Source organism: Lepisosteus platostomus, chromosome 5 (assembly GCF_059453375.1).
Source record: "Lepisosteus platostomus isolate fLepPlt1 chromosome 5, fLepPlt1.hap1, whole genome shotgun sequence".
NCBI lineage: Eukaryota > Metazoa > Chordata > Actinopteri > Semionotiformes > Lepisosteidae > Lepisosteus > Lepisosteus platostomus.
Genome location: NC_142615.1, coordinates 39,063,672 through 39,135,424, shown reverse-complemented (window position 1 = coordinate 39,135,424; position 71,753 = coordinate 39,063,672). Strand labels below are relative to the sequence as shown.

At 44.3% G+C, this 71,753-nt stretch overlaps 1 protein-coding gene, 1 long non-coding RNA gene, 3 other non-coding genes and 2 pseudogenes across 5 annotated transcripts; 2 read left to right on the top strand and 5 right to left on the bottom strand.

Annotated features, from left to right (window-relative positions):
* Nucleotides 1-2,907: 2,907 nt before the first annotated feature.
* Nucleotides 2,908-5,273, bottom strand: LOC148666336 (zona pellucida sperm-binding protein 3-like). The gene is made up of 8 exons (XM_088631734.1): nt 4,666-5,273; nt 4,458-4,573; nt 4,276-4,382; nt 4,030-4,196; nt 3,835-3,952; nt 3,538-3,636; nt 3,387-3,460; nt 2,908-3,219 (listed from the first exon to the last, which is right to left on the bottom strand). The coding sequence occupies exons 1-4, from the start codon at nt 5,221-5,223 to the stop codon at nt 4,039-4,041; spliced, it is 939 nt and encodes a 312-aa protein (XP_088487860.1). The 5' UTR covers nt 5,224-5,273; the 3' UTR covers nt 2,908-3,219; nt 3,387-3,460; nt 3,538-3,636; nt 3,835-3,952; nt 4,030-4,038.
* Nucleotides 5,274-12,095: 6,822 nt separating this feature from the next.
* trnar-ucu (transfer RNA arginine (anticodon UCU)) lies at nt 12,096-12,188 on the bottom strand. The gene is made up of 2 exons: nt 12,152-12,188; nt 12,096-12,131 (listed from the first exon to the last, which is right to left on the bottom strand). It is a non-coding gene; the product is annotated as a tRNA-Arg (tRNA).
* A 19,084-nt stretch (nt 12,189-31,272) lies between these two features.
* On the bottom strand, nt 31,273-37,062 carry LOC148666334 (uncharacterized). Its single transcript, XR_015936634.1, has 4 exons — nt 36,695-37,062; nt 32,356-32,438; nt 32,012-32,050; nt 31,273-31,868 (listed from the first exon to the last, which is right to left on the bottom strand). It is a non-coding gene; the product is annotated as an uncharacterized LOC148666334 (long non-coding RNA).
* Nucleotides 37,063-41,798: 4,736 nt separating this feature from the next.
* LOC148666333 (5S ribosomal RNA) lies at nt 41,799-41,917 on the top strand (annotated as a pseudogene).
* A 7,916-nt stretch (nt 41,918-49,833) lies between these two features.
* On the bottom strand, nt 49,834-49,905 carry trnap-agg (transfer RNA proline (anticodon AGG)). The gene has a single exon. It is a non-coding gene; the product is annotated as a tRNA-Pro (tRNA).
* A 6,286-nt stretch (nt 49,906-56,191) lies between these two features.
* Nucleotides 56,192-56,329, bottom strand: LOC148666331 (U1 spliceosomal RNA; annotated as a pseudogene).
* Nucleotides 56,330-68,667: 12,338 nt separating this feature from the next.
* On the top strand, nt 68,668-68,740 carry trnav-cac (transfer RNA valine (anticodon CAC)). Its single transcript has one exon. It is a non-coding gene; the product is annotated as a tRNA-Val (tRNA).
* The last annotated feature ends 3,013 nt before the right edge of the window (nt 68,741-71,753 follow it).

The window sequence follows — 71,753 nt, the reverse complement described above, 5'->3', positions numbered from 1 at the left end:
ACATTTACCTTAATTTTAAACATAAATACTGTACAATCTATTGTAATTTTGTTGTACTATTAAAATATGTTAGCTGAGGATGCAAAGGGGTGAAAGGGGAAGGTCAGAGGTGTAGTAACACCAAGGTTAGGATTGGTGGAGGTGATAAGGATGTTGATGGTTTTTCTCTGTAGAGAATTTTGAGTTTTTTATCCTTCTCTGAAGTGAGAAACTGGAAGAGTTGGGAGTTGAGGGATCTGATGAGGTTAGTTATGAAAGGAAGTTGATGTGGAGCTGTTAGCCATAAAAACTCCTTAATGTCTTTGATGTTGTCATCAGCGATAAACTGCATTCAGCAAAGATAAAAAGAAAATTATCTCTGCTTACTGCCCTGTCTTTCTCACACCTGAAGAAGGCTCCACAGCCGAAACATTGTGATTCTTTTCTTCTCTTTTCAGCAGGAATAGTCCTTTACTTGTTCCTTTGCAGCCTACGCATGCTGACGCAGCTACCCACCCGATAGCTAACATTCCTATAATCACAACTATGAATGTCCACTTTGGGTATTTTTTCGATGATTATTTATTATTATTATTTATTCTGTCATTGAAGCATATTTTATGTCATACTGAAGTGTCCTAATCACTGAAAAAATATTTTTTTAATTTAGAAAGTAAGAAAATGATAAATCACTAGGAATTGCATTTAGCCTGTTCTGATCTAGATTTTCTATATACTTTAACATGCCATGTTCACAATGTCACAACTCATAAATGAAACAGTGAAGTGTTGTAATTACAAATGTACATAGTGTCGGGACATTGAGATGTTTTGGTAATGAGGAAGGAGGGACATGCAATGTTCACAGGGTCAAATTTATAAAATGCTACAGTAAAATTTCTTGTATTTCGGGATTATGAGAGCCTGTTACATTGTGTCTCACACCTCAGTGTCAGAATTTTGAGACATTTTTATAACCAGAGGTAGGTTCATAGCAATAAGCAGAAAGTGCGATCATCCTTTGCTCATCCTCGGTTAACCATATATTCTCATATGCCATGTTCTGAATGTCCCATTTAAAACTGCTATATTAAAATTAAGACTTTTTTATGATCAGAAGGCAAGGTTGTGGTAAATATGCATAAAGTGCAAGTGAACTTATGTTTTGCCTTTGTCTTGTTATTGTGAGTTTTGAAAATTGGTTTTCGATTTTCTGAAATGCGTTTCACACAAAAATGCAATTTGGATAGTCACTACTTATATATTCCCCTTAACTGAGGATATGTACAGTAATCCATCCCGATTAGTACTTTTAAAAATTACTGTAGAGAGAGCCATCAGAAAGGGAATGAAAACTTGCATTAAACAAAATCAAGCTGCATGTAATCATCCATAGTACCTATATAGGCATCAACAAACTGACAAATACAATATTAAATGTTTAACTGATAAAGCCCAAATGAACCAAACCTGTATAAATAAGTGGTGGAAAGGAGTCTTTATATATAGCAAAAGGTCTCTGATCCTTTGGTAAGAACGATGGGTATATAACCCATTGTCCTCAATATTAGAAATGAATCCTTGAGCATTGCCGTTGTACCAAGGATCCTCAAAAGTGCTGCCATTACCACTGTTCCATAAAATCCTAACATTACCTGTCTTGCATAAATTGTAGAACATGCCGTCACATTTCAGTTGCACCTCAGTAGCAGTTTGATCTATTATCACCCTGCTCCCCACCTCATAACCTTCGCTCTTCTTATTCTGGTCTCCTAACTGTCCCCCAAGCCCGTCTACACTGTATGAGTGACAAGGCCTTCTCCTGTTATGCCCCCAAGCTCTGGAACTCTCTCCCCAAGGATACCAGAGTCACCTTCCCTAAACTCCTTCAAATTCAGACTCGGCACCTTCTTCTGTAGAAGAGCCTTTACTGAACTGGTTCTATTCTTTACCCCTCTGCTTCTACTTTTCTCCTCAATCTATTGGAATTGTTTTATCCTGTGTATTCTAATTGTAATTTTGTCAAGTGCTTTGAGAAGCCACCTTCGGAACCATTATATAAAATAGTTTATTCTAAATCCTTGAAACTTTAAGGATTTAGAATAAACTTTAAGTAGGGCTAAAAATTGACAGCCTTAGTGGGCCATCATGATTTGTGCAAATTATAGGTAGTCACAAAGGAAGACTAGGATTCACTTGAAATCCATGACACGGGACACTGAAACAGTGGAGAGGCTTTGTGTAGTAAGCGTTCAGTCTCAATCTACACCATCTGTGCTGCTGGTAGAGGTAGTTGTGAACACCTGTCTTCCGGATCAAGTACTGGGATCTCCAGTCTCAATCCTAATACTTATGACTGTCCACTACCACTGCTGTGAAACCAACACCCATAACATAAGACCTCCGAGATTCTAACTGTACCATTATTCACACACCAGTATTGTTCCTCTGCTAAGGAAGGAAGGCCTACTTTACACCAAGCCCCTGTTGACAATTCCTTCCTTGTGTTTATTTTAGTCAGTTTGTGCAGCCCAGAATAGGACATCAGATCTCACTCTTACTGGGCACTACAGTAGCAACTCACTCCATAACCACTACCCCTCTCGGAAACAGGAGGATTTCCAGTATATTGAACACCTCTGTCTCTCCCACAGTAAAAAAAAGTCACAAAGACCTGCCCAAGGAATAGTGCGGCCATCTTCCCCCAGTACAATGCTTTATAACTCCAGCCATTTTCAGTCCTCATTGGCAGCAATACAGGAAGCATTCTTGAATGGGGAACCCCCACAAATACAGTACTTTAATTTATTAATGGGTCTCACTTCCCTTGAATTCCTCCACCCCATTCAAACCTGTAAACCATAAAGAAACAAGGGCAGGCAGAAGGGTCTTTCACAGCTTTATTGAAATGTTGCCATGACAAGGCGACTGGAGGCAGGAGAGTCACAAGGGCCAGGCTGGAGCCTTCATTCAGGCACCTGGGGAGGAAGAAGGAGAACAATCCAGCTGAACTGCAGGACACCCACCCCTACAGGAGCTCCTCCTGCCAGACCCTACCTGTCCACTGGCCAACATCTCCAAAGTCCTCCGCTCCCTCCACATCCTCACTGGTGCTCTCAGCATCTTCACTGGAGATCTGAGGGTCTCCCTCCTCATCCTCAGTTCAGTCAGCTCCCACATCCAGAGGAGCTTCTACTGGTGCCACAGCCACCCGACTGCTGGTAACCAGGCTCCTGGTACCTGTGGACAAGTAACACCCAGGAGTGAGGGATCTGCTATACCCAGAGACCCACAGTCTACTCATCTACACAGTCCCTTTGTCCAGCACGGGATCATTCCTCAGTTGTCCAAGCATGGTTGTCTCCTGGGCAGAGATGCATCCACAAGGGATAGAGAACCAGACCCACCTTCATTCTGACTGCCAGCACACCTGGACTCACAGCAGGCACAGACCTCATGGTCACCATACAGCTCCTCCCACCTGGAGGAGAGGAGGACAGGTGAGGCCTCCACCTGGCATGTCCCAGAGCACCCTCAGCAGGCTCCTTGCAGAAGTACCTCTTAGCCTCCCTGTTGTAGGTGCAGGACTTGGTCCCTGGTGTTGCTTTAGCAGGAGCCACAGCCATGACAGTGCATGTACAGCTCAGTCACTTCATGCTGCAAGAGGGAAGGTCACAGCATTAAGGGATCAAGGCCAATAGAGGGACAGAGAAGGACCTTCTGCCATCAGTGAAGGCAAGCTGGCAGCTCTAGGCACTACAGCTGCCACAGTCTGGTTCACATCTAGATCATGGATGGAAAAGCAGACAATGGATCAGTAGAGCAAGAAGGCTGAGCAGCCTTTGAGAGCAGTACCTTCCTGGACAGCTTCTTCTGGAAGAGGAAGGCATCAATTGTGAAGCGGAGCACATCCTTCTGCTTGGAGGGGACAAACCTGGACAGGCAGCCATCTGCCTTGCTGTCCACCATGCACCTGGGGACAAGGACAAGGATGAACCCCTGTAGGCTCTCGGGGCTCCTGCCCACCTCTCCTCCCAGAAGGGGCCGTACCCCAAGTTATCAATCACAGGGAAACGGGGCTGCGAGTGCTGGTCCGGTTTCGTAACACGAGTGGATGTACAGCCTCTGCTCCGCTGTGGCAAAGTAGGCAGTGGCCTGGAAGTACATGGGCTGACCCAGGAAGAACTCATCCTTAGGAGAGAGCCGGACCCAGTGGGCTGGAGAGAGAGAGGCAGCATTACAACTGCACACAGCACCCCCTGCTGGCAAGAGGAGCTACTCGCTCAAGGAGCTTACAGTTGGTGGTGAGCAGGACAAAGCTGTGCTTGTTTTTCAGGTCCTTGAAGAAGGTCCTTCTCCTGGCCCACGTGGGGACATAGCCAACCTTGTAGGAGTAGTGGAACCTGCAGGACAGAGGAGATGAGGGGCTTCTGGACACTTTCCCAGCAGCTTCTCAGCAGCAGCAGAGCCCTGCCTACCTGTTGTAGGAGCACTTGACCGGCACAGAGAAGGGAATGAAGTGATGCACAGGCGCACTGGAGGAGGGCGGGGCATAGTGGAGAGTGTTGGAGTACACCAGGCGGCCCTGGACAACCTGCAAGGTCACAGAGGAAGGGGTATTCCCAGGAAAGGCACTAGCCCTACAGTTCACATCGATACATTGCCTGTAGATGAAGACCCGCTTACCGATCGCTCGGTACCGCACTCGTGAAGCCCGTAGATGAAGTAGAAGTAACTGCGTGTGGTTCGGCTGATGCTGCAGTTGCCCAAGGTCACCTCCGATGGCCGACAGCTGAAGCCGAACAGGAGCCGACTGACCCTCACGTACATCCTGCTGGAGTCGCACCACACAGCCACTCCTCGGGTGCCCCCGATGGCCGGGCGAGCCGGCTGCCGCCCTCGCTGGGAAGGAAACAGGACGCTCTTGATGTACGCGGGTAAGGGGCGGCTGCCGGCTTCGGGCTTCATCTTCTCCTTGTCGAAGTAGGGCGAGTACGCGTCTCTGGACACGGGAAGGCGGCGAAAGTCGGGAGCCAAGGACTGCGAGTCGTTCTCGCTTGCAGACAGGTCTTCGGAGGGAGCATCTGCCAGGCTCAAGTCCTCCAACTGGGCTGCGTCTTCAGGAGCCGGGAGGTCGGCTTGGAGCGCTAATTCCCGAGAGTTCCAGCCAGCAGGCCCGGCGGAGATCAGTGCAGGGAGCCCGGCCCCTGCGCACAGGCACAGCACAAAGAGAAACAAGCGCATTGCCAAATTGACGTCCCGCTAAACTGCTACAGAAGTAAGACAAATAAACCACCAAACTATGTTGAAGCAAGGGAGCATAAAGTGTGAACGCGGTGACTAGGTTTTTATACTAGCAGGACTATGCTACCACACACATGGTCACACTACCGCTCAATCAACACAATCAATTACACACAGAGACCCGGATTGTTCTCAGCGTCTAATTAGAACCTGCGTCCAGTCTGAGGCGGGACTCCGTGAAGCCGCCTGAACACTTTCCCGTGTGTATCTGAGCTCAACGGAGGAGTTCCACGCAATTTCGACAGAATTAAATCACCCACACGTGTAAAATTTGCTCAGATTAATTTATTGTTCAATAAGTTTCTAAATTCCGAGGAAAGTGTGTTAAACTCGCTGTCAGACAGAGTACGGAACATGCGACACGTCCGTCCACACTTTCTTTTATCGAGGGGGCTGTTCTATCAACATGTACCGCAATGAAAATAATTTTACTATTTTTCATGTGTAATTGCATGTCATATTAAAATGTGTAATACAAGCATTTCTTTGCTTCCCAGTAAAGAAATACTGATCAGCTTTTGACATGATCTGATAATTTGATTTTCCAGAGATTGCTTTTGCTTCGCAGCACTGAGAACCTATGGAAGCCCGTTTCCGCCAGGGAGTAAAAAAAAAACGCACTATGGTATCTCTGAATTGTGACTTAGAATCATAGAATTGCGACCTAAAAACTCAGAATTTTGACTTTATCTCTCACATTTGCGACTTCGAAATAGCCCATATTTCATTGTCTGTCCTTTTGTTATTGTAACGGATTCGGGTTCTAGGGCTTGTGCCCTTGCCGCTCCCATCCTACTTCGTGCCTCACTGTATTGGCTCGAACCCAGGTCTTGCTAGCTAGAACCCGAATCCGTTACAATAACAAAAGGACAGACAATGAAATATGGGCTATTTCGACGTTGCAAATGTGAGAGATAAAGTCAAAATTCTGAGTTTTTAGGTCGCAATTCTGAGTTACTTAGTCGGAATTCTGCGATACATTACTATGTAGGACACGTTAATGTAGAATCATTACTATGTCTGTCTTTTGTTTGTATGTAAATGAATGTATTTGACAACTTAATGTTAGTTTTTAATTTAGTTTTACGATGTAGGTCATGCGTTAACATATGCACGAGCATACGAAATGTTTCACTCCTGATTCAGCTCATGCTCCATAGGAGAGAAGAGATTCCTCCTGCTTCTCGTACAATCATATCAGAACAGAAGCCCGTGTCGCGCAGCTCTGATTCAAGAGCGACTCGCATCTTCAGCCCATTTTTATTCGTGATCCTAATTTTCTTTAGTTATGATCAATATTGAACTTTTTCTAAATAAAACGACAATAATCAAACATGCAGGCAGACTTTTAAAAAGTATTAGGAGCTGACAGGGTGCCTCTTTGGAATAGTTGTTAGAAAATGTGAGAAAAGGAAAGGTACGTAAGCTCTCACACACAGCATTGGAGATTGGCATCTGATTGAAAAAACAACTACCTGTCTCCCCAGCATTTAACGGTGCTGTTGTTTTGATTTTACATATTGTTAGCATTTTAATGAATTGTTAAAAGATTGATACACAAATCGCTAAATAAGAATTTTCTTTTCGCTTGCTCGATTTATAGTACGTTCCTAAATCCTTATAACCGATAAACTAAACGGCTTCATGTGCCACAGCATTCTGCTGCAGGTACGGTTTGCACCGTGTATTGGGCGAACCCGAATGAAATATTTAAAATATGTGAAGAATTTCATGAAACCTGAAAAAAGAAGATCACAGCCAATGTCAACAATTCGGAGCCTGTAGGCAACTTCAACAGAACAAAACGATCTGAAGCCGCAATTCTTTCACAGAGTGTATTATGACACTCTACGCTGCTGCTTTTACTGCTACTTCGGCTGCCGTTGCTTTAAACTCTACTCAGCGGGCAAGTAAAGTTGTACAAGGAATAGACTACTTTGAGCCGTCCAAATTCCATTATGTGAATTTAAGCTTTTTTTTATTAATAACAGCATTAGTAATACAATGCGTGCTCAGAAACCTTACTTATTAGCTTATGAAGCAACAGTGTTTCGACAATTTGCGGTCTTCAAAAAGTAAACGCTGAAGTTTTTATACTTCCTTGTGAGCAGATCACCTTTGATTTAGAAAAGGAAAACTTACTCCCCTGTTGCTTTCATCTGAATCGAGACCCAAGCGCTAAGAAAGCTGAAAAATGCAGAAGTCATAAACCCGATTTTAATTTAGATACACATTTTCTAATGCAGCCTTCATTACAAGACAGTCTATTTCTCGAAAGCGTGTTATGTAAAAAAGAGAAAAACGAAAATATGTGGATGACAATATTTAAAAGCTGAAGATTTTACTTTTGAGAAATTGTCATTTTATGTATCTAGACGCTTTTCAACCACTGCTTTTAGAACTTTGCTGTGCTTCCTGAATCATTTTCAGTGTTATAAACTGGGTGTGGAAGTAGCGATCACTTTGTAGAGCAGTTGATAGACTGGAGCTGTTCAGACTACTCTTCTTATTTCTCAAATGCTTCCATCATTTTTCTTTCACGCTAGGACGCGAGTGTGCACGTGTTTGGTTTTCGTTTCACTGATTCTCATTGAAGATTCGTGAATTAACGTCGAAAGAATCAGTTGCCTCGGAAAGCAGAAGGTTTGGTTCTCAACGATCTTGAAGACACGCCCATGTAGTGCAGCGTGTGATATTTGTACTATAAAAGACCAAGTGCTCAAAGTGACGTCTGCGTTTACCGTTTAGACTTTTCATCTCGGGCGCACTTTTAGAAAGCAAAGATAGAGCAGTTGTGTTAAATCACGCTGCGACAGCTGTCAGCAGAGTGGCGCACCGGAAGCGTGCTGGGCCCATAACCCCGAGGTCGATGGATCGAAACCATTCTCTGCTATACACACCGTCAGTCTAATGAAGTGAGTTTAAACTTTTTTTTCTCTCGTGTGTGTGGAAGCTTCACACTTACTGTATTCGTTAATCTTTACCAATAGCAGATGCCCAAATGTATCTTTGGTTGTTCTGTGATCCTTCATAGTTTCCTCAATTCCTTCAAATGAACATCCATATCAAAGCAATTATATATATATATTACAATTAAGGTACATATTAAAAATATCAACGCACATTTGTATAATGCTCATTTAATAATGATTGTCAAGGATTGTCAAGTTCTCCAACAAATCTGTGTTCTAATTTTAAAATATTTTTGCTAAGGATACAACGGGTGTATAAATGAATTCTCCCAACAGTCAGTTAAAGAAAAATTCCACACATGAGGATGGTTTTCTTGGACATTGACTTAGGTACTGAATTGTTTACTTGTTTTAGTTGCACACGAGTAAAACACGAAGATTTCCTGCAACATTCAAGAGGGTTTGCGAAGAAATCACTTCAATTATTAGCGCAGATTATGTTTACATCATCACAATCTGAAGCACGTCCCTAAGTGCGTTTGACCCACCAGCCCTTTGTTTAACAGCTGCACAGGGACACATTCCCGTTGCTTTTCACAAATCACTGGCATTTTTTGCAGCATTTCTTCTGTCCTGAGAAGCAAGTTTTTGTATTTTATCTTTCAGAAGTTGTATGAATTTCTTGAAGTTCAGAAAAAACTTGTTCCAGAAAAGAAATGAACACTTGCTTCAAAGTAAATCAAGACATATGTATCTCTTGCTGTGTGTGCTCTTATCTGTCCATCTCTCTCTCCTCTACTCTTACTCTGGCAGTCTGTGCAGAGTTTCTGAAGGAGATGTAACACCACTTGGAAAAGAAGAAAAATTCTCAGGAAAATTCTCAGGCAGAATAAAAAATCATTATTCTCTTCTCAGTCAGATTCATAGCTCAGACTCACACTCAGACAGGATCTCAACTCCGTACTGCTCTCTATCCTCACAATTCAGAACCAGAAGATATTCAGACAATCAGTGCTGCTACATGAACAATATCAGACAGAACAGCCTGGACTCATGTCACATTTCCCCCTTTTATCCTTCCTCCCAGCCCTCTTAGAGACATAAAAGAGCTCCTGGTTCTCCTCTCTGCGAGAGGGCTCAGGGGTCACTGATCTGGCAGCTGTGGGCTCTGTTCCAGGTCGATAGCAAGAAGGTTCTATTAACGCTTTCCAGGACTTCCAGCCCTTCAGTATTACTTTCTTTACTGTATGTCAGCCTCCCAAAATGTTTATAAATGTTTTATAACACATATGAGTGTGAAATTATCTTATTATTTATATATAGTATTTATGTAATAAACACCAGTAGTGACACTATGATCAGTATATTGATTATTTGTAGCCGATGGTCCGATGGTCATGTCTACAATAGTGACCATTTGACCAGTCTGTAGCTCTGAGCAGTGGGACTCAGATCACACAGAAGACCCGCCTGTGTGTGATTCCATACCAGCCCTGGGATTCAGCTACTCTCACAAATGTCTCACAGACCGTCTTATAAATTTACAATTAGATGAAGTCATGTAACAGTTTTACAGATAATTTAAATAATCAGACAGCAGTTTTGGCAGTGGATACATCTCCACATGGGGGAAAGAAACTGAAATATATGTGCTCACTGTAAAGTAGGAAGAGGTGGTCAGACAAGCAAAACAACTTTGCAGATAATGTGAAGTGACATTGTTTTGTGTCAATCAGCTCACAGATTTCGCTTCATGTGCCTTAAGCTGTGCAATTTGTATGGTTGTTGAATGAGATTGATTTCTTCACAAGCCCAGTCAATTGCCAGTGGAGAGCTTGCCAGCGCACACCTTCATGAAGACTCTCTTTAAGATTTCATTGTCAAGTCGCCTCCTTTGCATACAATAGTAGCACCGACACTAAGAGAAAGGATGAGAAATGGCGTTTATCAAGCGATTGCAGTGTTTGTTTGACTGAGGATCCTTGTGTGCTGAACTGGCCTCTGGAGAAGTGTAGTGCAGTAAAACAGAAGGTTTGTGTCACTCAAGATTGTTACAGAACAGAACAATACAATTACAATAATTTTATGAGAGTAAATATTACTGGTGCATCACAGTTCTTATAATGGTGAAAACAGGAGCACCTTCTCTACATTTTTGACTGAAGTATTTAAATGGAAAGAAATACTATCACTATGCAATGTTCTAGTCTGATGAAACAATGTATAGAATTAGGTGACAATATCGGAATTCATTCAAATGCACAAGATTAATTTTCAGCAACAAAAAAAGTGCTTGGAAATATTTTACAAGAATGAAACCTTACATTCACCTAAATAAACATTCACCCTCTACATTAGCAGAGAACAGTAGGACAGAAGGTTAGTGTCACTGGACACTGCGTCAGAGAGGCCGATGTCTTCTCCCTCATTATGCACGCTTACCCACTCATAATGAACTGTCCTCCAGCGATACTCAGCTGCCATCATCGACTCAGAGACGACGTTCATGTACATATTATACCTTAATATGGCACTGCGTTACAATAATTTGATCAAAACAACTGGTGAAAAAATAATAATCAAATATTTCTTTCCTTCTTTTAGTAGATAAAGACTTTATCCAAAAAAGAAGCATTTATTCCTTTCCTCTCCTACCAGCCCTTACAAGTCACCCTATTTTTAATTTAGAGCTGGATTAAAGCTCTAGTCTCTTTGGGGGTGTGAGTTGGAACCCCACTGCTGCCAAATATCTCCAACTATCTCAGTGTTAAGAAGCAAAAAACACACATTTGCTGCAGAAGTAACAGGAGAATCGTGCAATTCAGCCTTATAGCATGATGTCATTTTCTCATTCTCGTTTTTAGATGCTTGTGATCGAATCTATGATCCTTATGAGTGTGGTCACCCTCCATAAAGGTAGCACAGATACAACGTGCCACGTTTTCAGAGAATCACATTAATTACAGGTCAGAAGAAGGCGACAAAGTGTCCGCTAGGCAGTTCAGCGATTTCAATGGTGTTCTCTGTTGTTTAGGTCCAGAATGACACCCGTTACAACCAGGTAACACACAGTGTCAGGCATCAAAAAGACTTCCCAAAACCCTGATCCTCTCCTTGATCCGGTGATGGCATCCAGACATTTCCTGCAACACAGCCAGGATACGGTCTTCAACAACACGAGTGAAAAGCTAATTCCCAACCTTTGCAATCCTTTGCAAAGAAGGACCGCATGTGCTCAGTGTTAAATGCACTGTTCATTATTAATAATAATAATAATCTTTACATTATATAGCGCTTTTAAAGGTGGCTTTTCAAAGCACTTTACAGAATGACAACAATAAAGTTAAAAAAATACACAAGATAAGCAGGATGAGAATACACAGTTAGAGGAGACAATAGATGGTGGTATTAAATACAGTAGGAACAGAGGGGTAAAGAATAGTACATTAAAAGCTCTTCTAAAGAAGAGGGTTTTGAGTCTGGATTTGAAGGAGTTTAGAGAAGGTGACTGATATCCTTGGGGATAAAGATCCAGAGCTTTGGGGCAAAACAGGAGAAGGCCCTGTCACCCATAGAGTGTAGTCCAGATGGACTGGGGGACAGATAGGAAAACACAATTAGAAGAGCGAAGGTTGTGAGGTGGGGAGTAGGGCGATAACCCAGACAAGTACTGAGGTGCCAAGCCATGGAGAGCCTTATAGCTGAGCTTGAGGATTTTGAAGTTGACAGGAAGCCAGTGCAAGGACTCCAGGACAGGAGTGATGTGATCACAGTCCAGTGCTAATTTCTTTCTTGTGGCTGCTGGTTCATTTTCAACTGTGGACTCTTAAGAAGTCCTGTATTTGACTTGATCAACACCAATCCCCAGAGGATTTCGAAAGGTTCAATAAAAGTGATACATGACTCTGGTGGGACTCGAACCCACAACCTTTGAATGACTTCATTCTATCAAGGCCTAGAAGTCCAACGCGCTCTCCATTGCGCCACAGAGCCAGCTGTATGAAAAAGTGTTTGCCCCCTTCCTGATTTCTTATTTTTTTGCATGTTTGTCACACTGAAAGTTTTAGATCATCAAACAAATTGATAACACAAGTAAACACAAAATGCAGTTTTTAAATGAAGGTTTTTATTATTAAGGGAAAAATTAAACCTACATGGCCCTGTGTGAAAAAGTGATTGAGATTTATCAGTCTGGAAAAGTTTATAAAGCCATTTCTAAAGACCAAAATTACCCCAAAAGCACAGCGAAGACTCATCCAAGAGGTCACAAAAAACCCCACAACAACATCCAAAGAACTGCAGGCTTCACTTGCCTCAGTTAAGGTCAGTGTTCATGACTCCACCATAAGAAAGAGACTGGGCAAAAATGGCCTGCATGGCAGAATTCCAAGACGAAAACCACTGATGAGCCAGAAAACATCTTGATGACCCCCAAGACTTTTGGGAAAATACTCTGTGGACTGACGAGACAAAAGTTGAACTTTTTGGAAGGTGTGTGTCCCATTACATCTGGCGTAAAAGTAACACAGCATTTCAGAAAAGGAACATCATACCAACAGTAAAATATGGTGGTGGTAGTGTGATGGTCTGGGGCTGTTTTGCTGCTTCAGGACCTGGAAGACTTGCTGTGGTAAATGGAACCATGAATTCTGCTGTCTACCAAAAAATCCTGAAGGAGAATGTCCGGCCATCTGTTCGTGACCTCAAGCTGAAGCGCACTTGGGTTCTGCAGCAGGACAATGATCCAAAGCGGGCAAACTTCTTTGCCCACTTTGATGCTCTGAACACGGGCAATGCTGAGAAGACCCCAAGTGTGCAGGGCGAGTTTGTTCTGAAACTCTCAGAGCAGGACGTGCAGAAGACTCTGAGCAGGGTGAAAATCCGTAAGGCTGCAGGGCCTGATGGGATACCCTCTCACGTCCTGAGGACATGTGCAGCCCAGCTGACCACAGTGTTTACAGACATCTTTAACTCCTCCCTGTCACAGTCCATGGTCCCCACCTGCTTTAAAAAAAACACTATTGTTCCAACCCCCAAAAAGACAAAAGTGACATGCCTGAATGATTACTGCCCAGTAGCATTAACATCTGTGGTGATGAAATGCCTGGAGAAGCTGGTGTTGTCACACATCAACTCCTCCATCACAGAGTCCCTGGACCCCTTGCAGTTCGCCTACCAGAACAACAGATCAGTGGATGATGCTGTCTCCCTGGCTCTGCATACAACCTTGGAACACCTGGACACTAAGAACTCGTATGTGAGAATGCTGTTTGTGGACTACGGTTCAGCATTCAATTCCATCATACCCAGTCAACTGGTGACAAAGCTCAGGGGATTAGATCTGTGCAACTCTGTCTGCAACTGGCTGCTGGACTTTCTTATCGAGAGACCACAGGTGGTGCGGATAGGCAATAAAACATCAACACCACTCACCCTGAGCACTGGAACCCCACAAGGCTGCTGTCTGAGTCCAAGGTTGTACTCCCTATTTACTCACGACTGCACAGCAAGACACTGCAACAACCGCATCATTAAGTTTGCCGATGACACCACTATAATAGGACTGATCAGTGATGATGACAAGTCCACTTACAGGGATGAAGTTGTACAGCTGCTTAGGTGGTGTCATAGCAATAACCTGGACTTGAACATAAAGAAAACGAAAGAGCTAATAGTGGACTTTCGGAGACACAGGCCATACACTCACAGCCCACTCAGTATTGATGGAACAGAAGTGGAAACAGTCACCAGCTTTAGGTTTTTGGGAATTCACATCTCTAAAGATCTAACCTGGACTGTGAACACTGACTCTATCATGAAGAAGGCTCAGCAGCGCCTTTATTTCTTGAGGTGCCTCAAGTGATGGGGGATGCCAATACATGTGTTGGTGAACTTCTACTGCTGCACCATCGAGAGCATCCTCACCAATGGGATCACTGTGTGGTATGGTAACACCTCTTCGCGAGAAAGAAAGGCACTACAGAGAATGGTCAATATGGCCCAGAAGATCATCGGCTGCGGTCTCAACGAGATTAAACAGCTCTATGAGGACCGCTGCCGTGGTAGAATTCTGGCCATCACAGAGGACAGTCAACACCCCGGGGATGAGCTCTTCACCCCACTGCCCTCAGGCAAGAGATATAAGAGCATACGGACACTTAACACTAGATTCTTCAATAGCTTCTATCCACAAGCAGTGAGACTGGCGAACAAATTTAGCCATCCCCCTCGGACCACACCTACACCATCACCATCTACCTCTTTATGATTTCTTATCTATTGCACATCTCCAGTCATTGTTTACACGTCTGTATTGTTTACATTCAAACTGTCTACATGTTTACTTGCACATTGTCTATTGTTTGTTTGTACATTGTCTTGATGCACTGTTTGCACTTTGTCTTGTTTTTTACACTTGTTTTACAATCGAGAGACTTTCTGTAAGTAAGAATTCCATTGTACCAGTACCGGTTACATATGGCAATAAAGTTCAAGTTCAAGTTCAAAACACACCAGCAAGTCCACCTCTGAATGGCTTAAGAAAAACAAAATGAAGACTTTGGAGTGGCCTAGTCAAAGTCCTGACCTGAATCCGATTGAGATGTTGTGGCATGACCTTAAAAAAGCGGTTAAGGCTCGAAAACCCTCCAATGTGGCTGAACTACAACAATTCTGCAAAGATGAGTGGGCCAAAATTCCTCCACAGCATTGTGAAAGACTCATTGCCAGTTATCGCAAACGCTTGATTGCAGTTGTTGCTTCTAAGGGTGGCCCAACCAGTTATTAGGTTTAACTAAATGTTATCCACAACTTCAAACACCTGTGAGAAACGGGCAACTGCAGTGTTTCGCCTGCTGGCTCCACAGATAATCCTTTTTTGAAGTTTAAGGAGAGGATTTCTTTGTCAATTCAATTAAACGTTTCAGAAATGCTGAACTATTGATGTGTTTCACACGCAGCACGGGCTCTCCTTTGCTTACAAATATTTTTTTTACACCAATTTACTCAACTACGATTTTGCTGAGCATTTTGTTTGCTTGCTTCCTATTGTATACTGCTCTGATTTCTGTATTGTTCAATTTCCCTGTTGATTTTAATTTGACAATCAGACCAGCTGTTCTGACCTTACCCTGCACTGGAGCCACTCTTTTCTTTCCAAAAGCGTGGAGAGAGATACTACTGCATGAGTTTCTGGAAAAGCTCTCTACCTGCCCGCTCCCCACACCGACGTGTGTGAGCAGGGATTTAAAGGGACATTCTGAAGTGTAGAAACATTTTATCGTTACATACTTTTTCTGTGCAGTTAGTTCTCCTTCAACTCCGCCCGACAACAGAGGTCGTTTTTAATACAGGAGTAAAGGCACACTGCACATCTGCAAAACATCACGTTAAGGTTTAGGGAGAGCGACATCAGTGATTGGAAGGTACAGATGCAGCCATTCAAAGTGCGCAGTACAGACACATACCGGAGGTAATTGGCTACGGCGTCGCGCATTGTGACGCGCGATGACGCAAAATACCGCGGTACGTGATTGGTTGACCGACAGGGGCACTCGTAGTCCGTTGGTCGGTCGTAGAAAGATTTACAGTAAATGTCTTTACTGTGCCCATTTTAGCATTGAATATTCATATGGAATTTTACCACTGAAGGGAAATCTTAGTACCTGAGCATAAAAAGAATAGGAGCATACTGTAACGCGTGTGAAGGCCATAAACGATATTAATTTTGGATCATAAACATACAGTATATGGCTGGTCTCTATACTTTAAATAAAAAATACACACCAGTATTCCATTTCTCCCTAAACATTTTAAGCTTCGAAGTCTTTAACTAATGTGATACTGGAGTCAACAAGCATACTTTTAGAATTTGATTAAAAGGGAATATAATATGGAATCGCGTATCTAAAGAAATTAATAACGATATAATTATATTCATGTACCGCAACACAAGAATAGTACACGCTGTACATTGTCTATTGATAATGTTTCTGTAGTGCTTTTTCAGCACTCTGCATGTGACCTTGCCGGTGGCACTGTGGGTTAGGCTCCTGACTCCTACCTCACATGCTGTGTGTTTGAATCCTGCTGGAGTCATGACTTTTTTTTCAACAAACATTTCTTTGAAAAAATAAAACATTTCCCTGGGTCAGAGATTAAATAAAACCTCACTCGCACCAAACAAATTTATATTTCTAAATATCACAACATGATCGAATTTAAGTCATTTTAATAACAATGAATAGTCACCTATGCATTACAATATAAACATCTATATTGATTTAAATCGCGTTTTGATTTAAATCGCAAACGCGGGTTTAAATATATGTGTTTTTTTATTCACAATCAGACAAATGCAACATAAATTGATATCTTTGTCTTCTAAGTATCTTAATAAACTTTCAGCATAGCTTTCTCCCCGTTTAGATGTATTTTCCTTGGGATCTTGGGATCAAACATGGAAAGATTAGATTGTAATCGTTTTTATTTTTTTAATAAATTTTAGAAAAGTGTAATCTATACTAAAAAGTTGTACACCACCTGCTATAAATATACATATTGTAATACTTTCGGGTTCGGATAGGACAGACACAAGAACTCAGACTTGCGGAGTTAAAGCAAGTTAAAGCCTTGATTTTATATATCACCTTTAAAAGTGGCATCTCAAAGCAAAGTAAATACCCAACACTGATTGTACCGATCTGTCATGCTAATAAAGCACCTTGAATTGAGAGAGAGAGAGAGAGAGACAGAGAGAGAGAGAGACAGAGAGAGAGAGAGAGAGAGAGAGAGAGAGAGAGAGAGAGAGAGAGAGAGAGAGAGAGAGAGAGAGAGAGAGAGAGAGAGAGAGAGAGAGAGAGAGCACAGCCAGGACAGACAGGCAAATAAGATACACTCCACAGACATTCACAACAGCGACATATCATAAAACGTTTGCAGATATAGTTAAATTATTATTTGTTTTTCAGGAAGTTAAAAAAAAAAACACTTGAATTACTTATCCAGTCTCTCGAAATAAAATTATTTTTCAAGCAATGCAACTAACGTCGGGCAATGTGTTTTTTTTTAAATCCAACATTGACAGCCACATCTTAAATCTTGTCAGTCAGCTCTTTTTTCTCTATTTGAATTGTGGCGATTCAAACAACCTGGGATAACAAGTGGTCTCAAAGTCACCGAGCTCACAGAGCTTCCACAACAGATGACAATTCCCTTAGTCCTTCCTTAGTCTTCCTGAAATTGAGTGAACAAAAGCATTTTATTAAAAATTTAATAAAAATTATTTTTTTAATCGCGTATCTAAGGAAATAGCAGTATAACCTTGTTCATGCAGTGGCATGTTACATTATTAATTTGGGTCTCTCCTCTTGCCAGAAAGCTCTAAATTGCATTTTGAGTGCGGTTTTTGACTTTTTTAAAATTGCAACCCATAAATAAAGCTGATACTGTTTAGACTTTTAATTATTTTAAACTGTATTACAGCAGCACAATGCAACGTAAATTGCAAAAATGCACTTGGAATCTGTCCAAGCCCTGCTTTGTCAGGCATTTTCTTTTACTGTAACGGACATAAAAACTCCCTTGCTTTTAACAGAGCGTTTCAAATTTCTAACTACGAAAATTATTTAAACTGCGACACTTATCATTCAACCAGAGCTCGAAATATCACAAGGATCCTCAAGAGCACAGCAAAGACTGTATTAAAAGTATACTAGTGACAAAGTAGTATACTTTAAATCTTTTTTTCTGATACGGGGAAAATCTGATCATGTTTCTCTATAACAATAAAAAAAACATTGTTTTACATATCACCTTTATGTGATATCACCTTAAGGACAGGACATACAAGTGTTAATTGCACAATGGACCACGCAAATAAATTTAAAATAGTCTTCTTTAGGTGTGAGGGCAGGAGTGGATCGCAGAAGGCATAATCAGCAAATTAGGAAAACAAAGAACAGGACAGGTGAGACGTGTATCCAGAGAGCGGGTGATCAGAAAAAGGAATAGCTGTTATGCCCAGGTTTTACACTCTCTCTGCTGAATGAATAAAAGCATTTTATAAAAAACGCGTTTGCGTTTGTCTGGGTATTTACTTTGTAATCTGTGGTTTACATCAACTGTATTGCTTTGAGATGCCACTATATGATGATATATATATATAAGGTGATATGTAAAATAAAGTTTTTTATTATTGTTATAGAGAAACATGATCAGATTTTCCCTGGTTCAGAAAAAAGACAATTGAAATCTGTAATCTTTCCACTTGTATGTCATCGGAAAATACAAGAAGTTTCTGCATTGTGTAAGGATGGTATCAAAAAGTAATCTAACTGGTGAGAAAGCTGTGCTGCTCAAAGCGCTTTTTACAGGATTAAAACAATAACAACAATAGTGTTAGGCTGGGCAAACGATTTTTTTATAGAAATACAAAATGAGATATAATGATGTGTTCCGGCTAAGACATTAACGAGGACAACCCCCCTCTCTGCGGGAGTGCTGGCTGTGATGAATTAAACCGGTTTCACAGGTATTTTCAAAGTAGAAGGGGGCAAGTTTCCAGCGAAAGACACCTCTCCCCTCCAAAAGTACATTACTTACTAGTTAAGAAAGGTAGGCTCCTCAATGAAATCGCTTTAACATGCTAATGCGCTGGTGTAACAGTCCGGGCGTGGCAAGCTTCTAATGTCAACCCGACTACGGCGAAAGGAACCCTTCTTTCATTGGAAGACAATGAACATATTCTAGCCCTAAATGAATTAATAGCAAACATGGTTTACATAAAATACATTTTTCCAAGAAAGTTTAGCCTTTGTGACTAATGAAACCACTAAATAAAGACATAAATATAGAAATCTTAAGATTTTTAAAATACATGACTTTGCTGAAATTTATTTAAAAATAAAAACGATTACGAGAGAGAGAACAGGGGAGGGATGTTGGTTTTGCATAAGGGGCGGGGCTATGGAAATGAGGTATATTTGGGAATGTGGAGTTACATGTTCTGGTTGTTTGTGAATTATCGTTGTTGAGTATAGAGTGTTAAGGTATTGATTTTGTGTAATGCTTTATGTTGAAAATTGAGCTGGATTTTGTTTATGATAAAGAGGATAAACTGGGATGGGAGGAGAGTTTGGTTTTGCATAAGGGGCGGGATTATGATAATTGGAGGAATTTGAGTGAGTTTGCGGGCTATTTTTGGTTTGTATTACAAATAATTCATACTAGATATTGAGATTTGTTGTGGTTTTGTTGAGATTTAAGTCCGCAAGTCTGAGTTCTTGTGTCCGTCCTATCCGAGCCCGAAAGTATTACAATATGTATCTTTATAGCAGGTGGTGTACAGCTTTTTAGTATAGATTACACTTTTCTAAAATGTATTTAAAAAATATAAACGATTACAATCTAATCTTTCCACGTTTGATCCCAAGATCCCAAGAAAAATAAATCTAAATGGGGAGAAAGCTATGCTGAAAGTTTATTAAGATACTTAGAAGATAAATATATCAATTTATGTTGCATTTGTCTGATTGTGAATCAAAAAACACATATATTTAAACACGCGTTTGCGATTTAAATCAAAACGTGATTTAAATCAATATAAATGTTTATATTGTAACGCATAGGTGACTGTTCATTGTTATTAAAATGACTTAAATTCGATCATGTTCTGATATTTAGAAATATAAAAGTCAATTAATTGTCCATAATATTGCTATTCTATTTTTTCAAAGAAATGTCTCAGTACACGAATATAATCATATCGTTATTAATTTCTTTCGATACGGGATTCCATATTATATTAGCAGAAAAGCTTAAAACTACCACTTTTTAACACGCTATTTCACATGTTAGTTAAAGACTTCGATGCTTAAAATGTTAAGGGAGAAATGGAATATCGGTGTGTATTTTTTCTTTAAAGTACCGATTCCTGGAATCTGGCTGGCTGACATCCTTCTGAAGTGGTTCCATAATATCTGGTATACGGAAAAGGAGGATCCTCTTGAGGATCCTTGTGATATTTTGAGCTCTGGTTGAATGATAAGTGTCGCAGTTTAAATAATTTTCGTAGTTAGAAATTATGAAACGCTCTGTTAAAAGCAAGGGAGTTTTTATGTCCGTTGCAGTTAAAGAGAATGCCTGACAAAGTAGGGCTTGGACAGATTCCAAGTGCTTGTACAAATGTGCTAAAGAAATTATACTTTGAGTTTACAGCTTGTCCAAAGTCATTCATTATTAATACTATTAGTAATATCTTCGGTAAAGGCTTTGATGCATAAATATTTCTGATAAAGGTAGGTTGTGTACTTTTGTCCAACTGAGCAATCTTGCTTTCATAAAATATACCAGCTTTTTAATGACTGATGATTAACATGCTGTAATACACAGTTTAAATTTAAAAGCTCAAAATTTATACCGCGAAATACCCCACCCATTTTGAATGGCTGCATCTGTAGGAAGTTTCGGGTCACTTTTTTTGTTATAGATTCAAGCAACCCTAAATACCTTTTCAAGAAACATTTCAGAATCCATGTCACATCCAGTACGATTGCTACACAGGTCTACAGAATACAATCAGAATACTGTTATTCTGAATACAATCAGAATACTATATAAAACACACCACCCAAAACATTTCTAAAACAGGAATTACATGTTTAGGAATGCGTCCTCCTTTATACATTAAATAAAAGGTCTGAAGCCTGCTCCAAAGAAGAACTATATTCAGAGCTGACAAAGAAGTGATAGGAAACATCTCGGAAAACGAAGATGCTGTCGTTTTCAAGCATTGGACACCAAGAGCTGAACCCGGCGTTCTCTGATAAAAGTAAGGTGTTGGGAGTGTGGCTGGGTGGTCTAAGGTGCTGGGTTTGTGCTCCAATTTCTTCGCAGGGGTAGGTTTTAATTTCACTGCTGCTAAGTGTTTGTGGGTTAAGACCATCCTTCTATTGCAGGTTCAATGGGTAAAAACTTTGCTTGACAGTGTGTTGAGAGACTGAACTAGGTGTTTCAAGATAGTCTTTGTTAGCTTAACATCAAGGCAGAAAAAAGCCTCATTTTGTCTTCCCAACAGCAATGCTCTTTGGTCTCTTCAGCGGGGAACAACATCTGCCGTGATCACTTTTCAGAGTCAGTGCGAATCGTAGTGTGCCGTAGTTGTTTTTAAAATTGGTTTTGTTGGCATGCTGCATTTGTCTGTGAAACTTTAAAGCTGTGTTTTTTCACGCCGAATCGTTGGCAGGAGCAAAGCTTATTCAACCTTTGCACTCAGCGCTCAATCAGAAATACAGTATGTATTACTATTAGTGGCACTGAGGTCACTATGGTGCAATTGAGCGATGTAAGACCAATGGCATAATGGATAACGCGTCTGACTTCAGATCAGGAAATTGTATGTTTGACTCCTGCCTGGCTTTTGTTGCGTTAAAACGATTTACCTTCCTTTATATAAATTAACTGCACCTGAAAGCTATAGAAAACACTTTGGGTAAATTGTCGAAATTCGCATGAGGCTGCAGACAACTTAACACTACTGTCTGGAGATCAGCTCCTTCTCTGAGCTCTTTTGGAATGAAATACCATGGGTAGCAAAGTTGGAGAGCAGCTCAACTTGTGCTCAGTACGGTGCTGAGGGTTCAGTACTGGTGTCGTTCTATTTAGCACGAACTGCACAGGCTCTGAATCAGACCATTTCAATTAGTTTGGTCAGTGTAGGACACTTAATGTAGAATTATTACTTTGCCTGTGTCTTGTTTGTATATAATTTAATGTCTCTGATAACTTAATGTTAGTTTTTAATTTAGTTTTAGTTTTACGATGTAGGTTAATGCATTGACATATGCATGAACACGCGAAATGTCTCACTGCTGATTCAGCTCATGCTCCATAGGAGAGAAGCGATTCCTCTTGATTCTCGTACAATCATATCAGAACAGAAGCCCGTGTCACCCAGCTCTAATTCAAGAGCGACTCGCATCTTCAGCCCTTTTTTTTTTGTTCGTGATCATTAATTTCTTTAGTTATGATCAATATTGAACTTTTTTAAAATAAAAATAATCAAACATGCAGGCAGGTTTTTTAAAAGTATTAGGAGTTGACAGGGTGCCCATTTGGAATAGTCATCAGAAAATGTGAGAAAAGGAATGTAACGGAAACTCTCACACACAGCATTAGAGATTGGAATCTGACTGTAAAAAAGCTACCTGTCTCCCCATCGGTAATCAAACCCCAGTTTCCCGCATGACAGGCAGGGACACACACCATGACACTAACTAGGAGCGCTTGCTAGCTGTTAGGAGGCATTTACTCTTATGGCTCCTACTGTTTCGGGTTTCGACTTTTATTTTCTTAGGAGCGCATGAAAACGAGTTTCCATCTGCGCCATCCTCACTCGTGCTCTGCTATTGTCACAGCTCCTCCTTGTGCACGACCAACACCCATGGAGTCCGTTCTTTCAGCTTTACTAATTAGGTTTTCAAAGGCTGGAAGTAGGGCACAAGACACACGAACACTAAAAGCATCCTTATCTGCTTTCAGCTGCGAAATGTCATTCGTGGACACTGAAGAATTTGTTTCCAAGGCAGCGGTTTCAAGCAATTTAGCGTTTTAAAAGTAGAGCAGTGCGTTTCCATTTTTATGCAGGCACACGATGACATAAGGAGATTGTCGTAGTCGGCAGGACTTGAACCTGCGCAGGGAGACCCCGATGGACTTCATGTCCATCGCCTTAACCACAAAAACACAGCAGAACTCTTCAAACCAATTAAAGTCCGATTAAACCGCTCCACCAACCTGTCGTTCTGGGGATGGATTGGATGGTCCACGTCTTAGAGATCCCCAGGCGCTGGCACACTCTGGCGAAGACCTTGGATTCGAAGTTACAACCCTGGTCACTGTGTAACTCCTCCGGCACCCCTATCCTGGCAAACATCCTGCAGGATTCCTGCAGGACCTCTATCCATCGCACAATCTGCCCCTCTGGCTCCTTACAGTGGAGCAGCCAGGTGAGGGACGCATGGTCGGTCCTCAACCGGAACCGGGTCCTGAACAGGTACGGCCTAAAGTGGTGGACCGCCGCCATCACCATCACCGGGTCACGCAGTAGTTCTGTTCAGCCCTAGTCAAAGCCCGACTGTAGTAGGCAACTACCCGCTCCCCATCTGGCCCCTCCTGCGCCAACACCGCGCCCACCCCCGAGTCACTCGCGTCGGTATCCAGGATATACGGTAACCACGGATCGGGGAAGGCTAGCACGGGGGCCCCCACCAGAGCTTCAGGTAACCAGCTGAAAGCCGTCTCGCAGCCCGAGTCGAAGTCGAAACGGCGGCCCTTGTCGGTGAGGCGGTGCAGCGGGGGAGCGATGCTGGCAAAGTCCTGGACAAACCTCCGGTAATACGAAGCCAACCCCAGAAAGCTGCGCAGCTCCGCAACAGTGCGGGGGGTCGGCCAACCCCTCATTGAGGCGACCTTACCTCGGTCTGTAGCCACCCCTCACAGTCCAACAACATGTCCCAGGAAGGTCACCTCCTGCCTCAGGAGCTCACACTTGCGGGGATTGAGCCTCAGGCCAGCACGGCGGATGCAGGCCAGCACCGCCTGGAGGTTCGTCAAGGCCTGGTCGAAACCCTGGGCATGAACCAGCAGATCGTCCAGATACAGCACACACTGGTTCCACAGGACCGATGCCAGCACCCTCTCCATCAGCCTCTTGAAAATCGCCGGGGCATTGCACAGGCCAAAGGCAGTAAACTACCAGAAGCTTCGAGCGAGTGGTACCTGCCACTAGCCACAGCGGAGGTCAAGGGAGCTGAACCAGGTCGACCCGGTGATGTAGTCCTTGGCATCGTCTATCCTCGTTAGGGCGTAGGAATCCTTCCAGGTGACCTCGTTCAGCTTGCGGTAGTTTACGCAGAACCTCCACGAGCCTTCTTTTTTTTGGCGCCGAGGGCTCGCGGAGGGCTCAATCACTCCCATCTCCCGGATCTTTTCCTCGGCGGCGGTCCGCTTGGCGTGAGCAATGCGTCCAGGTGGGATGCGATTGGCAGAGTGTCACCAGTCTCGATGTCGTGTTGGTAGAGGTCCTCAACGGCGCGCCTCGCTTCCACACAACCGCCGCCGCCTTGTCTGGCCTCCCGGGCGACTCGGGGGCAGGATCCGGCACTCTCGCTCCCCGGCTCACAGGCCCGGTCTGCCGCCGCAGCCACTGCCTCTTTTTCCCCCAGCTCCGGCAAGCCCGCGTCCCTCGGCCTTCGCCGGGCCTGCCATCCACCAGGTGAAGTTGCTCCCCCTGCCACACCAACTCCTGCCGGCCCAAGTCCAAACTGGCCCCCACTCGCTCCAGTAGGTCCAGCCCCAGAATGCAGTCCTCCTGGATGGGTGTGAGGTAGCAGGGGTGGCGCACCGTCGCTGCACCTAGACGGAAGGCAAGCACCTTTTTCCCCCGGACTGCGGCGAGCTGTCCCGTCACGGTTCTTAGCCGCAGGCTGGAGGCCTCCCATCCTGGGGGGTTGGTGTCCTCGGTGTCGGGGAGGATGCCTGGCCGAAGTAGGGTTACCGATGAACCAGTGTCGAGCAGGGCCAAGCAGGGTTCTTCCTCGATTTGGCAGTGGAGGTAAAGGCCCCTACAGCCGACTCGCCCCACGGTGGTGTGAGGGACGCCGGTCTTCACAGCGCTCTCCGGAGAGGGGGTTGAGGTGTTCAAGGGCGGCCGTCCCCGTGCTGAGCCGACCCGTTCCCGTTTCCCGACACCGATCGAGGAGTGCGAGGTTCGGGTGCCCAGCAGAACCGGGCTCGGTGTCGCCTCTTCCCGCAGCAGTCGCAAAACAGCGTGCGGGGCTGTTCCGCGGGGGTCGCTGCACGGGCTGTCTCCTCTTCCCCCTCGATGGACTCCTCCGAGACATCCAGGAGCACCTGGCAGACCGCTCCTTCCAGCGCCGCCGCCAGGTGGCAGGCCATCTCCACCTGGCACCAGCCATTCGTCTGGGCCGCAAGCTTGAACTGCTCCTCGTAGGTTTCCCGAGGCGCTTCCCCGTCATAGCCACCCGGGTCGCACCCGCGCTGATGGGTGTGGGAATCGCTGATCGGCTACGGCAGGGAGGGTATCTTCTCTTTGGGGCATCGACTGGGCGGGAGTAGAGGGCAGTCGCCCCAATTCTACCAGCAGGACCACTACTGGATAGCCCTGGTAAGGGCTGTGGCCACCTGTCGCACCCAGGAGTTGCTCAGGCTCTCTATGTGTGCTGCCGATGGGTTCTGTCTCTTTTAGAGTCAGCCAGCACTTGACAGAATCAGCTAATGTCTGCCAAGATTTGTCCATCCTTCCTGCTTCTGACACCAATGTAGCGTTTACAGGTTCTTCTCAGAACAAAGGACCAGTGGAGACGCGATTAACAAACCAAGCAATAGCTTTATTCTTTAACAACCACAAAACCAAACACAGGATATACACGCACATGAGGAGACTGACAGAACACGTACACATCTTTAGGGTGGCAATTACTTAACAACACGCTATACACTTATAAGACTACACAGGGCACTAGAACTACTAGGACATTATTTACACAGGTAAGGTCAGCCGCTGGTCATCGTGCTGACCCTCAGACTCTCCCTGGCTACCACTCCCAGCATGCCCTGCGGTACTACGAGTGCCTAGGGGTGCTTCCTCCTCACCACCAGGCGAGGGCGTTACAACTTTTAATCAGACAAAGAGTTTATGTGTCGCAACGAAAATAGCGTTTTGTTCCACAATGGCGTGAAATTATCGCGTCTTTCACTCTACGTCTCTCTTGTAGTAAAGCAGATCTTGCTAGGTGAGCATTTGCTCCGGTAAATTAGGTCACTTTTCATGTTAACTCACTTCTTCTAAACAACATTTCCTGGTGCACGTTTTCTCCATGAAAAAATACATTTAATGATAGGTAAAGATAACATTGCTAATATTGATAGAGTAGAAATGTAAGATGAATTTATGAGCTAAAAGTCCTTAAACGCCTCCTGTAACAGCTAAGGACTCATAGCAAGATTTTTTTCAAATCCAAACTTTGCTATTGCATTGCGCATTATGTAAACACGACCAGTTCCGGTTTCTGGTGAGTGCATTTTTTCCAAACTAAAATTAACAAGAACATTTTTCAAGATGCGCCATGTCCCAAAACCGTTCATCAGGACTGCTATTAATATCAGGTGAAAGCAGCACAAAACATAAATTTAGCCTAAATATTAAGAGACTATCGTCTGTCAGCTACTGCTTTAAGCCACGTTCAGCCAATGATAGAAATGTAGTGCTCTACTACAGTAGCAACAGACCGCAAACGCAAAAGTCAAAGGCTCAAACCGACAAGAGTGGGATTCGAACCCACGCGTGCAGAGCCCAGTGGATAAACAATCTCCGCCCACACTATTCAGATACATCAGAATCGTACCTGAACGTGACTGGACTTTATTGGATTTTAGGAAATTTATTTCAGCGTGGTTATTTTTTCTGCCTGTGATTTCAGAAAGAAAGACCCAGTATTTGTTCACCGAAATATTCTGTGAGTTTGTTGTGGTTTGAGAGGGGTTTATGAAGGTAATAAAGGAGGGAGAACACGCGAATTGTACAACCGCTGAACCCGGACACAGCGTCTCCAGCCTGTGTTGGAGATCTTCCTGCTTTTGTTAAGGTTATTGGAATCGGCGGTTACTTTGGGGGTATAGCGCTTGTATCTCTCTTCTCTGGCTAAACACTATCTACTGTAAAGTATAGAAATAGACAAAAAAGCTAAAATACTTCAGTAAGGCCGAGCAGATAGGAAAGTTTAGTAAAATGTTCTGTAAATCAATTTCCCTTGATTTCCGAACTCTCTGTTCGTGCTCTGATATAATCTCTCTGCTCCTGCCGCTGTCACTGGGAGAGTGACTGCATTCCGTAGGGCTACAGGTTGATTTCACAATGCCACATTTAATTAAAGCTGATAAAGTTTCCATTTATTTTACACGTATTATAACGTCCCTCAAAGAGAGATTTTATCAGTTACATGCAATCGATACTTTTGGCTTTTTGTATGGGACCAGAAATATTAAAAAAGATCTCATGAAGTATTGGCAGAATCTACCTTTACCGCTCAGTAGCAATAACATTGCCAATATTCATGGAGTAAAAATGAAAGATGAACTGACAGCTTTATCTGAGCTAAAATAGTCCTAAACGCACCCTGTAACAGTGTTAGTATTCATAGCAGGAAATACTCATTTTCACCCCCAAACGTTGTTGGATTACGCATTATGTGAACTTTACTGGTTTCGGTAGCTTCTGGTGAATGTAGTTTTTCCAAACTGAAACTTATTTAAAAATTATTAAAGATGTACCATGTCCCAGAATTGTTCATTGGGACTCCTATTTATAGAATTAGAAAGTAGCAATTGTCCGCGTTTGTGATTATGTCACTTCTCTACTACAGCAGCATCGATAAAAGACCCTCTGAAAGCAGTAAAGCTCCTCAGTGTCAGAACTGTGAGACAATTTTATAATCGGGAGTGAGGGTCACAGCAAAACAGCAGAAATTGCAATCACTATTTGCCAATGTATTCTCTCATGCCATGTTCAGAGGGTGATATTTAAAAAAAGGTACAATAAAATTTCCTGAAGTCCAGGATTTTGATAGTCTCTCATATCTCAGTGTCAGAATTTTGAGATGTTTTTATAACCAGCTGGTAGGTTCAGAGCAAAAAAGCAGAAAGTGCAATCACACTTTGCTCATCCTCGGTTAACCATATATTTTCATATGCCATGTTCTTAATGTCCCATTTAATACTGCTATATTAAAATGTCTTGTAAAATGCAAGTATAGGAGACTTTTAATGATCAGAAGGCAAGGTTGTGGTAAATATGCAAAAAGTGCCAGTGAATTCACTGCCTTTGTTTTACTTACTCATTGTCTAACATGCCAGTTTGTGTTATTGTGAGTTTTGAAAATTGGTTTTCAATTTTCTGAAATGTGTTTCATACAAAAATGCAATCTGGACAGTCACTATTTACTTACATATTCCAATTTTCTGAGGATATGTACAGTAATCCATCCAAATTAGTACATTTAAAAAAGACTATAAAGAGCCATCTACAGGCAAAAGGCGGCATAATATTACATCAGCAGCATTTAAGGTGGAATGAAAAACGCAAATAAGAAGCCAACTTCAGCCTTGTAAATGTTTACACATCACATCATATGCAATCTTGACATTAAAAAATCTTGGTTCCCTGAAGAGGAAAGCTGTCTTACACTGATCCCATTCCTTATTAGGAGACCAAGGTTGTAAAGACAATCTATCATTTCTGTTCCTCCAAGGCATCAGGAAAATTATTACGCTAAAGTTAGAAAACACACTCCGAATAGCCCGTATGTTTGATTGCCGCAATCCATTTAGGCTACAATAGCCAACTTGGCACTTCTCCAGCATAGAGAAGAAACTCAGTTTAGTGAACTACTGGTGTATTCAGCACACCTTTCTCCAGCACCCATCAGGATGACCGAGTGGTCTAAGGCACTAGATTTAAGGACTTGTATCTTTCCAACTTGCTTGGGTGTTCTGGTCTTTGAGTGGAGGTGTGGATTCAAATCCCACTCTTGACAGCTGTGTTTTTTTCCTTCTTGTGATCGCTGACAATGATAATAGGAGAAAAAACAGAGAAACCGCTTAGCAAGAATATGATGGTCATATTTCCCACAATGGGAAAATTGTGGAGAGTTTCTTTATGTGGAGAATTTACTTTATGTGAATACAAGTAAATCTTCTCATTATGTATGTCATTTCTTATCATTCTTACAAGCAAGTTTATTTTTGAGGGAATCCCTAGTGTAAAATGTAATGTAAACAGGAATTATTCTTAATTTAGAAGATATTGGACTGTGGATAAAAATTGTAGACTGATGTAACAAAATATTTATACAAGTGTAGGAACTGGCACTGAAATAGACCCGCAGGTGCACAAAAGTCTCATTTTGTCATTTCAGTAGATCGGCACACCAGTAACTCTGTGATTGTGATGGACTCTGAATAAATATGGCAAATTTGCTATTCGATCTGGAAACTCAGTTTCACGCTTTCATGGAGGTTTTGCTCAAATTGATTGCTTACGAAGTCTCAGAATGTTTCTGAAACAGGATGTGTGACTCTGAGGACGAGGAGAAGACAAACTCCGCAGCATCTCACAGTTTCTGGAAAGATGGGTCATGTGGAAAATGAGATCCTGAAGTGGAGATTGCAGCTGTGGGAGGAGTTAGGAGCAGGAGGAGATCAGGGACAGACAGATCATGTTGGACACACGCTTCCCTGTGAAGTCACTGCAGAAATACAAGAAATGGACATGAAACTGAAGCTGTCAGGTCAGTAGGGTGACTTATATGAAGTCAATGCCTGAGTGTTTATAAACAGTGTCTTTAACTGCTTGGTGAGAATATAATGAAGAGATGCAGAATGAAGTGGGAAAGACGTGTTTGATATAGCAACGGAATTATCAAAGTGATTATCGTTAAAAACACAATTTATTTACGCATTAAATAATTTGTTTGTAGTACATAGTGTAGAATGAGTTGTGCTTAAAACTTTGCCAGGCAGCAGGGTGGAGCAGTGGTTAGCATTGCTGACTCAAAACACTGGGGTGCTGGATCTGTAGCTTTTTATCATCCTAGGAAGAGAACATTCCAGGATCAGTTCTTACCATTACTCAGTTTCTGAAAATTAATAAATAGCATAGCAGAATAAGAGGATACACCTTTGTATTCTCCCGTGTCAAGTTCTGATTCTGAGAAAAGGGGCTGCTATCAATGAGAAGGAGAGAAGGATTCTTGGCATCTCTACCTTATTTATTCATTCCCAGGACCCTGACTACATCACAACAGTAACTGTAATACTGATTGATAATACTTATTATGTTTAATTATGATTGAGAACAATAAGACATGTTGGAAGTGGAGGGGTCTGTATCTCTCTAGTTGCTGGAACTGAACTGTCTGCAATAGAAACATGGGGGATTGATTATATTACTAAATATATATAATATACATCCAAAAGACTACAGAAACTAAAATTATCCTGCAGCTAGGATCACACCTTCCCCTTTCTCGTAACGACAGACTACTGTTCTTCTAAATTCTCTCTATTCATTGTAGGTTTCATTTTACACCTCTCTTCACCTATCCTGACTTCACACATCCTGATTGGCCTCTTTCTGGCACCTGCACCCGCCCCTCACTCCTCCTCTCTCCCTGCTTTTGTTTTCACGCTACATTACCTTTGCTTACTACCCTGTCTTTCACACACCTGAAGTGTGAAATGTTGTGTTTTCTTCTCTTTTCAGCATGGAATAAACCTATTACTTGTTCCTTCGCAGCCTACACATGCTGACACAGCTACCCACCTGAACTAATTATATTGTTGATTATATGGATTATATTGTTGCCAGTGGCCTGGGGCCCCTCACATACCCGGTTATTGTCTTATTGTCTAATGGGGGTGCAATGGCCAACATACATTATTAATAATAAACAAGAATACTGAACATATTTCCTCCAATGATTATAGCAACTGTTTAAACTATTGCAACTATATAGTCACTTTATAAATAAAATAATCACTAATGTATGCATTCCATACATTAAATTTGTACTTGTGACTTTTTGTAAGATAACCCAGCAGATAATTATATTATTAATAGCATTATCATAGCATAAATGTAATTATTAACACAATTATTGATGTTCTTCCTATTCTCTGTTGACATGTTTTGCTCCATATTGGTGGATATTCAGTTTTTTATGAGCCCAGTACTTGTATTTCTCTTGCAAGGTTTTAAACTCTACTCAAACCCCAACTTCAAGGTCTTTCTCTGCATTTGATTAAAATTGCGTACAATATTGTACAAATGCAGTAATTTGACTTTGCTGATGTGTAGATTGTTAAAATAATTGTATTATCCAGTTGAAGATTAGAAATATAATTTTTGTGGGGGATTCACTATGGTTTTATATATTTTTTTATTTTAGCATGGGATTCCAAAAAATGAAAGCAATGTATTAACATTGATCCAACAGTTGAAACGTTTTTGTGTTCATTTATTCAATTATTCTTACCTTCATCTTAACATATGACATCTACTGTACATAAAAGATCAGATGTTAACATTTTTCAAATTGTATCATCTTGTATATTAATATGCAGGTACTTTTTATTTGTGGTGGGGGTAATGCGCTTTTGAACCTGACTGAAAGGCCTTGTCCTCTTGTCTTGTGATTTCAGGCTCAGAGGCCAGTGCTCTCCTTGAAGCTGGGGAAAGGGCTCCCCAGCACAGTGAGGAGGAGTGGGGCTCCAGTCTGTTGCAGGAGACAGAGCTCACTGCTGCAGAAGGGAAAGAGACACTCAGTGAGCAGCACACAGAGAGCAGACAGAGTGTGGAGGATCTGGACTCTGTGCCCATGATGAAGACGGAGCCTGAGAGTGGGACACCTGGGTTGTTAGTTTATAATGATTTCACAGAGAATGTTAATTTGGACACTAAAAATATTACACAAGGTTGTAACGGAATGGGCTGTGTCTCTGTACTAGAGCACAAAGAAGAACTGGATGTTTTCAATCTTACAGAGCAGCACATTTAGCCCCAGTTGATTGACCCTGCAGAGCAGCAGACTGAAGCACCTGTTGAAGAGATCAGTACTATGTTACAGCACCCAGAGCCAAATAAATTGAAAAGTCATTGGCACACTCATAAAGGGGAGAGAGTATTCAGTTGCAGTCATTGTGAGAGGAGTTTTAGTTGCTGAAACCATTTAAAAACTCACCAGCTTATTCACACAGGAGAGGAGCCTTTCAGCTGCAGCCTGTGTGAGAAGAGAGTTAGTCAGGTAGCCTATTTAAAATCAATATTTTTTTTAAATTTATTCACACAAGAGAGAAACAAATTAAATGTAGTCAGTGTGTTAAGAGGTTAAGTTTGGCAAGGAAGCTAAAAACCCACCAGGTTGTTCACATAGGAGAGAAACCATTCACCTGTAGCCAATGTGGGAAGAAATTTAGTCTGGCAGGCAATTTAAAAGCCGACCAACTAATTCATACAGGGGAGAAACTTTTCAGCCTAAGTCTATGTGAGAAACATTTGAGTCAGTTAAACAACTTAAACACTCACCATCATTCACACAGGTGAGAAACCCGTCAGCTGCAGTCAGTGTGGGAAGAGTTTTAATGTCAAGCCTCTTGAAAAGACACCAGCTTTATCACATAGGAGATAAACAGGATAAGACAATACACAGAAAGCTAGAACTGTACAATGATGAATGCATTTAAAAAAATCAAATTACTGTCTTTTCTCTAATCTATTGCGGCATGGCTAGACCGTGACGTAAATGAGTCTGAGGTCTTTAATCTCCTCAGAACTCACAGGTGCCTGCAACTGTATTGTGTTTTAGATATACAATACCCTAACCTTAAATGTGCATCATCATGATTTTTAAGTTACACAAAATATTGCTCATGCAATTGATCTCCAATATTCTCTAAATACAACCATAACATTTGTTTTCACAGCAGTAAATATTTTAATAAAAATTGACATGTTCTGATCAAAAATACATTTGCATTACAAAGATGTTTTTTTTCCCCCAATTTATATTGCAAGCAGTTACTTATGGACAAAATTGTTTAGTTTCTTGTCTAAAAAAATTTAACCATAGACTCACTCCTCAATACTAAGTACTTTTACAACAAAAATGTGGATTTCACCCATTTGCAGTAAACTAATTTGAAACTCTGTTGTATATGTATTTATACGCAGCAAATCAGCCAGTGTTAAATCAACTCAAAACTTTAACAGCTCCACATTCACCAGAGTTAAATTAACACTTTCTAAATACTTCGAGCCTAAACTCTGACAGTGTTAAACTCTGAGTGTCATTTTCAGAATTATCTGTGTTATTTGTACACTTCTGCAGTATGCACTAAGTGCAGTGTAAAGTGCTCACACTATCCAGAGTTTTTTTAACAACACTGTGGTGTCAATTAATTGACACTATTAGTGTTAAGTAACACTGAATAGGAGAGTGAATACAAACTCTTAAATTTCATTTTCTGTGTGCAGTATATTTAAAACAACTGAAGTAAAATGCTGTTTAGTTGTATGTTTTCTATGTGTGAAAGTTAACCTATAAAACAGGCAAACACAGGTAAAGTCCACTTTAAACTGTTTCTATATGTGAAAAAATGGTTTAAACATTTGTTTTCGGTGACATTTATGCAAGTGGAACAAAAGTTTTAAAAAAAGACTTATGAATAGCTACAACACGTAAATCGTAATTCCATGGTCAAAGGTAAGGAGAAGAAGCACGTTTAGGATGTGCAGTCTCCTCTGGTGTGAGGGAGAGAGGAGCAATGAAATAAGGCAAATAAGAACATAGGATGGAGCAGATAGAATAGGTAAACAGCAGGTGAGAATGAGTGGGAAGATATGTTCCAAATTTTCACAAGATTTTCCCCATTTCTCTCAACAACAGACTCATCTCCTTCTAATTCCTCTGCGTTATTTGCAGATCTTGGCTTTTCATGTGGACACTCATTCTCACCTGCTCCATGCCCATTCTAACCTAACTGTCTTTTGTTCTTCTTTGCCTCATTTCTTTGCTTTCTCACCCTCCCTCCCAGCAGAAGAGGCTGCAAAGCCGAAACACGTTTGTTCTCTCTACCTTTTACCACAGAACGCACCTTTACATGCTCCATTGCGGCCAATGCAGGATCGCAGATCCCTACTCGAACATCTAGCTCTGCCTTCTGCAAAAGGCCCTCATCCAATCAGCATTCCCATATACAATAACGCAATTACATTTTTCAATAAGGACATATATGTATAAACCATATTATAACAAATATAAGAATAACATAAATGTTTTCATCACTACCATATGTACCCTGAAGATCAAAAGGCTTTCACAACTTCAAATCCTCAAATTTCAGAACATCCCTTTCCTCACTTTCAGTCACTTGGAAAGCATGGTAATGTTCATCAAGGTGATTTGTGAAGAGCTTGTCCACCAAAACATAGATGGTGTTATCAATCATCAGTATTTTATTAATTTTGCAGAAAACTAATAAATTTATTGTTCAATCTTACTGCAAATTACAAGTCCTGGTCTGTACTATATACCATCAATTTTAAGTAATTTGTAATAGACACATTCTTTTATAAGGTCAGTTGAAGAGTTTTTGCCAAACCAATACCACTAGTAATGTAATTAAAAGAGAATGTCATTGGTCCTCATTATGTCTTACTGATAATTTTTCCCAACGATACCCAACATCCATTTAATGTTTCTTAGCAATTGATTTTGTAAGGTTCTTGAAGTCTTTCAGTGTGGTTTTAGACACTTTATGTTTGCCCTCAAACCCCATAGTCCATACATGTGTTGTAACAGAAGGAATAAGGTTCTTGATCCCGAGATGAAGTAAAACAGATGAGTTTATTGCATGCAAGGAACAATAAAGCCGAAGTCTTGTTTCCCGCAAGAAACAACAAAACTGAAGTATTGTTCCCCATACTGGTATAAACTTTTGGGTTATATAGTGTCTTCTTCTCCATTTCTGACGTCACTCGGTCTGATGGTAAAGAGGGGGGTTCATGGTATTTGGTCAGTTTACGAGGTCCTGGCCAAATGGTCAGTTTAAGATTACACCCAGGGGGGTTCCTAGCTTGCATCTGCAATCCTTATCAGTTAACCCCCTTTCCTGCCATAAACCCCAGCTTGTGACTTAGAAGTCTAAACCTCATACAGAAAGGATTAAATTCAAACCCCCGTCTTCACATCTTTCTTCACATGTAACAAAGGACTTATTATACAGCTTGGATAATGTACCATGTAGTGATGCTTTGGAATTAGGCTTCTCTCTGGATACAACAGTTTAAGAAGTTTATGATGGTCAATAATCAAATACTTCAAATGTACAGTCATACCTTCAGTATGAATAAGGGAGAAAACTATAATCATTATTTCAAACCGCAAATTCCAATTTTGATTTCCTTGATGGACAAACTCACCAAATAATAGAGGAATGTTTTTGACAAGGCACCAAGTTCGTATAGCATTCAGCCCAATATTACGACCTGTGCCTTCAAAGTTAACATTTGTAGGATGTTTGTTTTATGCTCTAAAAACCCGTAATCAAAGGAGTAAATTCTTAACACATCTGATTTGAAAGTTTTCTGTTAGATATTCAAAAAGTAATTTCACCTCATACTGAGCCACACCCACGAGAAGCTAATGCATGATGTCATGGTGAGTAATTATCACACACATGAAAATATTGTAGAGTTGAAGACTGATTTTTTTTCACATCATAAACTGAATTGGGCTGTGGGTCAACTTGAAGAGACTGCCAATGCATTTCAAAAATGTATTTTCCCCACAAGATTATTTTGGGGTCATCCTATGTATAGTCTGGGCATCTCTCTTATCAAACAAAGGTGACAAAAATAATTTCCAGCAAAAGATTCTGTAAAATCAATAATAATGTGCATTCCTAAATTATCACCAGTAATACGAAAGATGGTACCATATATTCTGTCAGTGGAAAAGGGAAGATCTATTTCATGACCTTCTAAAGTTCTGGTATAATTTAGCAATGGTACCGGTATAACATCAAAAACATACTTCTTAAGGTCCTGAATATAAAAAAAGCGATATCAAAAGAATATTCATAACAGCTCAGTTGAATTTTGGTGGCACATTTCCAAGAACAAAATAAAGGCACCCAATCTTCTGATCCCCACGTTTAGAGCCAAGTGGATTAGTGGTTTCAAAATCATCCTAGTTGAATGTGTGGCTCAGTTTTGAGAACAGTGGACGAGACTTAAAGTAACTTCCATCACAAAAATCTTGGTGTATGACATTCTCTAAGCAACTCATAAATCTAAGAATTCCAGCACATGAATTTAAATGTTTCCAAAATGGGGACATATAGAAACATGTCTCTCATGGGCACTTGATCATAAGTGCCAGTTTGCCGATTTTAGCAGCAATCATATCTTACCCCAAGCAATATTTATTTTGGTTAATCAATTCCCCATTTTTTTCTGTATTGAAGTGGATAAATGGCTTCTCGAAATTTGCCAAACTTTTCTGTACTGCAGATTGACTGTTATCATCTGTAGGTAAAGCTCAGAGTATCAAGTAATAGGTTTATTCCATACTGAAAAAAAGAAGAAAGAAAACAACGTTTCGGCCGTGGAGCCTTCTTCAGGTGTGGAAAGAAAACACAATGTTTCAGCCCTGGAGCCTTCTTCGCTCCACGGCCGAAACGTTGTGTTCTTTCTTCTTTTTTTCAGCATGGAATAACTTGTTCCTTTGCAGCCCACACATGCTGACGCAGCTACCCACCTGAACTACTAAAGCTCAGAGTCATGCTATGATTTAGAATGCAGCTCACATTAAAAATAAAGGCACAAAATAAAATCAGCATCACTCTATAAGAGTTAACAATACCTCTTTTGCTGTAGTGTCATCTACATCAATGCTTGTGTTGGCCCTTCTGGGGGAAGGCTCGGAAAATCTTAAGTCGGTATCACTGGATGAACGGGACAATGTATCCATGCAGGAACTGGGAGACGAAAGGCCAAGGGATTCAAGTTCTTTAAAAATAAATAAGGCAAAAGAAGACAATGAGAAAACTATTGTTTTAATGAAAACAATATTCATTAGGATCAGCTTAATGTGATTCACCCTCATTACTATCTTTGATAGTTAAACAAAGGTTTGGGTTTGATTGAATTAGTTCTTGAAGTGTGTCATCTTCAGCCTCCATTAGTGTGTCATCATAGATGTGTAACTCCGCATCAGGCATCAGTTCAAATTTCCTGTACACTGAATATACATTATTATTAAAAAAAAAACAAATACCACTTTCAAAACAGAATACACATAAGCGCATCAATCATGTTATCATTAAACAAAAAATATTTTTTATCAGTTAATACTTGCCTTCACTGAGGAAATCATCATGGGAAAACCCTGGTGCCAGTCTTATACACTTATTTAATTTCTTTAAATTTAATCTTCAATTTAAAAAATCATGGAATTATGCAATTGAAAACGCATCAGTTATGGTAGTAGAGCCTACATCACGTGCTGGTCATACAGCAAGCGGTAAGGTTGATAAAGGTCTTAAATGTAGAGCAATGTTACCTTAATATCTCCGAAAGCTAAATGTCATTTTTAGAACGGTACTTAATGGACATTTTACTTTGGCTGCCTTTAGGATCGAGTAATCGTGTAACTAGCTTGGATGACTTGCTCTACAGTAGATACCTGGTTTTAGTACTCAACGCAGCATCGTTATGTAATGTAAAGCTTCCACGCTCGATAATGCTCCGGCCTGCAGTAACTTATAATTTGTTAAGCATTTATTGCATACTATCGGATGTTTAATTTTTCTGTCGAGACAAATACACGGAAGGACAAAGCCAAACTAGCTATATAACGTTGTGAAAACGTGATGGACTGTTATCTATGCGACGACGTTCAATAGAAAAATATGTCGTTCAGTAGCAAACACTGTATTTAGCTAAGTTACATAACGTTGCAAAATAGAGTAGTAAAACAAGCTATCCACTGTACAGAAAATCTTGCAAACTAATTTCACGACTTTACTCGATCCTAAAAGCAAATAAACAAAGTAAAAGTTATTATTGATAACAGTTTTCGAAATGGCATTTAACTTCGAAAGATATTAAGTAAAGAAAGAGCACACTGCATTTAAATTTAAGACCTTGATCAAACTTACCGTCTGTTAATGACCAACACAAGATACAGATCGTGCTGGCAGCGTCAACAGGTGTTGTATTTAACGCTAACATTGTAGCTTTTTTCAACTGAAAGCCTGTACGGAAGCCCGTTAGTGACACGGAGAAAAAATGCGTTTTATGTAACTTCGTTTCAGTTTAAATTGAATTATTATTTCGTAAATAATACTGTATAATTTAGTTATATATTGAAAAATATTTGCAATTATATTACCCCATGCAAATACCATATTCATTTATTGACTATAAAGAAGATTACGAGGCTGAAGTTCTTAATCGCCAGTTTCCTATTCGCGTTTTTTCGTTCCACCTTAAATGCTGCTGCTGTGATATTATGTCGTCCTTCGCCTTTCGGTCAGAATTAATCAGGATAGAATACTGTAGACATCTTCAGTGGAAGGGGATATCCAGATAAATAGCGACTGTGCAGATTGTATTGTTTGTATGGAATATATTTCAGAAAAGCGCAAACCAATTTAAAAAGCTCACAATAACACACATTTACACTGGGAAAAGGTGATTGCACTTTCTGCTGTATTGCTATGGCCCTCTATCCTGATTACAAAATCGTCTCACAATTCTGACACCGAGGTGTGAGAGACAATGTGACAGACTGTCAAAGCCTGAATTACAAGAAATTTTACTGTACCATTTTTTAAATATGATCCTCTGAACATGGCACTTGTTCTGTACAAGTCAATTGATAAAACCCGGCCTGTAAATGTTGCTGGAGAACGTAAAAGAAAGAAACAGCTGCAACCACAAGAATAACAACAAAAAGGTCATTTTGTTATTCAATGTCCTTTTGAGACATGCACTGTCAATGCACACAGGTACATGCTTGACTTCGTTAGAACGTGGACAAATATGTTTTGTTGAAAGTGTGGAACGTTTTAATAACTTATTCCTTTCTTACACGGAATAAAAGAACAGAGTCTTTATAAGACAAAAACAACCCAGTGGGCAATGATTCGTCCAATATACATATATATAATAGCGAAAAAACAGCTATGTGTATATATACATTGCCGCAATGTATAATTAACATTGAATTGCAATGGTAATTTCGACAATATTAATAACTGCATTAACAGATGCAGCCATTCAAAACAAGCGAGGTATGCTGCAGTATAACACGGTGGGCGTGTCGCAGTACACCGCATCATACCGGTATGCAACTTAGATTATGTTAATAGCATCCGGAATCACCTTGTAAAACCACCAGGTGGAGCTAATAAAGGTTAACCTCTCCTGTACAGCATTTGAGCTGTCACCAGAAAACATTGGTTTCGAATCCTGATCACTGCAGAGGGACAATCTTTATTCAATTAAGAATTTAAGTTGTATACTCTTAAGACTTTTAAATTTAAACAGTGTATTACAGCATGTTGAACATTAAACATTAAAAAGGCGGTATATTTTATAAAAGCAAGATTGTTCTGTTGGACAAAAGTACACAACCTATCATACACAGCCTTTATCATAAATATTTTGATTATGCAGGAATATTTTATGCATCAAAGTCTTTACCGAAGATATTACTAATAGTATTAATAATGAATGACCTTGGACAAGCTGTAAGCTCAAAGTATTACCCTGGTCCACATTCTTTGTAACCGTCTTTGTAAACGAAAAGAGTTTATTTTTTCATTGACAAAAAGTAACACCACAGCATTTAGTTGATCCGATCACGCATTTGTTTCCAATCATACAAAGTAATTCTTGAGAATCTCCGATTCACCATGCCTTTCACATGCTCATAAACGATATTAATTTAGGAACATAAACATATTACTGTATGTAAACTGTACTGTATATTGCTGGTCTTGGTAGTTTAAAGAAAAAATACACACCAGTATTCCATTTCTCCCTAAACATTTTAAGCATCAAAGTCTTACATGTTGTTATTTGGGAAACGTTTTTACGTGCTCCTTCTGACCATATTAGGATTATATACTTTGTGAAAAGTGATAGTCTTTTAACCTTTTCTGTGAATTTGCTTGTTATCTAACAAATGCATACTTTTAGAATTTGATTAACAGGGAATATAATATGGAATTGCATATGTAAAAAAAATAATAATGATATAATTATATTCATGTACTGTCTGGCGGAATAAACTGAAGAGGTTAGTTAATGCGACATGGAATTATTAAGAATTATCACCTCTTTTTACACTTGAGAACAAATGAGAACATTGTAAGACTCTGATGCTTAAAATGTTTAGGGAGAAAGTGGAATACTGGTGTGTATTTTTTCTTTAAACTACCAATACCAGCCATATACAGTCTGTAACAAAGGGATTTCTATATGTCTTTATTTAGTGGTTACATTAGTGACAAAGGCTAAACTTTTAGCTCCAGTAACGCGTACGCCGTATGGCATACATGTTTGTTTTGGGTTTTGCTTGTTCACATATCTTCCCTTTTTATAAAACGACACGGTTGAAAACTGTTCCAGAGCCACTGTTGTTTCATCAGTGAAAAGTACATCATGAAATGCCTCTCCCTGTTCAATCCTCTGGAAAAAAGAAAAGGAGCATAAAGCGTCTGATGGTCATAAACGATATTCATTTAGGAACAACATCAGAGATATGTTTTTAACTGCACTGTATCGGAGAGAATACCATAGTGTGTTTTTTTTTTACTCCCTGGCGGAAACTGGCTTCCATAAGAATCAGTATGGCTCAGAAATTAAATAAAACTTCAACATGATAGAATTTAAGTCATTTTAATAACAATGAATAGTCACCTATGCGTTACAATATAAACATTTATATTGATTTAAATTGCGTTTAAATCGCCTTTATTTAAAACCCATAAATAAAGCTGATACTGTTTAGACTTTTAATTATTTAAAACTGTATTACAGCAGCACAATGCACAATGCAACGTAAATCGCTATGTTTGTCTTCTGTGTAATAATGTTCACCTCTCTGTCCAGCAAATTAACAATAGTAATAATAATTAACTTTATTGTATACAGTGTGGCGGCTCCTCAAAGCGCTTTACAGTTTAAAAACAATAACAACACAACAATACTGTTAGGCTGGGAAAACGATTCTTTTTTTAAGAAATACAAAATTAGATATAATGATGTGTTCTGGCATTAACGAAGAGCATAACACGTGGGCGGCGTAGCGGTTGGCTCTGGCTTTCCCATCTACTATATACACTGCAAATACAACCCCCCTCTTTGCGGGAGTGCTGGCTGTGACGAATTAAACCGGTTTCACAGGTATTTTCAAAGTAGAAGGGGGTGAGATTTCAAGCGAAAGAAACCTCCCCCCTTCAAAAATTTTTCCAAGAAAGTTTAGCCTTTCTGACTAATGAAACCACTAAATAAAGACATAAATATAGAAATCTTAAGATTTTTAAAATACATGACTTTGCAAAAATTTATTTAAAAATAAAAATGATTGCAAACGCCAGCGGAGAGAGAGAACAGGGGAGGGATGTTGGTTTTGCATAAGGGGCGGGGCTATGGAAATGTGTTTATTTGGAAATGTGGAGTTACATGTTCTGGCTGTTTGTGAATTATCGTTGTTGAGTATGGAGTGTTGAGGTATTGATTTTGTGTAATGTTTTATGTTCAAAAATTGAGGTCGATTTTGTTTATAATAAAGAGGATATTTGATTTTGTATTGCTGTTGTTATCTTTGTTTTTGGTTGTTATTATGTTTAGATGGTTGTTTTTGTTGGTTGGTCGTTATTGTGGTTATTAATCGTCGTAAAAGAGGTGACGGAGCTGTCCTCTCTATAAGAAGAGTGCCATTGAGACACTCTCTCGTTTACGGCCACACCCCCTTGAGCACGCCTGATCTCATCTGATCTCGGAAGCTAAGCAGGTACGGGCCTGGTTGGTACTTGGATGGGAGACTGCCTGGGAATACCAGGTGCTGTAAGCTTTTAAGCGCAGGAGGCGCCCTATCCCCGCTCTCTCACTCATTCCCCTGTTCACACGTGCAGTGCGGCTTTTCCGTCTGTTTATTTGTCAGCTTTGGCGAGACACGGGTGCTTGTGTATTAGCGTGAGCGTTTTTTATTCTGATCATGAACAGTTTTACAAGTCCGCAAAGGATCGAGGAAAGGTTTATCGCCAGCTGAAAAGAGACACAGCGCTTCAGCTGTGGAGACTTGTTCGGCTGGCATTCTGGGAGTCACGTTTTTCAGAATTGTATTGAGATCATTTCCACAGAGCTCAGATGTCAACGCACAGCAGCAGCTCTCCACAGCGATCCTCTATAGCTCCCTTTCTCCCGCAGCTCCGTCCTCATTGGAAGGAAGCAAGACTGAAAGGCTGAAGTGAAATAAAGTGGGGACGAAGGCAGTGAAGACAGAGAACGTGGGAAGAAGAGAAAAACGCAAGGGAAAAAAAGCAGCGTCGTAAAAGAGGTGACGGAACTGTCCTCTCTATAAGAAGGGTGCCAGTGACCTTTTCTCTCGGTTACGGCTACACCCCCTTGTGCATGCCTGATCTCAGAAGCTAAGCAGGGACGGGCCTGGTTGGTACTTGGATGGGAGACCGCCTGGGAATACCAGGAGCTGTAAGCTTTTAAGCGCAGGAGGCGCCCTATCCCCGCTCGCTCGCTCATTCCCCTGTTCACATGTGCAGTGCGGCTTTTCCGTCTGTTTATTTGTCAGCTTTGGCGAGACACGGGTGCTGGTGTATTAGCGTGAGCGTTTTTTATTCTGATCATGAACAGTTTTACAAGTCCGCAAAGGAATCAAGGAAAGGTTTATCGCCGGCTGAAAAGAGACACAGCGCTTCGGCTGTGGAGACTTGTTCGGCTGGCGTTCGGGGAGTCGCGTTTTTCAGAATTGTATTGAGATCGTTTTCCACAGAGCTCAGATGTCAAAGCACAGCAGCAGCTCTCCACAGCGATCCTCTATAGCGCCCTTTCTCCCGCAGCTCCGTCCTCATTGGAAGGAAGCAAGAGTGAAAGGCTGAAGTGAAATAGAGCGGGGACGAATGCAGTGAAGAGAGAGAACGTGGGAAGAAGAGAAAAACGCAAGGGAAGTATAAGAAGGGTGCCATTGAGCCCTGCTCTCTCTTACGGCCACACCCCCTTGAGCAGGCCCTCTGACGTCACAGGGGGCGTGGTCAGCGTGAGAGCAGGAAGAAGGAGAGGAATAGAGGATTTGTTTGTCTCAAGTAAGACTTTGTTTTTTGTGTTTTTTTGGTGTTTTTGGTTGATTTTTGAAGCCCTCCCCTTCAGCCTAGCGCTGTTTAGGGAGGGGAGAGACTTTTGTTTTTTTGTTGTTGCTTTTTTGTTGCTTTCCGAGTCCTGTTTGTGTTTTAATGGATGGAAAAAACATGGAGGCAGAGAATGTTATTGTAGTGGAGGAGGAGAGTGGTGTAGGAAAGAGAAGGATGAGGAATTCAGACCGACCCCCCCCCGGCGGGTTTTTGCAAGGGCGCATACTGTTGTGGTGGATGTGAGCGGCATGGAGAAACCATCTGCGGGTGCTATTATCGCAGCAGTGCACGGCGTCTGTGCCGCCCCCGGACGCCAAAAGAGATTGAACTGACTCTGGACTCAAAAGAACATGCGGACGCGGTGGCTGTGTGGCTGGATGTGCAGGGCACACCCTGCTACTGCCGCTGGCTGGAGCTGAAGGAGGTAGTGGTGTCCTTCCTCCACCTCCCGGCATATATCTCAGACGAGACTATCAAGGAGAAGCTGAGTAGCTGGGGGGTGAGAGTGATTTCGGTCATCAGGATGCGCCACTACCCTGGGACCACCATTGCTGATGGCACGAGGTTTGTTCGGATTCGCTTTCCCGAGCATGTTGCCTCGTTGCCATACAGCACCCGCCTCGCCACGGCAGAGGGGGACCAGTACTTCAGGGTCCTCCACGACCAGCAACAAAGGGTGTGTTATGTCTGCCTGGACTCAGGGCACATCGCCAAGGACTGCCCCGAGTTCCTCTGCTATGAGTGCAGACAGCCCGGCCACCGCGCCAGGAACTGCACCAAGTGTGACCAAGCAGCAGCTGCAACGGCGACAAGACCCTGGCAAGGTGGACATAGGCCCAGACGAAAAGACGCCCGAGGACCCAGAGGAGCCTGAGGGGAAGCGCCCGGTTGCCCTGCAGCGGCCACAAGACACCGGCCTGCCAGGTGAGGGAGCCTCTTCAATACTCGGTCAGGCACCATTGGCAGAGACTGAGGAAGGGGAGTTGGATATGGTCGTGGGAGGAGAGGTAGGGGAAGTGGTGGAAGAAGGAATGGAGGATGGGTGTCTTGAGATGGATGGGGCAGGGACAGAGGAGGGGGAATTACAGAGCATGGAGATGGAGGGGGAAGGGGAGGTGGTGGAGATGGATGGGGTGGAGAGGGAGGACAGGGAGGAGGGGGAGGGAAGTGGGCGAGCCGGGGTACAACCGCCTGGGCCCTCGAAGGCCGGGATCCAGTGGCACCACATCAGGCCTCAGCCCAACCTCAAGCCCAGTTCAAGAGTTGTCCGCAGACCCATCCCTGATGTCTCTGCGGTGGCGGAGACATTAGGTGGGGAGGAAGCAGCAAGTGTTGGCAATGAGAATGTGGCATAAAGGGCGGGGAAACTGTTGTGCGGGCCGGAGAATTAACTTCACTCTTTCCCGGCCATATACGTGATGGCATCTTTCGCCTCTTTAAATGCCAATGGGCTGAGGGACAGAGCGAAGCTGGGGGCAGTGTTGGCTTTGCTGGGGCGGACGGATGTTGTCTGCCTCCAGGAGACCTTCTGGGACGAGGAGTGTGTCCGGAAGGTGAGAGCACAGTGGGACTGGGAGCTGTTTTACAGCAACGCCTCCGGCCTGTGCAGGAGGGGGGTGGCCGTGCTGGTGAGGAGGGGAGAGTACGAGAGCGTAAGGCTCCTGCACCGCGACACGGAGGGCCGGCTCCTGCAGGTCTGTCTCGGGTTTCTGGGACAGTCCGTGCTGCTGAGCAACATCTACGCCCCCAATGGGGAAGCTGAGCGGCTCGCCTTCTTCAAGCAGCCAGGGCTGGTCGTCGGAGATTTTAACTGTGCACTGAGTGCGCTCGATGTCGCGGTTGGGATGATCTTTAAGAGCAGCGCTGCTCGCAGCTTCCTGGAGCGCAGTGCGGAGGCTCACGGGTTCGTGGATGCGTGGTGTCAGGCTTATGGTGCGCGGAGGGACTTTTTTCGGCGGCAGGTCGTTGAAGGTGTCTTGAGACAGAGCCGGATCGACCTGTTGCTGGGGCACATGAGTCTCATCCCGTGCCTGAGCCGGATGCGTTATGTGTTCACGGCCCTGAGCGACCATGCTGTGCTTCACTTCTCTGTAGCAGGGGCACAGAAGGACCGGGACCCTGGCCCCTGGTGCTTTAATAACGCGCTCCTGGGTGAGGCTTCATTCTGTCAGGGCATAGAAGACCTAATCCGGCAGCAGCTGCAGTGTCCCCTGTATAGGTCAGAAAAGCTGGTCAGGTGGGATAATCTCAAGTACGGCATCAAAGAGTTCAGTATCTCGTATGGCCTGTCCCAGGGGTGGGAGAAGGCCAGGCGGGAGAGAGAGCTTCGGGCTCGGATCGCCTCAGAGCTCGGGCTCCTGGCAGATCACGGCAGGGGCTGCGAGCTCTTGCTGGAGCTGAGGGGTGAGCTGCAAGCCCTGGAGGAGGAGAAGTGGAGAGGAGCCAGGGTGCGCAGCAGAGCCCAGTATCTTGCCAAGGGCGAGAAGAGCACGAGGTTCTTCTTCGGCCTGGAGCAGGAGAGGCAGCGCAGCTCCTTCATTGAGGAGCTGGTGGGAGAGGACGGTGTGCGGCTCCCTGCCCCCGAGGCCGTTAGGAGTGAGGTGTTTTCTTTTTATAGCGCCTTGTTCTGGTCCGAAGGGGTGGATGAGCAGCAGACCTGGGCCATGCTGGCTGGGGTGAGTACCCGCCTGTCACAGAGCGATCGTGAGCTCTGTGACAGTGCGCTGAGCTTGGAGGAAGTGCTTGAAGCACTTCGGGGCTCGTCTCCTAACAAGAGTCCTGGGTGGGACGGGCTCTCCTCCAAGCTCTACAGACACTTTCAGCAGTCCCTGGGGCCCCTCCTTCTGGAGTTGTTCCAGGAGATTGCCAGGACCGGTGCTCTGACCCCATCTATGAGAAGGGGGGTGATCTCTCTTGTCTACAAAAAGCAGGGGGATCCCTCCCTTTTGAAAAACTTTCGCCCGATCAGCCTGTTGAACACGGACTATAAGATCCTAACTCGTGTTCTCTCCCTCAGGCTCGGGAAGGTTCTGCCCAGGATCCTGTCGCCTTCGCAGACCTACTGCGTCAAGTGGAGAGACATTGCGGACACAGTGTGCTCCATCAGAGATGTTGTGGACCTTATGCGGGAGCAGCCGAGGGGTGGATATGTCCTGAAACTGGACCAGGAGAAGGCCTTTGACAGGGTGGAGCATTCCTTCCTGTTTGAGGTCTTGAAGAGCTTTGGCTTCGGCGAGGCCTTCATCTCCTGGGTGAGGCTCGTGTACAAGGGGATCGTGAGCTGTGTCAAGGTGAATGGTTCCCTCACAAGCTTCTTTCCAGTGACCTTGCCTGGGGGCACCGCCACCTCGTTGATCTACCAATATTCTGACGACACCAGACTGACGTTGGCAGAGGTGGCGGAGATCTCGGCCATTTTAGAGGTGGTGCAGGCCTACTGCGCTGCCTCGGGCGCCAAGGTAAACTTGGAGAAGTCTGAGGTCATGCCGGTGGGGAGGGCAGACCTTGCCCCACTCTTCGGCTACCCTTTCAGGGTTGAGACGGGTCACCTGAAGGTCCTTGGCATCTACATTAACGCTGATAAGCAGGCCACTGGGCTTCTCCTGTGGAAGGAGAAGCTCATTAAGATGAGGGCCAATTAAATCGGTGGAGACACAGGTCCCTGACCCTAAAGGGAAGGGTCCTGCTCGTTAACACACTGTGCCTGTCCCTCTTGTGGTACCCACTGTCTGTGATAACTCTTCCTGAACGGGTAGAGAACGAGATTAGGCAACTGGTGGTGGGATTCGTGTGGGAGGGGAAGCCTCCGTGGGTCACTCATGACACCCTCATTGGGGAAATCTCCAGGGGTGGGCTGAAGCTGTGTGATGTAGGCCTGAAGCTGAAAAGCTTTAGGCTGAAAGTAGTGAAGAAGTTCCTTGACCTGGATAATGTCAGCATTTGGAAGATTGGTATGGCAAGCTACCTCGAGACTTGCGGGGGCTTGGGGCAGGAGACCCTCCTGGTGAGGCTGACTCCGGGGTTGATAAAACATCTGCCCTCCTTTTACAGGGAGGTCCTGCTGGCGAGGGGGTAGTTCATGTCCCAGCATGTCTCCTACACGCCGGAGACCCGGGCCCAGCTTCTGGAACAGCCTCTGTTCCTCAACCCCCTGCTGGTGTCTCGATGGAACAGGCAGCTCTACGAGGCTGGCATATCCAAGGTCAAGGATCTTTTTTATGAAGTAAAGGACGGATTTCTGCCCACCCAGGCTATTGTCGACGCTGTGCGAGGTCAACGACGAGCTGCCTGTCAGTAAGATCCGTCAGGATTACGAGCAGCTCAAACTCGGTCTCCCGGACAGTTGGCTGGAGAAGCTCCATCTACAAGACGGGGCAGCAGGCCTGGCCTGGCCGGAGCTGAGGGTGAAGTGGGGGGACCGTGGGGTGGACCTCCTGGGGTGCACCACCAGCATGTTCTACAGGCTGATGGTGGCGAAACGCTTCAGAATGCCGGTCTCAGAGGTTTTCTGGGGTAAGATGTTCCCCCAGCTCGAGCCAGGGCGTACTTGACGGATCTGCTGGATGGCCTGTTTCGCTCTGTTCGAGGAGCTGTTCTTGACGGGGTGCCCTGGAAAGAGCTGTTCTTCTTTGGGTACCGCGGGTCTGAGAGGGGGGGGGTTAACGCCATTTTACTGAACCTCCTCCTCAGCCTAACGAGGACAGCTGTCTGGGAGAGGAGGAACCTCATGATTTACAATGGCCTGAAGCCAGACCTTGTCAGGCTGTACATTGCCAGGGTGAAGGACTGCTTCTCTCTCAGCCTGGCCTACTGCAGGGCTGAAAGGCGGATGGCCGACTTTCGCAGGATCTTCTTAAAAAATAACATCTTTGTGGACCTGCGGGAGGAAGGCCTGTACTTCCGGCTCTGAGATGGGGGTGTCTTTGAACAAAAGACACACACGGCTCCACCCTTTTCCACCCCTGAATAGCATTGGCGAGTTGAATAGCATTCAATGCACATCGAATAGCATTGGCCCCTGAATAGCCCCTGAATAGCATTGGCAAAGCTCAGCACTGGGCCACTGGGCACAATTTCCCACCGTTTCCATAGTGTAGTGGTTATCACGTTAGCCTCACACGTGGAATGTCCCCAGTTCAAAACAGAGCAGCTTTTTTTGTTGCCACGCACACTGTTTGGGGATTCGCCTAGCGCTGTGATCGAACAGACCCACTCACCTCTTAGTGTGGCGGGATCTGCACAGTGCATGTCGCAGTGCTTTCTGCTTTCACTTCAATGTGCTTCCTGATGTCGAGTCGTGTGCTGTGCAGAGGCTCTGAAAGCGAGAGCAATGAAAAAGTGCACAGCGCTGTGAAAGAAAACACAGAGAAGTGAAAGGCAGTCCTTTCTCTAAGACCGGGGTAAAGTTAGCTTGAAGTTCGAAAACGATTTTGGCACGCCTATAGTGCTTTCGCGAAATCTCTTAGAGTTACAAAAACACTTGCTTTGTGTATAAAATGCATTGTGAATGCTTTCTCAGCCTTCACTTTGTCATTTTTATGACTTTTTTTTACCACGCTCAAATATTTTTTTGTCCATATCTTCACAATGGAAGCACAGAACGTCTTCAAACGAATGCATTTTAAAGACCACAACTTGTGGAAATTTCCACAGTCTCTACATCAAACTTTCAGTGAGCTAATTTCGTTTTTCATCGATGTGTAATTACGCACTAACTGGAACCCGGGGGACCGCTGTGTGCACGTGCACAATGTGAGAAATACTGTAAGACATGATGCCAAGAAGCATGAAGCGAGGGGGATAAGCTCAAATGGTAGATCGCTCGCTTAGCATGCGAGAGGTAGCGGAATCGATGCCTGCATCCTCCAGGTCTGAGTTTGGATCTCCGGGAGCCCGGTACTCTTGTTTAGCCTCTGCGACTTCTGACAGGTGCTCCTCCATTGCGGAGAGAATGTCCTTCAGTTGTCAAGCGTTGTAGGGCCACACCTCCTTCCTAACCTCAGTCTGCACTGAGTGCGTCTCCAGCATTTTCTCATCCAATTTGTCAGCTTAGCAAGTGAAAAGTATATCCGAGTAAAAACAGTGCTGATAATACTCTCACGAATTGTTAGAAGACGTGCTTTTGATCATCGATTGCTAAACAATCACATTCGTTCGACTTGAGCCATCAAGCTCGTAGTTTTCCTTCAAATCTTGAAAGCTCTCAGTGAGAACATCATAGGCTGCAGGACGCCCCGTAACTTGATTACTTCAACAGAAAGAAGAGCAGACAGCTCCACAAATATGCGAGGCGCAGAGAGCGCAAGGCGAGCCGCACACGTTTCGGTGGCTGAGAGAGGGCAGTTTTTGCTTCTGCATTTCCCAAGTAAGGACGCATGACAACACGCGATCGCGGTGCTCATCTACGACATAGTGGTGATGAGTTTTCAGTACGTGTTCTTTTGAACGAGCAATGAGGTTGCCGCCTTGGACAGCTGACTGCACGCTCTCATTGTGCCACGTGATGAGAATTCACCAGGCTCGTTCAGTCATTAGTCACATTCCATCGTTTGCCATAAGCAGACGCTGCGAAGTGATGTGGATATCAGTTCCCAGTCTTGTGGAAGAGGAGGAAGAGAGCACACGAGGGCTCGTCCGGGAGTTGAACCCGGGACCTCTCGCACCCTAAGCGAGAATCATACCACTAGACCAACGAGCCACGGCAGCACTTTCCATTTCAATCTGTCAGCGAGCTTGAGGATGGGGGAGAGGCGTCATTCGCTCATCCAGTCAGACCTTCATCAATAAGTCAAGAAAGCCGCAATTACACGACTGCCTTGCAGACGAAGGGCAGTGAACTGTGCCCGGTAAGAGGGGAACAAGCGGCACTAGGTGACGCCGAGGCATAAGCCCCAGCGAGGGGGGTTGGCTTGTATGGGACAGCGCTTGCTTTGCATGTGGGAGGTAGCAGGATCAATTCCCGCATCCTCCAGGTGTGTGCTTAGAGCTTGATGTGCCGAAAGGTGTCCTTCAGCCTGTGGTCACGCCTTGCATGGAGAGCATCGTGCGGCTGTCAAGCGTTTCGCAGCCACGCCCCCTTTTCATCTTCTATCTGGCTTAAGCGTCACTCCGCCACTCTCTCTTGACATTTCATGTCAGCATATCAGAAGTCCGAGTGACATTTTTAATGGCTGAGTGAGGGCACGATGCTGAAGCAGAGAGGCCACTTCAGCCACAGAGACTTGTGCTAGGTGAGACCTGAAAGACGGACTCGCAACAGAAACAGACCAAAAATGTATCGGTGAGATCAAAAGGCAAATGCAACATTCGGCAGAGGGCGTCTAAAGATTAGGGAACGGGCGACTGAAATCCATGTGAGGCAAACTTTCCGGTGTGTGTACTGCAGCTGGGCTTGTTGGCGTAATTGGTAGTGCGTCAGTCTCGTCATCTGAAGGGCCTGAGTTTGATCCTCACACGGGGCAGGGCTGCTTCCTCTCTTGCTCTTTTCAAACACTTGCGGCAACTGTTCGCTCATAACCACGTCTGGAATGCGTGACCTTTACACGGGCGAGAAGCAACGCCGCATCCCTTTTCTAAAGAACATTCACATTCAGAAATAAGTCAAGAAATTTGCCATTACTTTCGCTCGCAGTGCTGTCAGCCTGCCCATGTTGCCAAAGAAAGATTCACTCGGCGTCAACATGACAGAACAGCGATCACTTGAAAACAATGTTCCACACTCCGTAAGCAAGAACTTCAGTGTTTGCAGTCACCCGATATGCCGATAGTCAAAGGAGCGCAAAACACGAAGCGTCAAAAGACAAGATGAGTTGATGGAAAGAGCGTTGAATTGATGGGCACAAAAGTTCAGCTCGTACAATAGGCAACGAAGGTCCCAGCGTCGTCATCGCACTTGAAAGGACTGCCTTGCAGACCAAGGGCAGTGGGCGGTGCCCGGTAAGAGGGGCAGAGGCGGTAAGACATGATGCCGAGAAGCCTGAAGCGAGGGGGATTAGCTCAAATGGTAGAGCGCTCGCTTAGCATGTGAGAGGTAGTGGGATTGATGCCCGCATCCTGATGAATTAGTGGAAAATCATCCCCGATCTCATTTTCTCCCACTGGTTATCTCTGTGCCTTTTTGCCTTTTTTCCCCTCTTTGGTTTTTTTTTCTGAATCACCAGCTCACCTCTTTCTGATCCAGCTGGGAGCCTCTCTGTAATTAAACAGTTCTGTATCGGACTGTCTCCCTCTGAATTCACTTTCTAAACCATTCACTGCTTCTAGAGTTCAACCATAAACAGCACACTGAGGACTGTGCTTGGGCTTTGACCAATCACCACGCTGTTTTCACATTTAAACCTTGACGTGGTTATTAAGAATTTGCTGGTCGATGCTGATTGTTGCTGTCAATAGAGGTGTATGATACTAAGAAATGTAATGTGTGCTTAGAAAAGTTGTTAATTCTGAGTGTTACTTTTCTGTGTACTTATTTGCAGTGTTCATTTAGTTTCCAGTTTTTGATTTAGTCATAGTCTTAGTCAAGTCAGGTGTCTGTCATAGTCACCTTCTAGTCATCCATTTTTAATTTAGGAACAAGTAATAGGTTTATTCCATGCTGAAAAAAAAGAAGAAAGAAAACGCAACGTTTCGGCTGTGGAGCCTTCTTCAGGTGTGGGACTTAGAGCTTAGAGTGTAGACTTAGGGGGACTTAGAGTGTCTGTATTAATCCTTCTCTCTGGTTGCAGTGTTAATGTGCTGTTTTGTCCAGTCGCAGTGCCTGTGTTAAGCCCTCTCTCAATGCAGTGTAAATGTACTGTATTGTGCAGTCAATGTGTCTGTATTAACCCCTCTCTCTCAGTGCTGTGTTAATGTAAATGTAATGTAATTGTGATATTATTACAGTAGTCTTACTTTTTGCATGGTAGTTATGTTTCTGACAAAGCTAAATCAGAACACGCCCTTATACCCACTTATTCCACTATGTTAAAACAACCCAAATTGATTGTGAGTGTACTAGTATGCGTGTGTGTAGTTTAAGGCTTTTAAGATCACATGGCCTCAGCTATCACTACTATGCTGATGATACTCAAATATCCATCCATACCAAACCTGACGATGATGTGGCTGTCTCTATTCTATTAATTTGCATCCCCGATATAAAAACTTGGGTGACTCAAAATTTCCTTCCTTTAACTGTGACAAGACTGAAGTCGTGCTTATTGGCACCACCCATCAACTTTGTACAACCAATGTGTAACCCTATCTGTAGATGGTCTTGTACTTAAGCTTCAGTCTAAATTGAAAAACTTGGGGATGATATTTGACATTCGACCCACATGTGCAGCATGTTGTCAGAAAATCTTTCATTCACCTCATAAATATTGCTCGACTACGCCCTGTGGCTGAAAATTTTTGTCTTCTCCCAAATCAACTACTGTAACGCTCTACTCTCTGGGGTTTCTAAATCCACATTGAACAAACTGCAGTATGTCCAAAATTCAGCAGCCAGAATCCTGACCAGGTCTAGTACAAATTATCACATTACTCCTATCCTGGAGTCCTTGCACTGGCTTCCTGTCAAGTTATTTATCGACTTAAAAATCCTCCTGCTCACCTATAAGACGCTCAATGTCTTGGCTTGGCTTGACACCTCCATACTGATCTGATATTATCACCCTACTCCCTACCTTGCAATCTTCGCTCTTCTAATTCTGTTCTCCGATCTGTCCCCCAAGCCCGTCTACATTGTATGGGTGACAGGACCTTCTAATTTTATGCCCCAAGCTCTGGAAGAGAGTCACCTTCTCTAAACTCCAAATCCAGACACAAAAACATTTTCTTCAGAAGAGCCTTTATTTAACTGTTCTGTACCTACTTTACTTAGTACCACTGTCTACTGTCTCCTCTAACTGTGTATTCTCGTCATGCTAAGTTTGTGTATTTTTTGTTGTTGGCATTCTGTAAAATGCTTTGAGAAGCCACCTCTAAAGGTATAAAACTATAAAATAAAGTTTATTCTTACAAAGGTCTTGTCTTGTGTTTACAGATTCAGAGGCCAGTGCTCTTATTGAAGCTGGGGAAAGGGCTCCTCTTGAACTGCAGCACAGTGTGGAGATGCACAGGCTGATGCAGGAGACAGAGGTCACTGCCGCAGAAGGGAAAGAGGCACTTAGTGAGCAGCACACAGAAAGTAGACAGAGTGTCAAGGATCTGGACTCTGTGCCCATGATGAAGACAGAGCCTGAGAGTGAGACACCTGGGCTCTTAGTATGTGATAATTTTACAGAGACTATTAATAATCTGGACACAATCAATATTACACAAGGTTGTAATGAACTGGGCTGCATCTCTGTACAAGAGCACAGTGAAAAACTGGATGTTTTAAATCTTACAGAGCAGGACATGGAGCCCAAGTTGATTGACCCTGCAGAACAGCAGACTGATGTACCTGGTGAAGAGAACAGTACTGATTTACAGCATACTGAGAAGAGTCAGTACAGGGAGGAGCAACAGCAGCTCCTACAGGGCTTGATAATAATTAGGCCTTGTTCTGTTCAAGCGGAGAGACTGTCATTGCAGAGTCTAAAACAATCATATGATCCCTTAGTATCTGATGACTTTACACACAGGTTTAATAATCTGGTTACTGAGAAAATCGTTGAAAGTTTTAATGAACTGGAGACTATGTCTGTTCTTGGGCAAAGAGAGGAACAACTGAATGAACTGGACGGTTTGAGTCTCAGAGAGCTGGAGAAGGAGCCCCAGATGATTCACACTGCTGAGCAGCACACTGAGGGACATAATGACGAAAACAAATCTCAGTTCCATCACACAGAGCAAGGCCATTCCATGGAGCATTTGCAGAATAAGAGACCCCAGCACGATCAGGGGATGAGGAAGAATCACTCAAGGCCTTGCTCAGATGGTGTGGGCAAACTGCCATTATGGCACAGGGAGAAGCAGCGTTTCTGTCAGTCTAGCATTTCAAAACCCTATCAGCACCTTCACACAGGAGAGAGACCGTTCAGCTGTAGTCAGTGTGGGAAGAGTTTTAGTCAGTCAAGCCACTTAAAAACCCACCAGCGCATTCACACAGGAGAGAGACCATTCAGCTGCAATCAGTGTGGGAAGAGTTTTAGTCAGTCAAGTCACTTAAAAACCCACCAGCGCATTCACACAGGAGAGAGACAATTCAGCTGCAATCAGTGTGGGAAGAGTTTTAGTCTGAAAAGCCGCTTACAATCACACCAGTGCATTCACACAGGAGAGAGACCTTTCAGCTGTAGTCAGTGTGGGAAGAGTTTTAGTCAGTCAAGTAGCTTAATAGTCCACCAGCGCATTCACACAGGACAGAGACCGTTGTACCTTGAGTTTGCTGCTCCTTTGCCAGTCTCTCTCTCCCTCATCTCAAGTGGTGCTGGACACAGAGAGGCCATTCCATTTGGTTCACATTTAAGGTGTTTTTCTAGCTGATAGTGTGTTCTGATAAGGAACAACTCCCAAAGCTGAGACACATCAGCCACCCTAATTAATGGTCATCTCTGGTGCCTCACTGTCTGGGAGATTCCAAGGGAGAGTCTCATCCCAAGTGGTTTACACCCAAGGATGAGTGCATGGTTACTCATCCTCACACTGGACACCAATAAATGTAGGCATCCTCTCACGAGGCACCAATAAATGTAGGGGTTTGTGCATTTACTGGGCCAATTGTTAATTGTTGCAGTAAGTCACAAAATGATTCTCGAATGCCCATGGAACTTTCAACCAATGAGCGACCGTAGTTCCTCCAGGTAAAACTCCAGCTCCTCCTGGACATCCTCAGACTCAGCTCAGACAGTCACGTAGCGGCCAATGTGTCCCAGTGCAAGGACTTTTCCTTGTTCTAAGAGTCGAGAACGGAGGTTGCCAGCGTGTTACCAAAGGATCCACCTGAGGTTAGCCCAGCAGCAAGCCTCGTGAACCCACCGTGAACGCTCACCTGATCAATGAGTGAACTACTTTTGGAACTGTGGACAGCTGAATATCAGTATTCAGGACTAGCGCTATTTCGGGAACTAACCGGTCTTCTTCCTGTCTAAAGAGTGTGACTTGCTCGGATCTGTAGTCACTTTTCTGTGTGCCATCTCTCGCTAGTTTCAGCCAACACTAACTAGCCGGTCTTCAGAGAGCATCAGCAGCGCACCCCAGCAGAAATCTCTCTTCTCCTTCTCTCATGTCTAACAGCCTGCCACTGCTTCTTTGCGTCCACAGGAGATCTGAACCCCCAAAGAGTGGACGAGTATTCAACATTCTGCATTACAGCTCGAGAATTCAATTGTTACCTTAACCTGAGTTGATATCAATTTAATTCCTATGAGTCATGTACTTGCTTTTGAGTATCTAATGTACAAGTTGTAACAAAGTTCATTTACAAAACGGTCTAAATGAATGATATACGGAATGTATGTCCCTCTTGGTTTGTAACTCTTTGTGATTGAATATATACCTTTTGTATTCTGCTAACCGTCACTATAAGATCTGTTATGTTGATATGCACATTTTATGTAATAATAAATGTATTCTTGTGTATTAGTATCCGTGTGTGTGCGTTGCTGAGTTATCCCGCTGTGTCGGTCTTCTAATAACCATCAAAGAATCATTTTGTGACTTACTGCTACAATTAATAATTGTCCCGGTAAATGCACAAGACACCTACATTTATTGATGCCTCGTGAAAACGGGTGAAACTGTCTTGAGAATTAGCATACAGTACCGAGGCCCCCCCATGACCAAATAAAGGCTAACCTCGATATGAGCCTAAATAATGCAGACTACAGCAAAAAGACTCACTTTGAAAAGGGAACGAATGTCCGGAAAGAGTAGTGTAACCAGCTTGAAATGCTTCTCCGGACCTCTAACTAAAAGAAACCGGGAACCAGCAGTGGCATCGACTCCTTTCGAACTGGGATCCTATCGCAGCTCGTGGTGTCGTAACTCTTCCGTATCTGATATTGGACCAAGCACATCAGGGGAGAGCGCCAACGCAGTCCCCCACTACCAGAAATTATGCAGTCGAGATTCCCACATTTGGGGAATTTGCAGGGGTCAGCACAGCCGGAGTTTAATGGCTGTGCCTCGCCCTAGGTGAACCGATTTTTTATTTTTAAGAACTTTATTTTCTTTTCACAAAAAAAAACACAGGACATCACAAATTAGAAAGCTTTACATTAATATACGTACTTAAAACAGTATATATGATCACATCTCATTACATTTTGACACGGTACCAGTTACATAGCAACAATTTCTTTTTTTCTGGTGCAAATCACATTCTTTACTTAAACATGATAATGTTTTTTACAGTTTCTTGAGATATTGACCTATGTTCTCTATTTCCCACAGATTTTCTGCTTCCTCCCTCCCTTTTCTCCACAGATCTCTGAGGTAATAGTTCTCTCGGGTGATGAACAGGGCCAGGCTACCTGCTGCCTTGACTAGGACCTCGATGCCTTTGAACAGCCCCATGTTCCTCACTCTCCACAGGGTGTCTTTCCCACTGTTCACCACGGCCCAGATCCTGTCAAACACGTCAGGAGGAAGTTTGACAGGAGAGATGCCGTATATGACGAAAGCAGCGGTCAGGGTAAATTGGGGCGAGAGAGCTTGCAACCAATCTTCAAACTGTGCCCAGAAGGCCTTAGCAAAAAAGCAGGACCACAGGAGATGGGTCACAGTCTCCTCCTCGCCGCAGCCCACCCTATCGCAGCGAGGGCTGGGGGTGAGGCCCCTACGGTACAAGAAAGTTCGTACCGGTAAGCACTGGTGGACGACACTCCAGGCTAAATCTCTGTGAATGTTGCACAGAAACTTAGAGGATGTGTGTTTCTACACCTTCCTTGTTTGGGCTGATGTTAAAATGCCCACAGGGGTCTGCCTATTGTTCTGGGGTGCAACGAAATCTTCCAGTTTTTGGACGCTGACATCTCGGAGGGGAATATGGCCAATTGGGTGAGATCTTAGAAAACGTTTAACTGTCCCATAAATTGCAGGGCATGTGTCAGAGAGTGGGACATCCAGCTTGGGTCTGACACCCCACACTCTGAACACCTCCCTACCTACCCAGAGCCTGGAAAAATAAGTCCAGGTACGCGCTGCAGGTGCTGTTGCAAAGCCTCTCAGCACAGAGGCCAGGAAAATGCACAGCAGCTTCGTAGCAATATCTGGGACAGACTTCCCCCCTGAGGGTAGCGGCCTGTACATTATTTCCCTTCTGAGTCTTTCCTGCTTCCCACCCCATAGAAATTGAAACATCAATCTCCTCAGCACCGCCGCAACACGGTGTGGGATTGGGAAGGTAGAAGCCAGAAAATTCAAGACAGGCAAGAGCTCGGCTTTGATGACCAGCACCTTCCCTGTCATGGTGAGGTCTCGGTCCTTCCATTGCATCAGTTTTTTGTTTAAGATTGGCAATTTGTTCTACCAATTTACTGTTCCCATCTCTTCTCCAATACACCCCCAGGACCTTAATTCTCTTCTCTTGCAGCCTGAGATCATGTCCTTCTTTTGGCTCCCTCCAGTTCTGATAAAAAATCTCACTCTTAGATTTCTTAATTTTTGCAGAGGAAGCCAAAGAGAAACGATCACAGCACTGCAGAGCTCTGCTAATTGAGGCATTGTCAGAGAGGAGCAGGGTGACGTCATCCATGTATAGAGATGTCTTTACCTCTCCTCTCCCACTTCCAGGCACTGGTATCCCATTAATGGCCTGATCCTGGCGCAAGGCACAGGCTAAGGGCTCCATAGCCAAAACGAATAACAAGGGGAATAATGGGCAGCCCTGCCTCACCCCTGAACAGACTTCAAAGGGGCGTGATCTATTGCCATTAACCATTACTCTGCTGTTGCTACCTGTGTACAGCAGGTTAATCCACTTTCTCATGATGGGGCCAAACATGTGCTCAAGTACCAATGTTAAGTACTGCCGGTTTAGGCAGTCAAGGGCCTTTTCTAGGTCTACACCTAAAATGCACAGAGGGAGGGAGCGATCCTCTGAGTACAGACAGACATCCCTCAACAAGGCCAGGTTGTCGCTCATCAGGCGTCCTGCTATCTCACAAGTCTGTTCTTTCCCTACCAGTGAGGTCACTACATTTTGTAGGCACAGGAAATGGGCTTTGGACAGGATCTTAGTGTCCACGCCTGACAGGCTGAGTGGTCTCCAGTTCTTTTTGTCATTCTTTGCTCCTTTCTTAAACAAGAGAGAGATAGTGCCTTCTCTTAAGGAGTCAGGCAGCAATTCTGTCTTATAGCTTTCCTCGAAAAGGAGCATTAGCGGATCCTGAAGCAGATCCCAAAAGGTGCAATAAAATTCCTTAGGGAGCCCGTCAGCACCCGGAGTTTTCCCCTTCTGTAATAATAATGTAATAATAATAATGTTTCTTTATTAGCCCTATACAATTTCTTGCATTAGGAATTCGTCTTTTCGCATACCCCAGCTTTTTCTCCAAGGAAACACAGACACACAGACAGGGAGAGAAGCTTGGGGTCAGAGCGCAGGGTCTGCCATTGTACGGCGCCCCTGGAAAGCTCCTGTAAGCTCTCCATAGCCTGTCTCAGCTCTTCTACTGTCAAATCCCTCTCAAGTACTTTCCTATCTTCTTCACTCAAAACGTTTTCTAGCTTTGAGGTAAAAAAAAGAATTTCTTCATCCTTTACCTCTGTAGAGCTGTACAGTCTTGATTAGAAGGCCTCGGTGCAGGAGAGGATAGCACTCAGCTCTGTTCTCTCTCGTCCCTCCTCATCAACTACACTTTCCATGACAGACTTGGAGCCTACCACTTTCCTGAAAAAGAAGCGAGTACACTTCTCATTTTCTTCCAAGAACTGCACTCTGCTTCTTAACAGCACTACTCGACTACTTTCTTCGGCTATGCTCCGGATGTCCTTTTTTAAAAGGGTGATATCCTTGAGCACATCGAAGCCACTGTGCAGCATCGTGTAGAGACACTGCAGCTGCCTCTGTTTCCTGGCAAGCACTCCTTTCCGTCTGGCAGCAGCCTTCCTCCCCTCAGCCACGAAAAAGGCCCTTGTCCTCACCTTCACCTCCTCCCACCACTCTCCTACTGACCCGTAAAGACACTACAAGGACAGCCACTGTGATAGTTTCTCCTTGTAGCGGGATACTACCCCCTCGTTCTCTAGCAGCTTTGTGTTGAGTTTCCAGAGGCCTGGGCCAAAGACAGTCCCTTGAACTAAGCAGAGAGAGGAGATGAACTAAGTTTTGCAGGGCCAGTGAGCTGGAATCCAATTTTATCGGAGAGCTAGACTGCCTGTCTATGTACTCTAAGATACAATTAAAATCCCCTCCCACTATCATGTCTGTGCTACATAACAATAGGGGAGAGAGTGCCTTGAGTAGCTCCACCCTTCCTACCACGTCACTAGGACAATACACATTGATTATCCGCAGGTTAACGGTCCCCCATTCCACATCCACACACAGCATTAATATTTAGCACGTATTAATTGTACGTCTCCAGTCATTGTTTACACGTCTGTATTGTTTACAGTCAAACTGTCTGCATGTTTACTTGCACATTGTCTATTGTTTGTTTGTACATTGTCTTGATGCACTGTTTGCACTTTGTTTTGTTTTTTACACTTGTTTTATAATCGAGAGACTTTCTGTAAGTAAGAATTCCATTGTACCAGTACCGGTTACATATGGCAATAAAGTTCAAGTTCAAGTTCAAGTTCAAGCAACCTGCCATCTATGACCCTCTGAATACTTTTCAGTTTGAATGCCCGTCCTTTGAAAAGAATGGCCACGCCAGAGGCTCTGTTGTTATTGTCCCCTGACCAAACAGAAGGCCCTTTATCCCACCTATCTTCAAAGCTTTTATACCTCTCTTGATAGGCTAAAGCACACTCCTGCAATATCAACACATCTCCTTCTCTATGCTGGAGGTAATCAAAGACAGACTGGCATTTAACTCTGTCATTGATACCTCTGGTGTTAAGAGAAATTATGTTTAGAGCCGTATTACATAAGAAAGTGGAACCAGTCTTTACAAAACACATTTCTCTTCTGTCTCACCTGTTACCTTCTTCTTTTCTTTTTCTTCTTACCAATTTCCTGCCAGCCATCCTCTGAATGAGCCTTCATCAGGGTGGCAGCAGTAAAAGCGTTCACGGAGTCATTTTCAAGGAATGGGGTAGAGAGAGGGGTGGAGGGGTTCCAGCTGTCCCCATCACCATGCTCTCCTTCCTCCTCGCTCGGGGAGAAAACAGAGTCATTTTTCTGTTTCCTCAAGTCCAGCTCCTGGGAGCACTGAGGGGAAAGGGGTGCAGCCGATGCACCAGTCTCCTCTTCCCCCTCACCCACCAGCTGCTGCAGATCCTCCGTGATGGACTGGATGGAGGAGAGGAGGACATCTGTAGCACTTGCAGAGTCTGAGAAAAGCAGCTCCGCTGAATCCTGGGTATCCTCGCTGGACCCGCTCCACCGGGGGGCCCCACACTGGCCCTCGTTCTAAGGAGCAGAAGTGGGGGAGGGGTCCTCGCTGTTCTCGGGGGTTTTCAAACCCTCGTGCTTGTCTGGTGCAGACTGCGGTTGTGGGGGCGTAGTGGATTTCTCTTCCACCGGCCCCGGAGCCACAGCAGGACTGATCCTGGCTGGAGGCAAGGAGTCTTTGTCCAACAAGGGTTCTTTGTTTGACTTGTTGTTTGCTTTGGATTTTCGGGCCGGTTTGGCTGAAACAAGCACTGCCTCATCCTTTCTCATTTTGAGTTTATTGGCGTAGGCGTGAGGGCAGTTCTTAAAAACGTGTCCTTTCGAGCCACATAAATTGCACTTTGGCTGCATTGAACAGTCAGAGGCTAAATGTCCCTGTTTGCCACAGGTCTTGCAGCATTTATCAATGCAGGACGATGCCAGGTGTCCCACAGCACCGACACACCTTTGGTTGTCCCACATAAAAAACATAGCCATTGCAGGCGCCCAGCCGGATTGTAGAGGGCAGGTGCCTTAAGCCTCCATTTACATTGTCCGGTAGCAAGCGAACCTTGAATTTCCTTGCTCCTGTTTTTATACCGTCAACATCTCTAACCTCAGTTCCATGGTGGACGGTGCAGTACTGGTTAAGCCAGGTGTGAATGTCCTCCGTCCTTGCCAGATCCGAGAACATAACAACATTCACCATTTTCCTCTCTCTCTGTGTCAGAGGCTGCAAGTTGATCTTCTCTAGGGCAGGAACTTTCCCTCTTTTTGCCTCAAACACATCCACACATTGTTCAAACAGAGAATAGGTGTGGCGTGACGTCACACAAAAACAACCTCAAATGCTTTCTGACCTGGGAAAGCGAAGATGAAATCCAAGTGCCAAGGTTCAAAGCCAAGTTCCTTCTGCAACACTTTTCTGCTGAACTGCATGCAATCCATGAAGAGGTCATCCAAAAGCTCAAAACGCACAACATTCTTGCGGGATCCAAAAGTTGTCATTTCGTAAACTGCAAAACAAACACTGCTTCCACAAAACAAGAAAACAATCCAACTACTCCACCTACAGGATGATTAAGGTATCACCCCTGCCAGGTAAGTATAAGTTGTATAAGGCCCTGCAAGCGGCCAGCACCCACAGCACAAAGCGCGCAGCCTAGGCCAGCTCCTCTCCCCGCACGCCACTGCCTCCTGCTGGGCCCACTCTTTCGCACACTCACACGCCACACTAACACTCAAAAGGGTGGGCAAAACGAGAAAACGAGCGCGCCGTTTCCTACACATCTGCAGTCGCCAATGCGCATTCACAGCATGTCCCGGGACGCAATTCGGCCTCATTTGCATAACACCAGACCCGCAAATCGCTACGCAAGCTCGCGTCGTGCGCCTGCCACAAACCGAACAAACACCGGAGCCTTTTCAGCAATTTCCAAAAAACAGGCCTGCTCGCCTGCCCACAAGGCTCCGTCTCTTACCCGCTCTCCAGAGCCTGCTGCCTTCTGTGCTGTTCTCTCAGCACCGCTGCAGCGCACACAACTCCTGCAGCGCAGGGAGAAAGTTTCCACACTCCGCCGCAGGGAAGGCTCGCTCCGTGCGCACACGTCCTTTCAATGCCAGTTCAACAAGTGCTCCGCATTAGCAGCGTAGGGGCTCCGGCGTGTCGCACCTCACCTCACCTCGACATACGACATACGACACTTCTTTACGCAGAGAGTGGCGGGAGTGGGTGTCAGGGCTATACGACAGTGCTTTACGCAGGGAGTGGCAGGGGTAGGATGTCAGGGCCTGACGATACTGCTTTACGCAGATAGTGGCGGGGGTGGGATGTCAGGGCCATATGAAAGTGCTTTACGCAGAGAGTGGAGGGGCTGGAATGTCAGGGCTTTGCGTCACTGCTTTAAGCACAGAGTGGACGGGTGGGTGTCAGGGCCATACGACACTTCTTAACGCAGAGAGTGGCGGGGGTGGGATGTCAGGGCCAAACGACATTGCTTTACACAGCGAGTGGTGGGGGTGGGATGTCAGGGCCTGAAGGTACTGCTTTACGCAGATAGTGGCGAGGGTGGGATGTCAGGGCTTGACGACGCTACTTTACGCAGATAGTGGCGGGGGTGGGATGTCAGGGCCATATGAAAGTGCTTTACGCAGAGAGTGGAGGGGCTGGAATGTCAGGGCTTTGCGTCACTGCTTTAAGCACAGTGTGGAGGGGTGGGTGTCAGGGCCATACGACACTTCTTTACGTAGAGAGTGGCGGGGGTGTGATGTCTGGGCCTGATGATACTTCTTTACGCAGAGAGTGGCGGGGGTGGGATGGCAGGGCCTGAAGATACTGCTTTTCGCAGAGAGCGGTGGATGTGGGATGTCATGGTTATACGACAGTGCTTTCCACTGAGAGTGGTGGAGGTGGGATGTCATGGCCATAAGACACTGCTTTATGCAGAGAGTTGAGGGACTGATGTCAGGGCCATATGACAGTGCTCCACTCAGGCCTCTGCTTGAATTTGTACTCCTCCTCTCTCTCCCTACCTCTACCTCTCCCTCTCTGTGGGGTCAGCAGGGGGTGCTCACCCTGCGGTCTGTGTGGGTCCTATTGCCCCAGTATAGTGATGGGGGACACGATCTGGCCCACCAGCGACGAGCAGGTTACCAGATCTAGACAAAGTGGGCAACTCTTAGTAGTATGAGCTTAGTCACACATCGCAGCGATTAAAAAAACAAAACAAACATATTATGTCCGTTACTAACTACTTTTTTTTCCTACATTGAAAGTCTCTTTCCCGGGTGATTTTCTAGCGCAACTGGGGCTCTTCATTTCTCCTCGGTGTCTCATTGCGGGTTGATTTGAAACAGACCACAGAACCTGCCGCTGCAGTGCTCTCGGTTAGGGGCTCTCATCCTGCATCACCAATCTTCCACAGGAGGGACGGAGCTGGATCTCTGTCTGGAAAATAAACTCCAGAGTGAAAGAGAGAGAGCAGAGAGGGGTAGGGAGAGGTAGAGCGGTAGAGAGGTAGAGAGAGGGAGAGAGGTGGAGGGCGAGGGATAAGGAGAGAGGTGGAGAGAGAGGGGGTTAAGGAGAGAGGGAGAGGTAGAGGTAGGGAGGGGAAAAGGGAGAGGTAGGGAGAGAGGTAGAGAGAGGGAGAGGTAGAGGTAGGGAGAGAGAGGGAGGAGGAGTACAAATTCAAGAAGGAGAAAATCCACAACACAACACAGGCGTCGGCATGCGTCGGCTACAAAAGGAACAAGTAAAATGTTTCTTCCGGGCTGAAAAGAGAAGGAAGGAAAACACACCGTTGCGGCGCTACGACACGAAGACGCCGAGCCAGTTGAGCTCAGCAAACCCAACCTGTTCTCACAAGTTGCTTGCGCTTCAGGCGAAATTAAAGCTGCTGAGATAAATCAGGAAAGTGGTAACTATTAGGACTGCTCACTATTCCTATTATTATTATTGAGAGACAGGCTCACTGTCTTTTCCCCAGGCTGGGACAGGAGAGCACACACTGTATTATTATTATTGAGAGACAGGCTCACTGTCTGTTCCTCAGGCTGGGACAGAGGATCACACACTGTATTATTATTATTTAGAGACAGGCTCACTGTTCCTCAGAGCTGGACAGGAGATCCCACACTGAATTATTATTATAGAGAGACAGGCTCACTGTATGTTCCCCAGGCTGGGTCAGGAGCTCACACAGTATTATTATTATTGAGAGACAGGCTCACTGTCTGTTCCTCAGGCTGGGACAGAGGATCACACACTGTATTATTATTATTTAGAGACAGGCTCACTGTTCCTCAGAGCTGGACAGGAGATCCCACACTGAATTATTATTATAGAGAGAAAGTCTCACTGTCTGTTCCTCAGGCTGGGACAGGAGATCACACACTGTATTATTATTATTATTATTATTGAGAGACAGGCTCACTGTTTGTTCCTCAGACTGGAACAGAACATTCCACACTGGATTATTATTATTGAGAGACAGGATCACTGTCTTTTCCCCAGGCTGGGACAGGAGATCACACACTGGATTATTATTATTGAGAGACAGGCTCACTGTCTTTTCCCCAGGCTGGGACAGGAGATCACACACTGTATTATTATTATTGAGAGACAGGCTCACTGTCTGTTCCTCAGGCTGGGACAGAGGATCACACACTGTATTATTAATATTTAGAGACAGGCTCACTGTCTTTTCCCCAGGCTGGGACAGGAGATCCCACACTGTATAATTGTTATTTAGAGACAGGCTCACTGTCTGTTCCTCAGGCTGGGACAGTAGATAAGACTGTATAATTATTATTAATATTATTGAGAGTCTGGCACACTGTTCCCCAGGCTGGGACAGGAGATCCCACACTGTATTATTATGATTTTGAGACAGGCTCACTGTTTGTTCCTCAGACTGGGACAGGAGATCACTCACTGTATTATTATTATTGAGAGAGAGGCTCACTGTCTGTTCATCAGACTGGGACAGGAGATCCCACACTGAATTATTATTATTGAGAGACAAGCTTACTCTCTGTTCCTCAGGCTGAGACAGGACATCACATACTGTATTATTATTGATTGACAGGCTTATTGTTCCTCAGGCTGGGACAGGAGATCACACACTGTATTATATTACTAACAGATAGGCTGACTGTCTGTTCCTCAGACTGGGACAGGAGATCACACACTGTATTATTATTATTGAGAGACAAGCTTACTCTCTGTTCCTCAGGCTGAGACAGGACATCACATACTGTATTATTATTGATTGACAGGCTCACTGTTCCTCAGGCTGGGACAGGAGATAACACACTGTATTATTATTATTTAGAGACGGGCTCACTGTCTGTTCCTCTGGCTGGGACAGGGGATCACACACAGTATTATTTTTATTGAGAGACAGGCTCACTCTCTGTTCCTCAGGCTGGGACAGGAGATCGCACACTGTATTATTATTATTGACAGATAGGCTAACTGTCTGTTCCTCAGACTGGGACAGGAGATCACACACTGTATTACTATTATTGACAGATAGGCTCACTGTGTCTTCGCTTGGGCTTGAACAGGAGATCGCACACTGGATTATTATTATTGAGAGACAGGCTCACTGTATGTTCCCCAGGCTGGGTCAGGAGATCACAATGTATTATTATTATTGAGAGACAGGCACACTGTTCCTCAGGCTGGGACAGGAGATCGCACCCTGTATTATTATTATTGACAGATAGGCACACTGTGTCGTCGTTTGGGCTGGGACAGGAGATCACACACTGTATTATTATTATTGAGAGACAGGCTCACTGTCTGTTCCTGAGGCTGGGACAGGAGATCACATACTGTATTATTAGTATTTAGAGACAGGCTCACGGTCTTTTCCCCAGGTCTGTGTCTTCTAGGATATAATGCCAGCGAACTCTTGTTTTTATGTCCACTATAACTAAGCTGGGCAAACGTTCTGAGGTCAAATTCTTCCAGCACGGGGGTACCTTTAAAGCGGAGACGACGGCACCGACATTTTTTGGCGCGCCTTCTCTTTAAAGCCCTGGCCAAATATGAAGACAATAAATAATTTCCTAAGATACGCGATTAAAAAATAAATAAATAAATAAAAATTTGAATCTCCTGCGGAACACATTCCATAAGAATCAGCGGTTTTACAGTATATATCGCCTTTAAAGGTGGATTCTCAAAACGCTTTACGGGATAAAAACAACCAGAACAGCAGCAACAACAATATTGTATTTCGTTGCACTTTGAAAACCAAGTAATAACTTAACTATACAGTACGTGCAAATGTTTCATATGTTGCTGTCGTGAATGCCTGCGTACCCATAAGTATCTTATTTGCCTTGAGTCTGTCTACAGTATATCTGTCCCACTACCCCCCTCTCTCCCTCAATTCAATTCAATTCAAGGTGTTTTATTTGCATGACAGATGGGTTCAAGCAGTGTTGGGTATGTATATTGTAACGCTTACTGCCGACAGGCACTGTGTAAGACCCGGCGTACCAGAGCAGCGCACCGAGGAAGCGTTTGCATTTATAACTTAGTTTTTAAAATTAGTCAAGCAATATGAACTCCCGGAGTGCTGGCTGTGACGAATTAAACCGGTCTCACAGGTATTCAAAGTAGGAAGTACAGTGTTAAGTGGTAGTTGGGCTACTCCCTAAATTGAATCGCTTTAAGGAAAAGCATTTTCAGAGAGCAATCACGCTGTGTTTATGTAGAAAAAGCGATTAGGTTTATGAGCAATCTAATTACCTATTCGCTTAAAACGCTATATAAAATAAAGTTTATTTAGAGATGAATGATCAGTGTCGCAGTTTAAATAATGGGAGTCAGGAAACTAACACACAGCGCCACCGGATTTAATAACACAATAAAAACGCTATAAAATAATGTGACTAGGCACAGAAAAAGTTTACAGCACAGTACAATAAATGCTGACCATGACTTTAGAAGCATAAATTACCTTACACTCAATTTAAACACAAGCTGTCTTTCTGTATGAACCTCTAAGCTGGTTCATACAGAAAATGTAGAAATGCATTAGCCTGATTATGATTAAAAAACACATAATTAAACATGCGTTTGCGATTTAAATCAGAACACGATTTAAATCAATATAAATGTTTATATTGTAACGCATACTGTCCAGCCTCCATTTCTCTATAAAAATGTACTCTGTTGCACACACACACACACTAGAAGCAGGAACCGCTTTCAGAAGGGAAGATATGTTCAAAATATCGCAAATATCGATCATGTTGCGATATTTTGAAATATAAAAGTCAATTGATTGTCCATAATATCGCTTACCTATTTTTTCGAAGAAATGTTTGTTAAAAGAAAAGCCCAGCACCAGCTAGATTCGAACACACAACCTACCAGTTGGTAGTCATACGCCTAGACCAGTAGGCTACAAGACAGCTTGCATGAACAGGCAGGCGAAACAGCCCTACACAGCCCTGTCGCAGTACACGGATATAATCATACCGTTATTAAATTCTTTAGATACGCGATTCCATATTATATTCCCTTTTAATCAAATTCTAAAAGTATGCTTGTTGACTCTGCTATCACGTTAGTTAAAGACTTCGAAGCTTACAATGTTTAGGGAGAAATGGAATACTGGTGTGTATTTTTTTCTTTAAAGTACCAAGACCAGCTATATACTGTATGTTTATGTTCCAAAATTAATATCGTTTATGGCCTTCACACGCGTTACAGTATGCTCCTATTCTTTTTATGCTCAGCTACTAAGATTTCCTTTCAGTGGTAAAATTCAATATCTACAACGGGCACAGTAAAGACGTTTACAGTAAATCTTTCTACGACAGACCAACGGACCACGAGTGCCCCTGTAGGTCAACCAATCACGCACCGCGGTACCCCGTGTCATCTTACCTGCGGTACGTGTCTGTACCGCTCACTTTGAATGGCTGCATCTGTAGTTTGCTTGCATGATGCCGGGAACAGCGTGGTTGTTCGCTGAAATATGGTCTAGCGGTTATGATTCCTGGTTTTCAGCCAGGCGGCCCGGGTTCGACATCTGGTATGAGAACGTGTCGTTTTTGCCTCCTGCTTTCCAAAAGATCAGCACCGTGTACGAAGGAGCCGCATTAAAACTACTCGAACGTGCAAAACGTGCGAGAAGAGGGGGCGCTTGTTTCCAACCGAAACTTCTCGCGTGTGAGACGAGCTGATCATCGCTGTGGGAGGGTTACTCTGGTAGACAGGGCTGACCTTCAGCAACAGGATTTATAGTCTCCAAGATGATATTTGCACTTTCTGGAGAGGCGATTTTCTCCACTTCAGTAGCCCGATTTCGTCGATTGCGTGGAGAGGGCTGTAGAATGTGGCGCCGCCTTTCCTTCTCCGTCCATGACAGGTGTGCTGGTCTCTGGAGAGAGAGCAAGAACCATCAGCGCACTCCAATAAAGGCACTGGAAGCAGCTGAATCGCATTGGCGAAGCTCAGCACTGGGCCGCTGGGCACGTCTTACCACTGTTTCCGTAGTGTAGTGGTTATCACGTTCGCCTCACACGCGAAAGGTCCCTGGTTCGAAACCGGGTGGAAACAGACTTCTTTTGTCGCCACGCACAAAAGGGGATTGGGGATTCGCCTAGCGCTGTGATCGAACAGACCCACTCCCCTCTTAGTGTGGCGGGATCTGCACAGTGCATGTCGCAGCGCATCCTGCTTTCACTTCAATGCGCGTCCTGATGTACCCCGGTCTCCCGCGTGACAGGTGTGGACAGGTGACAGGTCCTATACTAACGAGGAAGACATCGCTCTCTCTGACCCCCGGCATCGTGTCCCGACCCAGCGTGCTGGAAGGCGACGCGTGCTGTGATTCCTTTACAGAGCAGAAATGACAACCGAGGAGCCGAGAGATCATTTCAGCATTTCGCGTCCGAACGGAAAACACAAACGACCAACTCAGAATGACTTGCCTTTGACGCTTTTCAAAGCGTTCTTTGTGCACGACAACTGCGCCGCCTAGCAGATACAAATGGGTTGTACAACTTTGAACTAGCAAATGGAAGAGGGCTAAGCCCCCTCTCTTTTAGCCCAGGTTCGATCTGTCTCCCAGAATCACCAGGGCGCACACACACACACACACCCGTGTCGTTGAAGTGCTCTGCTTCATTTCTAAGGGCAACTCAACATTCACTCCTACCCCGAGTGCAGAAAAGACAGCGTCCGCAGCAACAACAGCTCAGGTCTCTGCACAGGAGCTAAGCTGCCCCCATCTCCTCTGCTCTGCGGCTCCTGCGGAGTGAAGTCCTGCCTGGAGCCATGTTTGCAGGCGGCGGCTCCCTGCGCCCTGTCTGTGCGTCATTTCCAAGAGCTCCTGGGAGGAAGAGAGAGCCCTCCCACTCGGGGGTTTTCCACGGTCTGTGTGAGGAGGGTGTGTCCAGTAGCTTATTGAGCGGAAGCCTGGGGCGGCGGAGAGCTGTGATCGTGCAGACCTTGAGGTGTCACCTCTTTGTCTGCTTTCCCGCCCCCCCTCCGCCCAAGCTCTGCTCCAAAGCAGCCCGGCAACCCCTCACACCTGCACGTGTCACAACCTAAGGTGTGGTCATGAGACACCCATGGGGTGTCGTTCTGTTCTTGCTAATTGTTTCCTGCCCGTCGCAGGCAGAAGTCCATGCGAGGAAGATGCGCTGGACAGAGCTCAGAGGGCGCACCTGGGTGGCTTTCCTTCTGAGTGACGTTCCTGCAAAACTCTCCCGCTACTCTTGGTGCGCTCATGCCGCAACACAGGAAGGCTGGAGCAGGTGGCTGTGGGCTCTGCGCACCACCGAAATAGCTCGGTTGGGAGAGCGTTAGACTGAAGATCTAAAGGTCCCTGATTCGATCCCGAGTTTTGACATTTTGTTTCATCGCGCCCTTTGTTCCTCTCTCCAGTGCCCCCTGCCTAAAGTGACGTGTCCCTTTATCAGCCCGAAACGCAAGCGAGACACCAGCAGCGGTCCCTGCAGGTTTCCGTAGTGTAGCGGCTATCACGTTCGCCTAACACGCGAAAGGTCCTTGGTCCGAGACCGGGTGGAAACAGCCTCGTTTTGCACGCTCCTGTACTTCACAGAGGTCTTGAGTGACCGGTCATTTGTTCCCTATGTATTTCCGATGCCTTCGTGCACTCTTGTACCAAACGCACGTTCCTTCTGTACGCGGAGCCGATCATTTGCAATTGGGCTGTGCCGACAGACCAGGACGAGCTCTTTCGGCTCAAAAGCAGCGCAGGACCTGCAAGAACAACAGAAAGGTAAGCATCCAGCGAGGGCCTCTTAGTGAGCCCAAGATCTCATCAAGAATCGGCTCCAGCAACAGGGCTGGGTGCATTGTTCCATTCTCCGACCACTCTCGGTGTAAACAAGTCCCTCCTGGTCTCTGCTTGAAATGCACTTTCCTGCGTTTGCTTTGGTGTAACTGGCTTCCCCTGCATGGGCGAATGTGTAGATGATCCTTAGTAAGTCATTGAAGAAAACCGAGAAGAGGTCGGAGTGGCCTCTGTCGTTCATCAACGATCCAGTCAGGCAGTACTCCTCTGTAAAGCGCCGTTCGTTCACGTCGATTGGCTTTTTCTTGCCTTCATTCGTGCAAGTAGTTAAGCAGATGCCCCTTTAGGGAGCCTGTCAGCACCCGGAGTTTTCCCCTTCTGTAAGCTCTCCATAGCCTCTCAGCTCTTCTACTGTCAAATCCTCCTCAAATACTTCCCCATCTCCTTCACTCAAAACGTTTTCTAGCTTTGAGGTAAAAAAATGAATTTCTTCATCCTTTACCTCTGTAGAACTGTACAGTCTTGTGTAGAAGTGTCACGCCCTCTGCAGCCAGAGGGCGGTCCTTCTCTGTCCTGTCCCTAGTTTCTGGTCTGCTGTCCTTCCTGTCCCTCTCTTTCCCTTGGGCTAAATATTTCCGGGTCTTGCACTCTGTCCTCGCTCAGCACTGACGTTTGGATGTCCTGAGACCCGCCTAGCACCAGGGCGCCCCACGTCCGCTCCCTGAGGGCACAGGTTTCTATACGGCATTCCTGAACTCTTTGCACTAATGAGCCCGGGCCTTTTTCCCGTCTCGCCGCTACGCATATGGGTCTTTTTCCGCCCTCCTGCTAGCCACGGTTAGGCCCCTTGGACGTCCGTGACAAGAAGGCCTCAATGCAGGAGAGGATAGCACTCAGCTCTGTACTCTCTCTTCCCTCCTCATCAACTACACTTTCCATGACAGACTTGGAACCTACCACTTTCCTGAAAAAGAAGTGAGTACACTTCTCATTTTCTTCCAAGAACTGCACTCAGCTTCTTAACAGCACTCCTCGACTACTTTCTTCCGCTATGCTCCGGATGTCCTTTTTTAAAAGGGTGATATCCTCGAGCACATCGAAGCCACTGTGCAGCACCGTGTAGAGACGCTGCAGCTGCCTCTGTTTCCTGGCTAACACTCCTCTCCGTCTGGCAGCCTTCCTTCCCTCAGCCATGAAAAAGGCCCTTGTCCTCACCTTCACCTCCTCCCACCACTCTCCTACTGACCCATACAGACACTGCAAGGACAGCCACTGTGATAGTTTCTCCTTGTAGCGGGATACTACCCC

Excerpts from the sequence above, each read along its gene's own strand:
- LOC148666336 (XM_088631734.1), bottom strand. The coding sequence starts at position 5,223 with ATGCGCTTGTTTCTCTTTGTGCTGTGCCTGTGCGCAGGGGCCGGGCTC. Across the intron at positions 4,383-4,457 it reads GTCAAGTGCTCCTACAACAG|GTTCCACTACTCCTACAAGG; the intron begins GTAGGCAGGGCT and ends TCTGTCCTGCAG. Across the intron at positions 4,197-4,275 it reads TGTCCTGCTCACCACCAACT|CCCACTGGGTCCGGCTCTCT; the intron begins GTAAGCTCCTTG and ends CTCTCTCTCCAG.